We start from the raw sequence: 71,117 nt of genomic DNA, 5'->3' as shown, positions 1-71,117 counted from the left end.
CTAAAGTTAATTTTGACTTAAGGAACCTAAAACACAATTTATCCTTATTATTAGCTTTCATCTGTTCAAGTCCTTTCCCAATATGTTATAATGCAGATACGAAGTTTGGATTAACGAAAGTAATACTTCTTGTGAAGTTAATAATTTATTTTCACGAAAATAAATGGAAAAAAGAATTAACTTAGTTGATCTGAAAGTTCATATCATTAAATCCTTTTATCTACTTGCCTAGTTTTTCTGTAACTTTTTTGAACTGAATGTTACACCAACTAACAAAGTCAATACAAACACTGAAAAATAAAGTCATGGTACCACCAAATGCATAAATTAACGAACGCAAAATTATTTTAGTAAATAATCTTGAATTTAAGTCGTGAATATATAACTGTTTTAAATATTTAAAGAAATTTTTTTACTATCTATAAAAAAATTTACTTCACTCGAACATGATAGTCACTTTATTTGTTTCTTTTATGTATTAAGAGTTTTACTCTCCAAGTTGTATATCTTAATTTGTAATATAAAAATTGAAAATTTAGACCGTAGTATTGAATTCGGTGACATTTGGACCTCGTGACATGCATCTCTCATCGTAATCTTTTGGTTAAAAATAGTACACGTTTTAAGGAAAATACTAATTTAGACTTCAAGCCCTCATCTTTGTCTACTCTAGCCGCCAAGAAATCCTCAAGGTAAATCATATATGTATAGAAGAAGAAAATACATATAGCAAAGGCATGAGTTAAGAATTATCAATTGATGTGTTGGACCTCTAACTACAATTCAACAACTTCATCTTCCCTGCATTCCCCAACATCAATCACCATAGTTCCTTTCTTCTTTGTGCGTCTAACCCTACAACAATTTCTTCTTGGAGCCTGCTCAAATCAACAAAACAAAATCCACTTCATTAACCAACTTTGAGTTTCATTCAGTTCAATGTCAAATACAAAAATATTAACAACTTACCCTACTTTCCACATTCTCTTCTAATAGATGAAATTCACATGGACTAGTTAAAGATGCAAGTCTCGTTCTCAAATTAGTTCCATGTGAATTTCAACAAATAAAAGATGTTTTGTTATCACTAATCATAGTCAAATATGTGTACATGAGGTGTATGTATAAACATTAAAAGAGCCATCCATTTTTATTAGAGAAATGTGAAGTTACCTTGTCCCACAAATGCGGGTCGGGTTTCTTATAAACCTCCACCACTTTGATCTGGGTCGGATCCTCCATTTTCCATTTGCAATCCGGGTTTTGCTGAACCCGTACATATTGACTTGCAGTTTCATTAGCACCCTCATCATACACTGCCTTAGACAAGTAATAAACAAATGGTTTCTGACAAACATGGCGGCTGACAGGGCGCGTGTTGAACGGATACGCCGTGTAATCAGCTCGCTTGTACCAGTTCAGGAATGTCCTCGCCGGCATCTCCATTTCCCGGGCAGAAAAGGTGCCCCGGAAAATTTGAACCGCATAGCCCCATGAAACGGATATGGTCCAGGTCCGGGCTTTGTCATAGCAAATGGATTGTTGGATGAGCCCGGCTGGGTCAAGTTTCATGGGCCCTTTCAGCCTCTTCAGGGCCTGGACCCGGCTCACGTTTGGAAATATGGGCTCTACCACGTCCAAGTGATGGAGGGATACCAGTGGCGTAACTGGATGGGCCGCCAGAAGCCCAAGGAGATTGCCGTACACATCAAACTATTCAATGTAAAATAGAGCAAAGCAATGTCAAAAATGATGGGAAAAATTAGACAAGACAAATGTTTTGCAAATAATACTACTCAGTCTCAAGAAATTCAAATGTGGGATTTGGATGCTCGATTAATTTTTTTCCTATAACCATTTATGTTTTTAAAAGAGAGAAAAAAAAATACTTCGAGAGTAATGAGTTTGGTTCTCCTTAAATAATGTCTTATGATATGATCGAATTTTATGTATAAAAAAAGGGTTAAATTACTTAGTCCTAATTAAGCTACTTTGGATATTCCTTAGAGCTTTTTTTTAATTGTGACCTTAAATTATAAAAAGTAAATTCTGTATTAGTTTGACAATTTAAAACCTTAAAAAAATGACAATTTATAATAGCTTAAATGTTTTTAGGGATTCGGTTAAAAATAATTACATAATCAAAACAAAATTAAAAACCTAATTAAAAATTCTCAAATAGTTCAAGGAACAAATAAATGATTTAACCTAAAAAAAAGTATTGGAAAAAACTTTACCCTCCTAAATGAATTCACCCAACTTGACTTTACTTGAATCAATCAATATCCAAAGTAGCTTCCAGCTAGCAATGATCCAATACAAAAAAGAAAAAAAAAAATACATGCTCGTCTGTATAAGACTACTCAATTTTTTATTTTCAACCTATACAGTTAGAGAATTATTTTTTTTAAAATGGAAATACTAATGTGTATGTTTAACCAATCAACACGCAAGAGGAAGTGAAGAACCTGGTAGACCAAGAAATCACATGTTAGCTTTGGCCTCACAAACGCGATTTTAATTATGTACTGTAACCAGTTTTACAATCATTTATGTGGGTGAAGTAGGAACTGGGTAAGGTCTTAATTATCCTACCGACACTAGACAATAGTTTACCAATCATGGAGCAGATTGTGGCATATGTCTTCATTGTGCAGACTGCGACGTGTTTCGTTGTATGTGACTCAGTGTTATTATATTCAAATTTTATTTTTCCTAAGTCCTAACTTAGAATGTAAGTGGGGTCGCTTAAACTGCATCTTAGTCACGCCACAACAAAATTAGCACTGTGTGACACGTGGATGTTTGCACCATAGATATTCCCCACAAACTGAGCTTTCTTATCATTTTATATTAAATATAAAAATATAAAACGTTGTGAATGAGAAAAAGAGTTCAAACGCAAAAATTGAGACAAGGAAAGAAAATGAAAGGATGCAAAAACCAACAACTTAATATAAAATTGACCTTTTGAGTCGGTGGACAGAGCTGGAACCGGTGATGAAAAAGGAAGGCATTATGTGAGACCATATGATTTCGAAGATGACCATATTGTAAAATGAATCTAATCTAATTCATCTTTTACATTAATACTAGTACCAAATAAATTGACAATTTAATTAAATTTGTCCCACCTTTCTGTCAGTGTCGACTTTAAAATTCAATTACATTAGGTAAGTAAGTAGCAATAAATGGTGTCCACTTTATGCATCCAAAAAATGACCCGAACCTTCTATGAGGATAAAAAGTTAGATTTAATGTATATACTATCTATGTTTTCCGCATCTAATTATGTAACGGTTGTGTCTTTTATGATTTTGCATCTTATAGTTGTCTTTTTCTATTTTTGCATCTTACAGTTACGGGCCATGACATCTATGGCCAGGTAGCATTTTTAGTTGTTGTTATTATCACTAAAGAGATATTAAATATTAAATTATCATTTACTCCTACCTCTCGAATTTCTCCACGATAGAGAGATTATCATTTACAGAGAAAACGAAATTTTCAAAGGTCAATAGCATGTAAAACTTTTAAAAGTTTACACAGACAGAAAATTAAACTCTAAAAAGAAAATTTTAATTAAAAATAAATAAATAGTGTCTTATAAATTTTTATGTAATCTTATATGTTTAATATTTCTGTAGATAATTTTCTTAATATAGTATAGAGATGCAAAAAAAAAAATTACATAAAAAACCCATTCACTGCGAGCAAGGTTCTCTCCTCATAGACCACTCCTTTGACCATTCACGACTGAAATGCTAAAATATGCATAGTAATCATGTAACTAAAAATTTTCTTTAGGTGCCCTAAAAAAAAAAACCCTCTAGGTTTTGCAAAATTAAGCCCTTTTATCCTCAATTAGTTTAAAATTAAAGATCTTAAATTAGTTAGGTAACCTACACTATACATCTGATTGTGGTCAACAAATCATTATTGCATTGTCCCACCTCCTCCCTAAACATAAACAACTAACATCAATTACATAAATAAATAAAAAATAAAAAGATTTAGTAGTTAACCTCAAAATGTTTAATTTTAATATAATATTAAATTATATAAATAACATGACAATGCATCCAGATATAACAAAGTAAAACTTTACATTATCATTATTTTAAAATTAAGCTCAACCTAATAAAATTTGTCTACTTTGAATTATCTCATGTGAACCCAAAAACCATCCAACTTTCTCACTAACCCACTTTCTCCACCACTTCCAATAATTAACTTTCTCAATTATAGTCATGTCAAACCACCAATCATATTGGTTGACTAAGGCAACATGTGAAGTCACAGACACAGTTAATTTCTTTTGTCACGTCTTTCCTTCTTTTCTATCAATTTTCACCCTTCCCCCAATTTCCCAATGATTTTCCAAGGAACCAAATAGTAGCACACTAAAACTAGTGTCACAAACCAAACAATAACAATATCACAAACAACAAAGAAAAAGAAATGAAAAAATATCAACAAAATTACAAAGTACTAACCTGATGGAACCCTTTTTCCTTGGTGAGTGGAACTCCCAATTCTGCCATACAAGCCTGAATCCTATCATCAGAGCCATACAACCCTGGATACCTCTGAATGCACCTATCTTGCATCTTCTCCAATGCCACAGCCAAGGGATAACTAATGGCAAAACCACCACCCCCATAAGCCATATTATAAGAAAAATAAATGTTTTGCAAGTGACTCTCCGAGGAACTCCCAATGTAATAAAACTGATTGTGGTCATATTTTTGCAACACTTTCACCAAATTTTCTGCCACAAAAACCGTGTCATCATCCCCCATCACAAACCACCTCACATCCTCCATCCCAAGCCTAAGTGTCTCAGACACTATGCGTGAGATTCTAATAGCTGATCTATGCCCCTTTGGGTTCTTATACTTGAACCTTGAAGTGTCACTAGAGATCCTCAACGGGGGCAAGAAATTCTCATCTTGAAGCTCAGTTTTCACCTTTTGCTCCAACCACACAACCCCACGCATCTCATTAGGCCTCCACCATAGCTTGATGTACTCTTTTCTCTGCTTCCAAAGCTTTGCTGAGGCTCCTATGCCAAAGACTATGTGGGAAATGTTGGTAACTTCTTCAAAGGGGGGTGTGGACTCTTCTTCAGATGGGGTGTTGGAAGAAATATGATGAGTGATGGTGGGAATGTGAGGGGTTTGATCACAATCGAAGGAGTGGCTAACGAACCTTAGGGAGTAGAAGAGGTAGGAGATGGAGATTAAGAGGAAGAAGAAAGCCATGAGCTTTGAGAAGCTCCATGAAGAGTAGAGATGGTCTTGGTCTTTGAAATTGTTCTTCATGGTGGACATGGTGGTAATTTTCAAGTGTTTAATTAGCACAAAAAGATGGTAAATCGAAGCCCCAAAAGGCTTGATCATAGCTTGATTTCACTACTTGAATTCATGAGAACCCCATCAGGGAGATGGGGAGAGGAGAGAGAAGGGGAAGATTATAGATTTGGTAAAGTTTTGAGCTTGCACATAGTACCACCGATAAGGGTGGCTAATATATATATATATATATGTACATGAGACAGAAAACTAAAGACACTCTTTGGACTTAACAATAAATCTTTAAATTGAACAAGCCATTAAGGGTCGTTTAACTGTATGCTAGTGCTAATTGCTAAAGGCAATTTTGCAGTCCGTTGATACCTTTCGATTTATGCAAATACAGAATTAAGTGTTTATGAACTAATCAAAAATAGATTTGCTTTATGATTTTTAAAATAATTATCATAAATCTCTTAATATTTTATCTTTAATTCTTAAAAATAAAAACAAGAGAAGACAAGTTTCTTGAATATATGTTATATTTAATTAAGAAATGATTTTATTATTTTATTTTCACTTTCCACTTTGGCTTTAGCGGTGTACACGTGTTTGAGCACAAAATCACCAACTAAAGAATAATAAACGAAAAAAAAAAAAAAACAAGAGAAGACAAGTTTCTTGTTTTTTTCCGCTCCAACCTTACAAATAAGGAGAATATCAACTTTACCCAAAAGATAAACACATGATGTTTTTACCTATAAACGGAAACCATGATAATGTTCTGAGAGCTGATACGAGAAACTTGGAAGAACTATCATGGAAAGAAATGCTTTGGCAACTGTTTGCTATAAAGATAAAAGATTTGAGATGCATTTATCTGTGATTGTATAACTGCCAACAGCATTGCATTTGGATCATATCTCCAATCTACTACGGCAAGACGCAACTATTAATATCACAGTTCTTTTCTTCAAGATTTATTAATATAATTTTGCTTTTTTTATTTTATTTATTTCGTAATTTTGGATTTTTATTTAAAAATTAAGGTATCTAATTCTTTTATTTTAAAGAATTCATAATTTTAATCTTTTATTTTAGAATAAAAATATTTAATTATGTTATTTAAAAAAATGTAATTTTAGTCATTTATTTTTAAAAATTTATAATTTTGATCAAATTCTCAATTTTGTATATATTTTATTTCTTTTTCTTTTGGTCTAATTAAACCCTAAATCTAAAATATTCATTTAAAGTATCATAAAAAATGATTTAATTAATTACAAAATAAGAAATAAAGCAAATAAAATAAATAAAACATAACTAAAATTAAATATTAAATTAAAATGGTAGATTTCTAAAATATGGTAATCAACATTGTGATTTTTTTAAAATAAAAAGATCAAATGCTTCAATTTTAAAATAAAGAGATCAAAATTATAGATCGAGTTAAATAGAAAAACTAAAATTAGTTTTAAGTTTTTTTTTATAATCAACTAGAGGAAAAGAGAGGCACTCTATGTCTTTATACTTTTTTTAAATAAAATAAAATAAGAAAATAAAAGAAAAATAAATTTGATCAAATGTCGCCTTAAAATACATTTAGTATATCATTAGTTTTCACACTTTTAATTAATCATAATTATGAATTCTCATGTCATTTAGAATCATTGATTTACTTTCGTAATAATTATTTTCAAAATTCATTTATAAAGGCATTTTAATTGATCCATTGGAAAAATATATCATTTTTTTTATTTGAACTAGTAGTTTGAGTAGTATTTCTTTTAACCTATGATATATTTCAACAAAAATCAAAGACTAATCACTTAAGGGAAAAATATGAGTTTAAAGAGCTTATATTTTTTCATACTCGTGAATATAGGAATTGAATATCTCATCCCACCCCATGCTTAAAGAGTGTTGTAGTAGGATTTAAACATATATGTTCTATATTTTATTTTCATCTCATTATTTTAATAAATATTTTCAATTATCCCTTAAGTGATTATTATTATTATTATTATTATATCGAAAGAACATTTTAATTAGTATGATATTGATATTATTTATTTTACTTTTAGTAAAATATTTAATCTTCAAATAAACAATAATAACAGTTCTAGATTAACTAAAAAATCTAAAACTATAACTACATAAAAGATGCTTTTGTATGCAAAATGAAAATAAAATTTATGCAAAGGGTCAGCTCACTCACCTGTGATTGATTACTTCAGCCACTCATTGGTGCTTGGAGTTCACATATATAGTGACTATATTGATCAAAGTGTAAGTGGGGTTTGAGCTGGTAAAATTGGTCCTCATAACAATATATAGTTAGCTAGTTAATTTCTTCTAAAAGAGAAAATCACCAACGAAAATTTTGGACCTTTATTAGTGAGAACGTGGTTATTTGCTTCAAAGTGTTCAATCAACCCCATCAACGATTTTGTGTAGAGTTTATGCGGACTGAAAAACAAGTTGTCTTCTACCGTGGAAGTCATGACACAATCAATGCTTGTAAGACTCTCAAATTTAAAGCTAACCGCGATTAGGGTTCAGTTAATTTTTTATTGAGTTTGTGGTTGCTGGTCTCCCACTTAAAAGCGGTTTGAAAATTTCATTTGTAGAAATGCTAATTAAGAAATTAATATGTTATAATGGTCTTGCTAATCATTATCTTTAAAAATATTTATTAAAGAATTAATAGTACAAACTTTTTATTAATTAAAAATAAAAATTACGATAAAAGTATATTGAAAATCATAATAAATGCACATTTTTTTAATATATAAAATTTCGCTCTTGATTCTTTTATCAGTGTATAAGGAGCACCAGTTAACATTTCGCAATATTTAAACGAATGAGCAACTCCACTCCCTAATGTTAAACGCTGAGGTAATAATGGGTGTGCTTTAATTTGTTTAGTGGATGTATGAATTAGTTCCAACTTCCAACATTATAAAATGTATGAAATTGATATATGCCAAGCAACGTATCAACTGAAATGAAAGTTTATTTTATATTCAGTACCATATTCTTTTTTGGACAGCAATAAACTCATTACATTTCGTTATATATACATATATATACACACACACACACTTTTATCCTTACATTACTATAAACTACAAATGATTTTATTCTTTAATAATTTTAGATAATTATTAATTTATTTTCAAATGTCAATATTATTTTAAACTGGGAAAAGAGACACTTATTGCCTCTCTCTCTATATAGCAACTAATTAGTGGGATATAGTTGTCATTATAAAAGTTTTATAAAAAACATAACATGTTAAAATATAATTAAGTTGATATTATAATATCTAATTTTATTTATAAAAAAACTAGACACTGATTATACAATCATCCATCATAAAATCATAATCATAATATATGATATGTTTGACAATTTTTATAATAGTTATGTTAAAAGTTATCTTATCATTAATTAAATGATAACATAAAACTATTTTACATTATCATATAGATATTAAAAAAATTATTTATCAAGTAATTATTATAATTATTTTTCAATAACCATTTTCAAATATTTTATCAACTTTTATTGAAGAATTTTTAAATCATTTATCAAACAGAAAATCATTGAATCCAAAGGATTGTGATGGTGGTGTAATATCTTTTTGCATTTATATGTGGATGAACAATTAATTTAGCATGTTGATTCTCTTCATTTATAAAATTTGCTTAGGTGAACGACAACTACAAATTGCGAGTTAGGTTAATCTTTAAATGAGTTAGTTAAAGATACTTGTGGTCTCTAAAAAACATGATTTGAATAGTGAGAGTAGATAAGTAAATTAAATTATTTGAACATGTGATTATGTTATTTAATATAAAATAATATTTTGTTGATAATATATGATAACAACAAAGATAAAGTATCTTATTTGAGGGTCAAATATAAAAACTAAATTAAATTATGAATATAAAATTAATATTTTAATTTAAAAATATATACAAATTAAAATTATATAAAAAATGTGGCGGATTCCCTATGGATTTAAAAGTATTTGATAAATCCCAAAGGGGATGCAAATGAGTTTATAAAATATAAACTCTCATCTTTTAAACCTGAATTTGTCCTGCCTTTTGTAGAGATGGAGATGGAGAAACCCAAACATGCATTTGACCCGATTTGCTATCATTCATACCTTATATATAAATATTTATGTGTACACGATATAACATAAGTGTAAATAAAATAAAAAGTATGATATATCTTTTTGAGATTTATTAAAACTATATTATTGGTTTAATTTAATAAAATATATTATTTTTAATGAAACTTTTTCATCAGCAAAAAATATTTGTTAAGGGTTGTGTCGATAACATTCATGAAGAACATAATATTTATTATATTTTATCATTTTCTTGCATGTAAATATTTTTAAATTAAAAAAGAACATAAAGGTGGAAATTAAGTTCCTTATATTAGTAAGTATTTCCTATATTGTATAAGTATTTGATTTTAAGTAAAATTTAAAAAAATATAAAAATATAAAAATGTGCATAATTAATTTAAAAGTAATGAAAATATAAATGATAAAAAAAAAACCATTTAGGAATATTAAGATTAAGATTGGAAATTACAAGTGATTGTTTAGACAATTTGATTGAACCAATCTAGCACAGTACACGAGTCAGTTGCTTAACTCAATGATTGTTCTGTTAATTAGTTACAAGTGTCATATCACACACAATGATTATTAGTGCAGTTATGCATTAACTAAAATATTCTATCTAGAAGATTGCCTAAGCAGAATTCAAACCATTGGGTTATTATTATAAATCTTTGTTCTTCTTGGTTGTGACAGTTTGAACTTTGAAACTAGCCAACTGTTTTTACTTTATTAATCAATCTAAAAAATTATTTAATTTCCTTGTCAGCACAACAAGCTGCTTAGGTGAAAATACTCATATTTGAATGACATATGTTGCGGAGGATAACCACAAGCTCTTTATGTTGATAGTGGAAAACTTAGAAATTACATGTTTGGTTTGAATTTTGATTTAATTTTTTGTTTTTGTTTATGGTTTGAATTTAATTAGTGTAATGTTAGTTGTAGGCAAATTATAATCTGATTTTTGTTCTGATAGTCATATCTGATGATCACTTTACTCTCTTTAATTAGGCATCAGGAAAAGTTTCAGAAGAATTTGCAATGCTTGATTGCAATTGTTGATGGCCAGACCAACCAAGAGGAATTGGCACCGGTCTCTGAATGGATGAATGAGGCCATGCTTATGAACAATGAGGAGCCTACGGCACTGATGTCTTGAATTGATAAATACATGCAAGAGCTACACCAACAAGATATTCAACATGTATTCTCTTCATGGATAAATAACGTAACATGCCTCCAAATGATGCACTTGGAGGAAACATCCAAGGTGCTAGTGCTCAGGGTGGATGACTACGGAAACTAAAATGCTTTGTAGCTTTCTTAAGGTGCATGTGACCCTTGATAATAGGTTTTTGATGATTCAAATTGATAGGTGATAAACCTGAATTTGATATTTTGATATGAATTTTTATGTATTTTAATATATTTTATTTGATAAAATTTGATATAAGTTTGTGAAAGATATATGCTTAACAGATTTTATGTGGAAAATAAATCACTAAAAATCATCCGTTTTGAACTAATAAGATGATAACTGTCACCATAAAATTTGTATGTGTATGATTGTAAGTGCGATAATTTAAAAATAATTAAAAAATATGTTAAATAAGCTTGTAAGTTAGACTCAACTTTTATATAGGTTAAACTATACATTAAATAATATACTTAATCCAAATACTTTTAATTGATGCTAAACATAGGCTTAACAAAGCCTATTGTACCCCTAGTCCTAGTCTATAAATCAAGTTGATTATTCTATCAATTTATTATACTAACTTGTTGACACGTGAAAATGATAAGAAATGTCATATTAGACGAATGTTTATTATGTCAGCTCAAATTAACATCATTAATAAAAATATATGATAAAATGGTTAGTTTAATTTAATTAATAGACTAAATTAAAACTCTTTAAATTAAGGAGATCAAGATGTAAAAAAGACAACATGAGAAATCAAAAATCTATCTTAACCTTATATTAATGAACCAAATTAATATGAGTTACAATTAAAGTATGTAATATAACTTTTTGAGAAGCTCCTTCATCTTAAATTTAATTCTATAAACATTTATGAATTATTTGTCATAGTAAGTTATGAATCAAATATATATCTAAATTAAAAAGTTGGCATAGTTAGAAGATCTTCCAACTTGGATATTAAAAGCTAGGGATTTCAAGAAACAAATTGAGATACCTTTTATTTATTTTTAACCTGATCCTAGGTAAGACTTTTGAGACTTTTTAACTTGTCCTAAAACTTGGATAAACTAGATAATTAGAAAGACAATAAGTAAGGCCGAGTCTTTTTTTTTTTGGTACGGTAACAAAAAAATGTTAATCTTAAAATAAAATAAAAAGAAAAATTTTCTCTTCAAATTTTAAACTATTTTACCCTCCCTAATTTTCTTTTTCTTTTTCTTTTTCCCTCTTGTTCAAACTGCATGTTGCATAAAAATCAAGCAGTGTGCATTTTTTTCCTTTTAATTTTTCATTTATTAATTTATTGGGCTCTTGTCTTACTTTCCAAGGCAAGAAAAAGAAAATTCTATTAATCCCAAAACACTATGTCGCTATTTCCATTTCCATTTGGTTCCTTACAACACTCACGAAAATCGATTCAACACGAAAGGAAAGTGAGTAAGACCTTATTACCCTCTCCGCCACACTCTTTTCTGCTCACAAAACACGATGCTTAGGGTTTATCGATTATTCTGAATTGTTCATACTGAATTTTAATTTAATCTCATAAGCATGTTGTGATTATTGTTCTGGAAATTCGCAGATTGACGAGTTACCAGACTTGCATTGAAATCGTATCAAACAATGTCGTAGCTGTTTTCTTTTTCAAATCCTGAGTTGTTAGTGAGTGTGCCCAACAATGGCAGCTGTTAGGTCTTCCTCTGTAAGAAGGTTAGGAAGCACAATTCAGGGTTCTTTTAATATGGAATTAGTTCAACACTGTCACTATCACCATAGTATGTGTATGAATCTTGCAAGGTTGCCAAGTGATTCACTGAGTCATCCTTATTACAAAAGAGAGCTACAGTTTGCTAAGAATCGGTTTAGTAATTTGGCCTCTGAATCCCTTGGAAGTAGTCATCACTTTGGCACTAGAGCCAGTGTATCGGTAAAACCAACATTCTCTGGTTATTGTTTTCGTAGTGCCCTTCCTTTTGCTTCCATGAGCCACGTGTTGAATCATCGAATGTATTCGTCGTCAGTAGGTGACAAAGGAAGTAGAGATGGTGGTACAGAAGTTTCTGCTGGTTCTGGTGCAACTGATATTAATACCACTGGTGATTCTGTTGTTGGGGGTGATTGGGCTGAGAGGATTAAAGATGCCTGGAAGAGTGTGGCAGAGGCAGCATCATATGCAGGGGGTAAGGTCAAAGAAACTTCTGATGATCTCACTCCATTTGCTCAACAGTTGCTTGATTCACACCCATATCTTGATAAGGTGGTTATTCCAGTTGCTGGTACTTTAACTGCTACCATATTAGCTTGGTTCTTGCTGCCTAGGATTTTGAGGAAATTTCACAAATATGCAACGCAAGGTCCTGTTTCTCTATTGCCAGCAAGCGTGTCTGTGGAGCCAGTTCCTTATGAGAAAAGCTTTTGGGGTGCTATGGAGGATCCAGTGCGATATTTAGTTACCTTCATTGCATTCTCACAAATGTTAGTGGGTTGTATACACTTAGTTGTTTTTTTAAAATTTGTCATTTTGTTTGCTATATGTGCAGTTATATGACAGCTGACTTTGATTTCCAGTGGTGTTATGGTGGCTCCAACAACTATAACCTCACAATATCTTGCACCTCTTTGGAGGGGTGCAGTGATAGTTTCATTTGTATGGTTTTTGCATAGATGGAAAACAAATATTTTTGCACGGACGTTGTCCAGTCAAAGTTTACTTGGGCTTGATAAGGAGAAAGTGCTTGCTCTAGACAAAATCTCATCTATTGGTCTATTTGTGATTGGTATAATGGCTTTGGCTGAGGCTTGTGGTGTGGCCGTGCAATCTGTTGTGACCGTTGGTGGTATAGGAGGTAAGTATTGAATTTAGTTTAATTTTAGATGCTTAAATTTTTTAGCATCTCTCCTTTTCCTATATCATTGGTTTTCTTTAATGTAGTTGGAGGCAGGAAAACTCTTATTGAGATTTAGGTTTAAGGAAAGCAAATTTCCTTATAGGTATATCAATTTGGTTGAAAGTTGACACCATCAGCACTACAGGGATCAAATTTGACAAAATAAGTTAAATTGGTTTTTAATCCCGTGGTTCATACTGTTTTTGCAGATTTTATTGGTATATGTATGCCAACTGAAGGGATTGTTTGGGATTGTGTTAATGGTGCTTTGGATTTGCAAAATGATTCCAAAGTGAGAGGAACCACTGCATAAGTTGGTTTTAAAAAATAAATTTTATAACTAGGAAGTAAAAATGCCTTGATCTCTAAAGAGACTGCTAGTTCTAAGGATTTGGCTCCTCTAAAGGCAGAGGAGTGCACTTTAGAGGATAAAGTATAGTAATAACTGTTAATTAGCAAATCAACAGTTGAGATTCTAACTAATGTCAATGTTTGTTATGCATGTTCTTCACGTTATCACAATTCTTAACCATTTTTTTTTCAATCTATAGTTGTTAGTGAACTTTATCTTTTAAAGTACACCTGCTCATTTTAGAGGAGTTGGACACTTGCATCCTAGTTCTAGAGTTGTAAAAGCAATGTATAAGATCAATAGTAAGAAAAAGAAAGGAATAGAATACAGACATGCACAAATAATATTTTCTTGTGTTCCATTTAGTGGAAATATCAGCTAATCCTAATCCCTACCTGTTGATCATGCTTAAGAGTCTTATGCTAAAACATGTCAAGATCTCTATATTAGTTTCTTTATTCATTTATAAACGTTTTATTATGTTGCTTTTCCATTCATTAACAAGTTCCACTCTTCCTTTCTTTCTTTTTTCTACAAACAAAATAAGGGACTCTAGATTTCATGTGTCTGTCTTTCTTATGCAGGTGTGGCTACTGCTTTTGCTGCCAAGGACATTCTTGGCAATGTGTTCAGTGGTTTATCTATGCAGTTTTCAAAGCCCTTTTCAATTGGAGATACAATAAAAGTATGTTAATTTTGTAGGTGCACATTAATGATTGGTCCTTTTTATGGGAAAATTTATTTTCTGAACTATGGGTTTTGTGCTCTGGCTATCTGTTAGGCAATTTGATGCCCTCTTTACAGTTATTTTTTTAGGTGAGAAATGATTGTTTTTTTACTACTTGCACATTATTAGGTCATAACAATATTATAGTCATTCATTACTTGTGCCTTTTTCAAATGGCCCAATATGTAGCACGTATACAGATGTAGTTTGTCCATCGAGGGCTAGAATTAGGGTTGGAACAATTGAAGGCCTAAAATAAAAATAAAACCGAGGGTTTTTGAGAAAAAAAAAATGTATTTGGAGGGTGTAATATATTTATCATGAAATTTTTGGTGAAATTCAAAGAAGCATTTCACAAATTTGGAAATCTTGAAGGGTTCCATGCATCAATGTAGGTCTTCCCCTGGTTACATCTCATGTTTCTTAAACGTGTCTGAGAAATTGTAAAAATTGCAGGCTGGCTCAATAGAGGGTCAAGTGGTGGAAATGGGTCTTACTTCCACATCATTGCTGAGTTCGGAGAAGTTCCCAGTCATTGTGCCAAACTCATTTTTTTCTAGTCAGGTGGGTCCTGTGATTTAAAATTAGTGGAGCCTATTTTATTGTTTCTTTCTCTAAATGCATCTATGCAGTGACTTCAAAGGAAGCCAAGTCTGTTCTGAACACTTGAACATTACTAATCAATGATCTTTATCTTTGAACTACCACATCATGCAAAGATATGCAACTCGTTGGAAAGTTCTCTTTTCATCAGTTTTTAAACGGAGGCTAAGATATCTGATTAAATTACTTGATTGCACCTATGTTTTTTATTTTTATAATCCCTTTGTCTTTTGGGGTTGAATTTATGTACTAGGAAACTTCTCCATAGGATATGTAAATTTTGAAGGTTGCACCTCACATACATGTCTGTGCACACACATGACTGATAGAAAAGCTATTGCCTTATTTCCATAAATATGTTTTTTGCTTAAGATTTTGATGTTGTGAATATAATCTGTTTTCTGTCTCAGACATTGATGTGAGAGCCCTCTTTCATGCTAACTTTGTAGGTTATTGTGAACAAGTCCCGTGCTGAATATCTTGCCATTATTACCAAAATTCCACTGCAAACTGAGGATTTAAGTAAGATTCCCCCGATATCAGATGATGTGAAAAGCATGCTCAGATCAAATGCAAAGGTTTTCTTAGGGAAAGATGTTCCCTACTGTTTCTTATCCCGTATAGAAAGTTCATATGCAGAATTGACTCTTGGATACAACCTCAAACATATGGTACCTCGCCCATCTGAATCCCTGTGTTAGACAATCCTTTAATACTGTGATACACCTTAATTTTTGCCATATTTGCATGTACGACTTTTTATATCTCATGTTTATCTTGTTTTTCTGCTATTTACAGCGCAAAGATGAATTATACTCCGCAGAACAAGATATTCTCCTACAGGCAGTTCAAATCATTAAGAATCATGGGGTTGCTCTTGGCAGCACATGGCAAGACACGTCTTCTAAATGATGTGCTCTGCGTGATGGCAATTTTGGAAGTGATTGCAAACATCGTGAGCTTTAGCTTTTACTAATACAATGCCCGCAAGGTTATTAATTTGTCATTCGTTCACACAGAAAACAGTTTTCCAGTACTAGTAAACAGTTTTCCAGTACTAGTTTGACATGTGTAGTTGGTTTTAGTTTTGATTTACTAAAAGAATACAAAAAAAAATTCATTATGAGTGAATTGTGGAATTATCCCTTTATGAAGTTCCTGTTTTTTTATGTTAATAATAATAATAATAAAACTAAGTTACTATAATTGCGGGCCAGTGCACGAGGCTCTCTAATGACAAACTTTCCTTCTCCAAAATTATTCCCTGTCTCCACTCAGTCAACTCCAAAGCATTTAGGAATTAAGTGATAACTTAAGATTCATATGTGTAAAATGAAAATAATAATAGAAGAAAAGCTAGCTCCCTTTCGACTAGCCAATTCCATAATACTGTACATTTTAATAAATCATTTTTCAAATTGTTAAAACAGAACAGTACAACACCTAGCGCACGAATTTTTCAGAGTGCCTTATTGAATTAAAAAACAAGTGTTGGCCTTATAGCATACAACGTGGTGACTTATTGATACGAAAAACCCTAAGCACTCTCTGCACATGCCTAAAGAAGAATAGGACTTTATTTAAACCCAAAAACCAAGAAACAGTACATAAAAACTAAGTGACAGTCATCAACTTCACATCTGTTTTGCACTTTCTAACTTCCATTCTTAAGAAACTGAACAAATGGAGCTATGTAATGATCCTGGTGCAGGTTCTAGTTTCCTACAATTACAGCAGCTTTTCGTGTATTATTTCTGACCTTCTTCCCTTCCTCCAATACCATGGCTTCTCTAAAAACTGAAACGAGGTCACTGAAGAAATGCTGAAGACCATGCATGCTGGCCAAATGTAGGATTGGAACACTGCAACGTGTTTCACCATGGATAAAAAGTAACCGATAGCAATCAATGCTATATAGTACCTAATATTGTTTTGGAATAAACTACTGCCCAAGGCTAATTTTTTTACAAAGTATTTTTATATTAAAGAATAGATAAACCAATTAATATTTCATACTATGGCGCAAATTGGTGTTGCCATGTTGCACGACTCAATTATATAGGATCCTTACATTTGAGTTGAAAGAAAGCAATAAAAAAAAAAGAGAGAATGAAAAGTAAAATGAGGTAAGATTTATATTTTTATACTTTTAATTTAATTTTAAATTTTGATCTCAATTTTTTATTTTATTTTATTTCTTTCCACTCTATTAAATACCTATAAAGACAATTGAATTGGTCCTTGCTTGATGCCAAGATTAATTATTTGGTACTGTATATGTATATATAGTTACAGAACTGTACATCTTAACAAGTGAAAATAGGAAGCTCAATGAATGCCTATAAATAAATGATGGGTGTACATAATGAATTATAAGTATTGATATTTTCTCATGTTTGGTAGAGAGCATATGCAGCAAGCACATCTAGGAAATATGGCTGAGAATCCGATTCGTGTAACGATGATTCCATGGTCTGCCTTTGGCCACTTGATACCATTTTTCAAACTTTCCATAGCCTTAGCCAAAGCTGGTGTTCATGTCTCCTTCATATCCACTCCCAAAAACATTCAAAGGCTTCCCAAAATTCCTTCGACTTTATCTCATTTGGTTCATTTTGTGGAACTTCCTTTACCATCATTGGACAATGATATCTTGCCAGAAGGTGCTGAGGCCACCGTGGACATTCCATTTGAAAAACATGAGTACTTAAAGGCAGCATTAGATAAGCTCCAAGATGCTGTGAAGCAATTTGTGGCCAATCAGTTACCAGATTGGATAATCTGTGATTTCAATCCTCACTGGGTTGTAGACATTGCCCAAGAGTTTCAGGTAAAGTTAATCTTATTTTCTATTTTATCTGCTACTGGAACAACATTCATAGTACCACCAGGTACAAGGGCAGGTCACTTATCTCCAGAAAGTCTAACAGCTCCACCAGAATGGGTGACATTTCCATCTTCAGTGGCTTTTCGAATACACGAGGCAATACATTTCTGTGCTGGTTTCGACAAGGTAAATTCTTCCGGGGTAAGTGATTTTGAAAGGGTTATAAAGATACATGATGCCTCTAAAGCTGTGATATTTCGTAGCTGCTACGAGATTGAAGGAGAATATCTGAATGCGTATCAGAAACTATTTGAGAAGCCTATGATTCCAATTGGTTTATTGCCTGTAGAGAGAGGAGTTGTTGATGGGTGTAGTGATAACATATTTGAGTGGCTTGATAAACAAGCATCAAAATCAGTTGTGTTTGTGGGGTTTGGCAGTGAGTTAAAGCTGAGCAAGGATCAAGTTTTTGAGATAGCTTATGGACTTGAGGAATCTCAATTGCCGTTTTTATGGGCACTGAGAAAACCAAGTTGGGAAAGCAATGATGGGTATTCTTTACCTGTTGGTTTTATTGAAAGGACATCTAACCGAGGAAGAGTTTGTAAGGGATGGATACCACAACTAGAAATATTGGCACATTCATCTATTGGAGGATCTTTGTTTCACTCTGGCTGGGGTTCTGTCATTGAAAACCTTCAGTTTGGGAATACACTTGTTTTATTACCCTTTAATATAGAGCAACCTCTTAATGCAAGGTTTTTGGTGGAAAAGAGATTAGCCATTGAAGTGAAAAGAAATGAAGATGGATCATTCACTAGAAATGACATTGCCGCATCCCTTAGACAAGCCATGGTATTGGAGGAAGGAAAGAAGATCAGAAATAATACAAGAGAAGCTGCTGCAATTGTAGGAAACTTGAAGCTGCACCAGGATCACTACGTAGCTGCATTTGTACAGTTTCTTAAGAATGGAATCAGGAAACCAATATGATGTTGAAGAGGATCATTACTGTGTCTTATTTTAGGTTTATCATCAGTTTGTTGAATAAAGTCCTACTCTTTAAGTCGTGGTTCAATAATTGCATCTGTTTTCTATCTTGTAAGGGTAACTAAAGCCAACTCCTGTTTTTGAATTCAATAAGACACTCTCTCTGAAATATCCGTGAGGCACTGTTGTGTTTTTACATTTTGAAATTTGAACAATCATTACGTAAACGTATTAATTACTTTATTGTGAAATAAAGCAGTGTTTCATTAATGAAAATATGTGACTTCTTACATTAATTAGTTGATTATTATTACATTTTTATATGTATAAATTTTATTTTTAAAAATAAAATAAAAAGAACTAAAGTCATTAATATGTAATTATTGTTTTATATATTATTTATAATTATTTACATCATACAAATTCGACGGTGTTTAAAAAATTATTACTTTTTGTGAGATGTTAAGTAAAGACAAAGACAGTGAAATGGATGGATTGTCAAAAGAAGCCCGATTTTGCGTGTAAAAGATAAACTATGGTTTCAATGTCTGAAGAAACTGAAACGAGGTCACTGAAGAAATGCTGAAGACCATGCATGCTGCCCAAATGTAAAAGTAGTATATTTTTGCAAAAGTGGGGGTTTTTTCGGAGGAGTTTAAGTTTTGATTTTTGAAAGAATTATGATACCAATTACAGTGTATGGCTTCTCTTTTTTTTACTGCACGGTACAAATAGAAAGTAAAATTATATGATTAGTGTAAGTTAAAATATTGCAAACTAAATAGTGAAATAACTTTCTCTTTCATTCCATCCGCATTTCACTTTTTACCGTCAATCCAGATGTGTGTAAAACAAAATTTAAGAGCGTCCACCGACAGATAAATAATGACGGTTCAGTAGAGTCACACTTACAGTTAAATAGGAATGGTTCAAAGACTTAAAATAAATTTAAAAATAATATTTTTTATAAAATAAATTATTAAAAATATCATGTTGAATAGTTATGATATTAGTGAAGAATTGTTGTTTATTAATTGTTAATTATGGTACTAATAAAAAGAATAATATTTATTTATAATGTTTTAATTAAAATTTATTTTTAAATATAATTTTAATATAATTTTTTTGAGATATATTAATATAAAAAAAGTTTTAAAACCCTTTTTGGAACCTAAAGGTCTTGCTTGTATTGCTTGCCCTATAGGTAGGTTTCTTCATCCTCTTCTTTTTCCTTTTGAATACTACATTATGATTCAAGAAAAAGATGATTGAATTTCGGTTGCCTGAGCTGCATGCAGTATAACTTGATCATTAGCCCTCTCAAGGATAATATATTTAAAATAAGAATAACGTGAAAATAAAAAAATTGTAACTTATTATTTTTTCAAACAATAGAGTGAAATCTTTGTTGGTTTTTATCACAAAATATTTAAATATTAGAATGACATTTTTATCCCATTTCATTATATTTTGATCCATTACATTATTACTAATCCAAGCATAACCTAAGTTTCTTGCCCTCTTTCCCCTTCTCTACTATCTTTTATATTCTTTTGTTACTTTATCAATCATATTTTCTATACTATGTGCAAGGATGTATCGACCAAATTTTTTGTTTTTTTAAAAAGAAAATCTTTTATTACGTTTTACAATCACGTTAGCCCTGAATAAGTTTAGTTGGATCATGAAGAATGAAACTTAATATAATGTTCCAAATTAACATGCTTAGGACACAAAAAGGCCGTAATTAAGAGATTTCCTTGTGTCATATAGATCCGGTGACAATGGTGTGGTTGGACAATAATGCCAGTGGAATTTGTACAACCGTACATGTGTAAACTTTTATGCCAGTTTTTCCTTATTGGTGTCATATCAAAGCATTCAGGACCAAGTGATAGTTATGAACGCGGTCAGCTCCATTTATAGATCTGTTTCCAACAACAAATCAATAATTGTAGGATTGGAACACTGCATCGTGTTTCACATTGGGAGTGTTTGTTAGCATCGTGTCTCCCCCTGAACCTCATATTTTGGATAAAAAGTAAGCGTTAGCAATCAATGCTATATAGTTCCAAATATTGTTTTGGAATAAACTACTACCAAGGCTAATTTTTTTTACTAAGTATTTTTATATTTTTATATTAAAGAATAGATAAACCAATTAATATTTCATACTATGGCGCAAATTGGTGTTGCCATGTTGCACGACTCAATTATATAGGATCCTTACATTTGAGTTGAAAGAAAGCAATAAAAAAAAAGAGAGAATGAAAAGTAAAATGAGGTAAGATTTATATTTTTATACTTTTAATTTAATTTTAAATTTTGATCTCAATTTTTTTATTTTATTTTATGTTATTTCTTTCCACTCTATTAAACACCTATAAAGACAATTGAAATATGTTGGTTCTTTTCGTATAAATTCTGCTATTCTTTAAACCTGCACAAGATCAAAAAACAAGAAAAACACAACAAGCAATACACAACAGAGCAAGAAGCAAAGATTTACGTGGTTCGGCAATGTGTCTACATCCACGAGAAAATGCAATTTCTCATCAACACATTGATCATGAAATTACAAGTTCAATACAAGTAGCAGCTAGCTTTGATCTTTCTTGGTTTCTCTCTTTCAAAACCTCTCTTAATCTCCTAGCTCCCTTTCTCTATTGAACTCTCTATTTTTCTGCAATTTTTTTAGCTTCTCTGTTTTTCAGCCACTCTCCAAAAACCACCACACACTGCATTACATGATCAAGAATATATAAATACACTCTAAAAGCTAGTCCTAAGAATAAAGGCTATACATTGGTGCCAAAACCAATTCAGTTATAATAACTGAAAACAGTTACGACAGCACCACTTTAAAGCTTTCTCACTTGTGCCAATTGTGATTTTGAGTCACACACCACAAATCTCCACCTTGACTCCAAATCAGCAAGTGTCTACCTTGTGATTTAGGGCTGCACTTCTACCAATCTGCTTTAGGCATCTTCAAAATTTATCAAGTCCAAGCAGTGCTTGAATTTGACACTAGATAGAGACTTTGCGAACATATCAGCCAGGTTTTCTTCTGTTGAAACCTTCTCCACCTTCACCTTCTTAGATTCAATCACATCTTTGATGAAGTGTAGTTTCACATCTATCTGCTTTGTCCTCTCATGGTACATTTGGTGATTTGCTAAGTGAATGGCACTTTGACTGTCACAATTCATTGTGACACAAGCTTGTGCTATTCCAAGTTCATTTACCATACCTTTAAGCCAGATTGCTTCCTTCACTCCTTCAGCTAGGGCCATGTATTTTGCTTCAGTTGTTGAAAGAGCAACAACTGATTGTTGATTTGCTTTCCAACTGATTGTTGTACCAAACAAAGTAAACACATATCCTGTTAAGGACTTCCTTGTGTCTACATTTCCTGCAAAATCTGCATCTACATAGCCTGTGACTGCTACTTCGTGTGTTGTCTTCTTGTACCTTAAACCAACTTTCCAAGATCCATTTAGATACCTTAGTGTCCACTTCACAACTTCCCAATGTGCGCTGCCAGGATCTCCCATGAATCTGCTTATAATACTTACAACATGAGCCAAGTCAGGTCTGCTGCAAACCATTCCATACATTATGCTTCCAACACTGCTAGCATAGGGTGTTTGATCCATTTTAGACCTTTCTTCAGCTGTTTCTGGTGCTTGAATGACAGATAGCTTTGTATGATGACCAAGTGGTGTCGTAACAGGTTTTCTTTGATGCATCCTAAACCTTTCCACCACTTTCCTGAGGTAATTGCTTTGAGATAGGAATAGTTCACCCTTTGCTCTATCCCTATGAATATCAATCTCGAGTATCCTTCTAGCTGACCCTAGATCTTTCATCTCAAATTCTGTATTCAAGCTTTCTTTGAGTTGCCTAATCTCCTCCTTGTTGGCACTTGCTATGAGGATGTCATCCACATACAAGAGAAGGTAAAGAACACACACTTTCCCCTTTTTCAGGATATATACACAACTGTCATATCTGTTTCTAATGAAGCCATATCTGATCAAGAACTCATCAAATTTCAGGTACCACATAGGAGGACTTTGCTTCAGTCTATACAAAGATTTTTTCAGCAAACACACCTTGTTTTCCCCTTCTTCAAAACCTTCAGGCTAGTTCATGTAAATGGTTTCCTTCAGATTTCCATGGAGAAAAGCTATTTTAACATCCAGTTGTTCAAGTTCCAAATCATATTGATTTACCAGATCAAGTATGATTCTTATTGAGAAATGCTTCACAACTAGTGAAAAAATCTCATTGTAATCAATTCCTTCAACCTGTGTAAAGCCTTTTGCTACCAATCTTGCCTTGAATCTAGGCCTTTCTACTCCTGAAATACCTTCTTTCTTCTTGAAAATCCACTTACATCCAATAGCCTTCTGCTTCTTGGGTTGATCCCCAAGTATCCAGGTCTTGTTCTTTCTCAAAGATTTCATTTCTTCACTCATTGCCTGAAGCCACAGCTGGCTGTCTTCACTTTCAATTGCTTCCCTCCAGGTCTTTGGTTCTGAATTTTGAATCTCCTCAGCAACACTCAAGGCATAGCAAATAATATCAGCATGACCATACCTCTTTGGAGGCTTTATCACCCTTTTTTCTCTATCTCTAGTCAATTGATAATTGGACAAGTCATGCTGAGTGACCAGTTCTTCATTATCTTCAGCTTCTCCTTGATCAGTGTGATCAATGGCATCTCCACTGCCATGATCTAAAATCTCATAATGCTCTACCTCAAACTTAGTATTCTCATTACTTGAGTTGTTATCCTTTTGCTCCTTACTTAGTATTGACATTCTGCTCTCATCAAAGGTTACATCTCTGCTGATGATGCATCTTGTCTCACCCGGTTTCAATTTCCACAGCTTGTTCCCTTTAACTCCTTCAGGATAGCCAATGAAAACACACTTTGCAGCCCTTGCATCCAGCTTTCCTTGTTTAACATGAGCAAAGGCCAGCGATCCAAACACCTTTAATTTTGAATAATCAGGTGGTTCACCACTCCAAGCTTCCATTGGTGTCTTGAAATCTAAGGCTGATGAAGTATTAATCAAATATGCTGTTGTGTTTGCAGCTTCTCCCCAAAAGGTCTTTGACAGTCTTGCACTTAGCAGCATGCACCTCACTCTTTCCAAAATGGTCCTATTCATTCTTTCTGCCAAACCATTCTGTTGTGGAGTGTGAGGGACTGTTTTATGCCTTTTGATGCCTATTTTCTTGCAAAACTCATTGAACTGCTCTGAAACAAACTCCAGGCCATTGTCAGTCCTTAAAACTTTTAATTTTGTACCAAGTTGATTTCCAACAAGAGTATGCCATTCTCTGAATTTTTGAAAAGCTTCTGACTTATTTTTCAAAACATACAGCCATACTCTTCTTGAGAAATCATCTATGATGGTGAGAAAGTATGAGCTTCCACCATGAGTTTTCACTCTAGATGGTCCCCATAAATCTGAATGCACATACTCAAAAGGCCTAGATGAAACATGAATACCCATGCCAAAGCTTATTCTATGTGATTTACGAAGCACACAATGGTCACAAAATTCAAGTTTATCTAGTTTATCATCACCTAATAGATTTTGTTTCTCAAGTTCATGTAATCCTCTTTCACTAACATGACCTAATCTCAAATGCTAAAGTTTTGTTTTATCAATCAAAGTATTACTAGCTACCGATGCATGTCCAACAATAGTGGAACCTTCAAGAATAAACAAGCCATTACTTTTATTCTTGTTACCCTTGGCAATGACTAAAGATCCATTTGAAATCTTAAGAACACCATTTAAAATTCTAGTTGAATATCCTAGATCATCAAACATGTTTATGGAAATAAGATTTCTTTTGAGTTCTGGAATGTACCTTACATTTTTCAGTAGATACGCTCTACTATCAAGCATCTTCAATCTCACAGTTACAATGCCTTGTACCTTGCAGGGGTAGTTGTCTCCTAGCAGTACAGCTCCTGCTGGTTTCAGTTCTAAGGTTTCAAAATAGTCCTTTCTTAGGCTGTTGTGATATGAGCATCCAGAATCCATAATCCATTCTGTTTGTGTTTTGGTATTAGAAGCTACTAAAACACCTGCACTCTCATAACCTTCAGAGGCTTCAACATTGTCAGCAGAGTCCAAAGATCCTTTCTTGATCTTGTCTGGGCAGTCTTTCTTGAAATGACCAGTTTTGTGACAATTAAAGCATTTGAACTTTGTTTTCTGGCCATTCTTTGAATCCCTTGACCTTAATCTGGACTTCTTTCCTCTTGTTCCCTTCTTTTCACTCCTTCCCCTTGAAATATCCAGGCTTTCACCATTATCCTCAGATTTGGAGTCTTGCTGTTTTTGCATCTCCTTGGTCCTTATTGAGGTCTGAACTTCTTCTAGGGTAATGTCTTGATCTTTGCCATAAAGAATTGCATCCTTGAAATATTAAAAGGATTTTGGTAAGGAATTCAGAAGCAAAAGAGCTTTATCCTCCTCTTCAAGCTTTACTTTAATATTTTCCAAATCATCAAGAATCTTGTTGAAATCAGCCAATTGTTCAGTGGCTGTTCTTGACTCTGTCATCTTGAAGGTGTACAGTTGTTGCTTCAAGCATAGCCGATTTGCAAGGGACTTTGTCATATACAATGACTCCAGTTTCAGCCACATTGAGGTTGTTGTCTTTTCTCTTGCAACTTCTCTTAAAGCTTTATATCTAAGGCATAGAATGATTGCACTTCTGATTTTAGCAATCATCTCTGATTTCTTCTTTGAGCTTAGAGATTCAGACATCCTTTCTTCTCCTTTAAGAGCTTCTACACAGCCATGTTGAATCAAGATTGCTTCCATCTTGATTTCCATAACCCGAAGCCATTTTCCCCTGAAAACTTCTCAATATCGTACTTTGTTGTTCCCATCTTTCTTGATCTTGACCTCCCCACAGACGGCGCCACTTGTTGGTTCTTTTCGTATAAATTCTGCTATACTTTAAACCTGCACAAGATCAAAAAACAAGAAAAACACAGCAAGCAATACACAGCAAAGCAAGAAGCAAAGATTTACGTGGTTCGGCAATGTGCCTACATCCACGGGAAAGTGCAGCTCCTCATCATCACATTGATCATGAAATTACTAGTTCAATACAAGCAGCAGCTAGCTTTGATCTTTCTTGGTTTCTCTCTTTCAAAACCTCTCTCAATCTCCTAGCTCCCTTTCTCTATTGAACTCTTTGTTTTTCTACAGTTTTTTTAGCTTCTCTGTTTTGCAGCCACTCTCCAAAAATCACCACACTACATTACATGATCAAGAATATATATATACACTCTAAAAGCTAGTCCTAGGAACAAAGGCAATACATTGGTGCCAAAATCAATTCAGTTATAATAACTGAAAACAGTTATGACAACATCACTTTAAAGCCTTCTCACTTGTGCCAATTGTGATTTTGAGTCACACATCACAAAATATTTAGACAAGTATGAATTGGTCCTTGCTTGATGCCAAAATTAATTATTTGGTGCTATATATGTATATATAGTTACAGCACTGTACATCTTAGCATGTGAAACAGAAGCTCAATGAATGCCTATGTCAGAACTGCTAAATACATGATGGGTGTACATAATGAATTATAAGTATTGATATTTTCTCATGTTTGATAGAGCATATGCAGCAAGCACATCTAGGAAATATGGCTGAGAATCCAATTCGTGTAACGATGATTCCATGGTCTGCCTTTGGCCACTTGATACCATTTTTCAAACTTTCCATAGCCTTAGCCAAAGCTGGTGTTCATGTCTCCTTCATTTCCACTCCCAAAAACATTCAAAGGCTTCCCAAAATTCCTTCGACTTTATCTCATTTGGTTCATTTTGTGGAACTTCCTTTACCATCATTGGACAATGATATCTTGCCAGAAGGTGCTGAGGCCACCCTGGACATTCCATTTGAAAAACATGAGTACTTGAAGGCAGCATATGATAAGCTCCAAGATGCTGTGAAGCAATTTGTGGCCAATCAGTTACCAGATTGGATAATCTGTGATTTTAATCCTCACTGGGTGGTAGACATTGCCCAAGAGTTTCAGGTAAAGTTAATCTTGTTTGTTATTATATCTGCTACTGGAGCAACATTCATAGGACCACCAGGTACAAGGACAGGTCCCTTATCTCCAGAAAGTCTAACAGCTCCACCAGAATGGGTGACATTTCCATCTTCAGTGGCTTTTCGAAAACACGAGGCAATACATTTCTGTGCTGGTTCCTACAAGGTAAGTTCTTCCGGGGTAAGTGATTTCGAAAGGATTATAAAGTTACATGGTGCCTCTAAAGCTGTGTTATTTCGTAGCTGCTACGAGATTGAAGGAGAATATCTGAATGCATTTCAGAAACTAGTTGAGAAGCCTGTGATTCCAATTGGTTTATTGCCTGTAGAGAGACAAGTTGTTGATGGGTGTAGTGATACCATATTTGAGTGGCTTGATAAACAAGCATCAAAATCAGTTGTGTTTGTGGGGTTTGGCAGTGAGTTAAAGCTGAGCAAGGATCAAGTTTTTGAGATAGCTTATGGACTTGAGGAATCTCAATTGCCGTTTTTATGGGCACTGAGAAAACCAAGTTGGGAAAGCAATGATGAATATTCTCTACCTGTTGGTTTTATTGAAAGGACTTCTAACAGAGGAAGTGTTTGTAAGGGATGGATACCACAACTGGAAATATTGGCACATTCATCTATTGGAGGATCTTTGTTTCACTCTGGCTTGGGTTCTGTCATTGAAAACCTTCAGTTTGGGCATACACTTGTTGTATTACCCTTCAATATAGATCAACCTCTTATTGCAAGGTTTTTGGTGGAAAAGGGACTAGCCATTGAAGTGAAAAGAAATGAAGATGGGTCATTCACTAGAAATGACATTGCCGCATCCCTTAGACAAGCCATGGTATTGGAGGAAGGAAAGAAGATCAGAAATAATACAAGAGAAGCTGCTGCAATTGTAGGAAACTTGAAGCTGCACCAGGATCACTACGTAGCTGCATTTGTTCAGTTTCTTAAGAATGGAATCTGGAAACCAATATGATGTTGAAGACGATCATTACTGTGTCTTATTTTAGGTTTATCATCAGTTTGTTGAATAAAGTCCTACTCTTTAAGGACGACTGGGACGCGCATAAATGGATTTGGATTTTTCTTATTCATGTATTCACCCCGTTAAGTCGTGGTCAAATAATTGCATCTGTTTTGTATCTTGTAAGGGTAATTAAAGCTAACTCTTGTTTTTGAATTCAATAAGACATTCTCTCTGAAAAATCCGTGAGGCACTGTGGTGTTTTTACATTTTGAAATTTGAACAATCATTATGTAAACGTATTAATTACTTCATTGGCTAGTAGTTTTTGTGAGCTTTTCTTCTATTATTTTCGTTTTATGCATGTGGAGTCCTAAGTCCTAAATGCTTTGATAGGATACTAAGGAACAACTGCTTAAAGGTTAAACAAGCAAAAATATATTTGGAAAACTCTTATTAACTCTAGATTTGAAGTAGAGTAATCATTGGATTTTAGATCTAGGAATGAGTTTAGATTCAATGATCTCTCTATTAATGTTTGTGCTTAGAGAAAATGGGGGGGTGGGGGGGATTTGATCTCAATATTCTAAGGGATTGGGGATTGATGAATTTGTGTGCATTGAGGTATATTAAAATGAGTATACGAGTTGAGTTTGATAATTGTTATGTGTTGATTATACATGTGGACGGATGTTTCATGAAGTCCAATCCCCACAACATTAGTCATATTGATTGTTATCCGTTTTATCACATACTACATGTTCGATAAAAATCCTTAAATCTTTTGTTCTTGATTCCGCTTTTGTTGCATTATCTATTAATTAGTGTTAGTTTTCCAATCAAAATTGTCATTGAAACTCTATTATTTTATTCTTTAGCCTTAGTTGATAAATTTTGAACAAGTACGTGTTTGATATTACACAAGTCCTTTGAGAAAAAAATATTTGAACTTTTCATTTTATGCTATTTATTTGTATGATTTAATACGTTTGTCAAATATACTGAACAATTTAGCATCATAAACTTTTGAACCAGCTGTTTCTGAGCATCATATCAAAGCATTTAGGACCAAGTCATGATAAGGAGTTAAGATCCACGCAAAATGAAAATAATAGCAGAAAAGCTCACTCACAACTAGCCAATTCAGCAATACATTTACATTAGTGATTGTTCACATTACTTATGCTAACTCTTCAACTTCATATTTGTTTCCAGATTCAATTTTAAGAAACTGAACAAATGCAGCTATGCAATGATCCTGGTCCAGCTTCAAGTTTCCTACAATTGCAGCAGTTTCTCTTGTATTAATTATGATCTTCTTTCCTACCATGGATTCTCTAAGGGATGTGGCAATGTCATTTCTAGTGAATGACCCATCTTCATTACTTTTCACTTCAATGGCTAGTCCCTTTTCCACCAAAAACCTTGCATTAAGAGGTTGATCCAAAATAAAGGGTAATAAAACTAGCTAGGCTATGACCAAACTGTAGGGTTTCAATGATAGAGGCCTAACCAGAGTGAAAAAAAGACCCTCCAATAGATGGTTGTTTGATTCTTACATATATAAATAGACGGATTGATGTCAATATTTTTTTGTTCTAGTTATTAGGCAGAGTATTGTTATAAAAGGTTAATAGTTTTTTAATAAGTAATAATAAAAAAACAAGCAAAATTAGATCCTATTATACAAGACGCCAATGACATTTGCGAGCAAGACCTGAAACAATTGAGAAGGCTGGTCATTAGAAGCACAAACACTTTCCTCGCAACAATTATGCTGAAGCTGAACATCCCAAGCAAGAGTTTAATAGTTTAAAATAGTTTTAGATTTTTAACCAATAAAAATTATAGTTTTGGAACCTCATGTATGAATATCATAGATTTAAATGTTAAGAATCAACTCAGGAAATTATATTAAATTTGTTATTTGATTTTTTTTTCTTTTTGGATTTTTTAAGGAAGGATGTAAAATTTTCAAATTTTTTTAATATAAATCGAATTATATGACTAATTAGTGATGTCTTAACCAGATATCACCAATTTAATTTGTAATCATAAAAATCTTTTATAAAAGTATAATAAATCATAACATTTTTATGATGTCTTTTAAAAATTCAGAATTTTTTTATCAATCTTTTAAAATTTTAATGAAATATATCCAAAATGATGGAGTGAATAGGCATTTTGGTCCCTGTGTCATTTTGTAAATTAGTCTCTATCCTATTGAAATGTAAAAAATAGTTTATATCTTTGTATAAGTGTTGCAAGATAGTTTTTGTCGTTAAATTTGAAAGTACGATCGTTAGTGAGAGACATTGTTGGCAATTATAGTGGCACAAAGACTATGCAACGTGACACTAAAGTCTGTGTTTATAAAGCTTCTTCTGGTTACTTGCTTCTTCTTCCTCAAATTAGGGTTTATCAAGCTTTTGTCCTCTGAATTCCCTTCTTGTTCTTAAGTGTGTTCCTCAAATTAGGGTTTGTAAAACTTCTCTCGTCTGTAAAGATTCTACCCTTTGCTTCTTCTTCTTCACTTGATTTCTCCATGTCTGCAAGTGACAGTTCTTCTACATTTTCTGGTAGAACCATTCGCCAATGCCACCATGGAAGACATGCAACTATTCGAACGACAAGAACAAGGAGGAACGTAGGAAGGTTATTCTATATTTGTGCATTGCTCCAAACAGACCCAAAAAACTATCAATTTTTTCAATGGGTTGAAGAAGAAAATCAAGTTTCTAATCCTTCTTCTGTCACACAAGAATCAATGATAGTGACTGATTTGAACCTACAAATTGAAGCTTTGCAGAAGAAAATGAGAAATTTAACAAACATTATGTTGTTAGGTTTTTCATTTTTAATTATAATGTTAGTTTAAGGGGGAATGTATTTTAGGAAAAATTTGTAGTAGCATCTTCTGATATTATAATTGTTGTTTTGTTGAAGAATTTGTAGCAGGAAAAAATGTGTTGCTATTGTCAACTACTTTGCAGCTCCTCAAGTTTTTTATTTGAAATTTGATTTTGGTTTATCTACTGTCAATTACTTTACAGAACAATAGAATGATCCTCAACTTGATCAAATATCATATAATTGGTTACTGGTGTTGATTGCGTGAGTAATTGTCATATTTTCTAATTATAATGCTTGTTGGCATTTTTTATTGACAACCATTAGAAATTTGAGTTAATTTGGCCTCATTAGCATTTTTCTTGTTGTTGTTCCCTTGTCATTAGGTTGTTCATTAACCCCATTTATCATAAGTGTTCAAGTAATAAAGCACATAATTCCAATTGTATAGCTTGTTGAAGTTAGTGAAGTAGTAAATGTCTGAGAAATTGAAAAACCAATGAGGGAAAAAGAAAAGCAATAAAAGTAATGATCATTCATTGTTCTCTCTCTAATTCGAAGTTGAAATACATGAAACTCCAACTCCAAAATAATATGTAAATTATAAGAGAAAGAGTAGAAATAAAATATTAAATCATGTGATCATTTAACACTTCCTAAACCAGAGAACTAACATAGCTCAACCATAATTTCATTTCACATATCAAAGCATGTTAGTTACAAGCAATCTTTCTGCACGACAAGCTTTCACAACATAAACCAAAATAAATAAGTCAAATTTTAATTGATAAGTACCATAATGACTAACTTTATATATATATATATATATATATATATATATATATATATATATATATATATATATATATATTACACATTATAATTATTAAATGTTATAATATATATTTTATTGTGGAGTAAAGCAGTGTTATAATATATATAAGTACCATAATGACTTCCTCCATTCATTAGTTGATTATTATTACATTTTTTATATTTATAAATTTTATTTTTAAAAATAAAATAAAAAGAACTAAAGTCATTAATTTGTAATTATTGTTTTATTTATTATTTATAATTATTTACATCATACAAATTCGACGGTGTTTAAAAAATTATTACTTTTTGTGAGATGTTAAGTTAAAGTGAAGACAAAGACAAAGTGTGAAATGCATGGATTGTCAAAAGAAGCCCGATTTTGCGTGTAAAAGATAAACTAAGTCATTATGGTTTCAAAGTGTGAAGAAACTGAAACGAGGTCACTGAAGAAATGCTGAAGACCATGCATGCTGGCCAAATGTAGGATTGGAACACTGCAACGTGTTTCACCATGGATAAAAAGTAACCGATAGCAATCAATGCTATATAGTACCTAATATTGTTTTGGAATAAACTACTGCCCAAGGCTAAGTTTTTTACAAAGTATTTTTATATTAAAGAATAGATAAACCAATTAATATTTCATACTATGGCGCAAATTGGTGTTGCCATGTTGCACGACTCAATTATATAGGATCCTTACATTTGAGTTGAAAGAAAGCAATAAAAAAAAAAAGAGAGAATGAAAAGTAAAATGAGGTAAGATTTATATTTTTATACTTTTAATTTAATTTTAAATTTTGATCTCAATTTTTTATTTTTTTTTATTTCTTTCCACTCTATTAAACTCCTATAAAGACAGTTGAAATATTTAGACAAGTATGAATTGGTCCTTGCTTGATGCCAAGATTAATTATTTGGTACAATATATGTATATATAGTTACAGCACTGTACATCTTAGAAAGTGAAACAGGAAGCTCAATGAATGCCTATAAATAAATGATGGGTGTACATAATGAATTATAAGTATTGATATTTTCTCATGTTTGATAGAGCATATGCAGCAAGCACATCTAGGAAATATGGCTGAGAATCCGATTCGTGTAACGATGATTCCATGGTCTGCCTTTGGCCACTTGATACCATTTTTCAAACTTTCCATAGCCTTAGCCAAAGCTGGTGTTCATGTCTCCTTCATATCCACTCCCAAAAACATTCAAAGGCTTCCCAAAATTCCTTCGACTTTATCTCATTTGGTTCATTTTGTGGAACTTCCTTTACCATCATTGGACAATGATATCTTGCCAGAAGGTGCTGAGGCCACCGTGGACATTCCATTTGAAAAGCATGAGTACTTAAAGGCAGCATTTGATAAGCTCCAAGATGCTGTGAAGCAATTTGTAGCCAATCAGTTACCAGATTGGATAATCTGTGATTTCAATCCTCACTGGGTTGTAGACATTGCCCAAGAGTTTCAGGTAAAGTTAATCTTATTTTCTATTTTATCTGCTACAGGAACAACATTCATAGGACCACCAGGTACAAGGGCAGGTCACTTATCTCCAGAAAGTCTAACAGCTCCACCAGAATGGGTGACATTTCCATCTTCAGTGGCTTTTCGAATACACGAGGCAATACATTTCTGTGCTGGATTCGACAAGGTAAATTCTTCCGGGGTAAGTGATTTCGAAAGGGTTATAAAGATACATGATGCCTCTAAAGCTGTGATATTTCGTAGCTGCTACGAGATTGAAGGAGAATATCTGAATGCATATCAGAAACTATTTGAGAAGCCTATGATTCCAATCGGTTTATTGCCTGTAGAGAGAGGAGTTGTTGATGGGTGTAGTGATAACATATTTGAGTGGCTTGATAAACAAGCATCAAAATCAGTTGTGTTTGTGGGGTTTGGCAGTGAGTTAAAGCTGAGCAAGGATCAAGTTTTTGAGATAGCTTATGGACTTGAGGAATCTCAATTGCCGTTTTTATGGGCACTGAGAAAACCAAGTTGGGAAAGCAATGATGGGTATTCTCTACCTGTTGGTTTTATTGAAAGGACATCTAACAGAGGAAGAGTTTGTAAGGGATGGATACCACAACTAGAAATATTGGCACATTCATCTATTGGAGGATCTTTGTTTCACTCTGGCTGGGGTTCTGTCATTGAAAACCTTCAGTTTGGGAATACACTTGTTTTATTACCCTTTAATATAGAGCAACCTCTTAATGCAAGGTTTTTGGTGGAAAAGGGATTAGCCATTGAAGTGAAAAGAAATGAAGATGGGTCATTCACTAGAAATGACATTGCCGCATCCCTTAGACAAGCCATGGTATTGGAGGAAGGAAAGAAGATCAGAAATAATACAAGAGAAGCTGCTGCAATTGTAGGAAACTTGAAGCTGCACCAGGATCACTACGTAGCTGCATTTGTACAGTTTCTTAAGAATGGAATCAGGAAACCAATATGATGTTGAAGAGGATCATTACTGTGTCTTATTTTAGGTTTATCATCAGTTTGTTGAATAAAGTCCTACTCTTTAAGTCGAGGTTCAATAATTGCATTTCTATCTTGTAAGGGTAACTAAAGCCAACTCCTGTTTTTGAATTCAATAAGACACTCTCTCTGAAATATCCGTGAGGCACTGTTGTGTTTTTACATTTTTAAATTTGAACAATCATTACGTAAACGTATTAATTACTTTATTGTGAAATAAAGCAGTGTTTCATTAATGAAAATATGTGACTTCTTACATTAATTAGTTGATTATTATTACATTTTTATATTTATAAATTTTATTTTTAAAAATAAAATAAAAAGAACTAAAGTCATTAATACGTAATTATTGTTTTATTTATTATTTATAATTATTTACATCATACAAATTCGACGGTGTTTAAAAAATTATTACTTTTTGTGAGATGTTAAGTAAAGACAAAGACAGTGAAATGGATGGATTGTCAAAAGAAGCCCGATTTTGCGTGTAAAAGATAAACTATGGTTTCAATGTCTGAAGAAACTGAAACGAGGTCACTGAAGAAATGCTGAAGACCATGCATGCTGCCCAAATGTAAAAGTAGTATATTTTTGCAAGAGTGGGGGTTTTTTCGGAGGAGTTTAAGTTTTGATTTTTGAAAGAATTATGATACCAATTACAGTGTATGGCTTTTTTTGTTTTACTGCACGGTACAAATAGAAAGTAAAATTATATGATTAGTGTAAGTTAAAATATTACAAACATAGCCTTAGAGGTAGGGGTGTGTGAAGCAAAATTCAACAGCGTCACACTCACACTTAAATAGGGACGAACAAACAACTCAATGACTTGATAAATCTAAATAAATTTAAGAATAACATATTTTATTTATTTATGAAATAATTTATTAAAATTATCATGGTTGAATAATTATGATATTGATTAATAGTTGTTGTTTATTAATTGTTATTTACGATAATGATATAAAAATTAACACTTATTTATAATGTTTTAATTAAAATTTATTTTTAAATATAATTTTACCATAAATTTTTTTTGAGATATATTAATACTAAAAAGATATTTTAAACTTTTTTTGAAACCTAAAGCTCTTGGTTGCACGGCTTTAAACTTAAGCCGGCCCGAGGTAAGTTTCTTGATCCTCTTCTTTTTCCTTTTGAATACTACATTATGATTCTAAAAAAAGATGACTGAATTTCTGTTGCTTGAGCTGCATGCAGATCATTAGCCCTCAAAAGGATAATATATTTAAAATAAGAATAACGTGAAAATAAAAAATTGTAACTTATTATTTTTTCAAACAATAGAATGAAATCTTTGTTGGTTTTTATCATAAAATATTTAAATATTAGAATGACATTTTTATCCCATTTCATTATATTATGATCCATTACATTATTACTAATTCAAGTATAGTCTAATTTTCTTGCCCTCTCTCCCCTTCTCTACTACCTTCTATATTCTTTTGTTACTTTATCAATAATATTTTCTATACTATGTACAAGGATGTATTGAGCAAATTTTCTGTTAGGTTTTATAATCACGTTAGCCCTAAGTAAGTTTATTCGGATCATGAAGAATGAAACTTAATATAATGTTTAGATATATAAGTTGCATCCAAAGAACGAATCAGGCGTGTGAGACTTTCTAACATTCCCCTTCATAGATGTCGCTGATATAGGCGAGGTGCCAATATAGGCGAGAACTATGATGGACTGCCGATAGGCAAGAACTAAGATGGGCTATAAGCTCTAATACCATGTTAGATTTTAACTTAAAATTAATTGACACTAAGTGAAGTTGTCCAATAAATATATAAACTGCACACTAAGAACTGATATTACACAAGTTCTTTAAAAAAAAAAAATTTGAACTTTTCATTTTATGCTACTTGTATGATTTAATACGTTTGTCAAATATACTGAACAATTTAGCATCATAAACTTTTGAACTAGCTGTTTCTGAGCATCATATCAAAGCATTTTGGACCAAGTCATGATAAGGAGTTAAGATTCACGCAAAATGAAAATAATAGCAGAAAAGCTCACTCACAACTAGCCAATTCAGTAATACATTTACATTAGTGATTGTTCACATTACTTATGCTAACTCTTCAACTTCATATTTGTTTCCAGATTCAATTTTAAGAAACTGAACAAATGTAGCTATGCAACGATCCTGGTGCAGCTTCAGGTTTCCTACAATTGCAGCAGGTTCTCTTGTATTAATTCTGATCTTCTTTCCTACCATGGATTGTCTAAGGGATGTGGCAATGTCATTTCTAGTGAATGACCCATCTTCATTACTTTTCACTTCAATGGCTAGTCCCTTTTCCACCAAAAACCTTGCATTAAGAGGTTGATCCAAAATAAAGGGTAATAAAACTAGCTAGGCTATGACCAAACTGTAGGGTTTCAATGATAGAGCCATAACCAGAGTGAAACAAAGACCCTCCAATAGATGGTTGTTCGATTCTTACATATATAAAATAGACGGTTCCATGTCAATATTTTTTTGTTCTAATTATTAGACAGAGTATTGTTATAAAAGTTTAATAATTTTTAATAAGTGGTAATAAAAAAACAAGCAAAATTAGATCCAGTATACAAGACGCCAATAACATCTGCGAGTAAGACCTGAAACAACTGAGAAGGCTGGTGGTAAATTTATGTTAGAGGGTTTTTTTTTATAAATCATTTATGTAATATGGTCTGTTTTAAAAGTTTTTACGAAGGGGATCTGTTTTGCATGGAAGTTGCCAGTGTGATTGGCAATGAAAAGGAACGAGTTTGGTGACGTGGCCATCCCACCATTCTTGCTGGCGAGTCTGGTGACATGGAGTGTATCGTCATTGCTGCTGGCGAGTCTAAGTGTAGGGTCATCGATCTCTGATGCTGAATTTCTTTGGGATTCTTGCCCTTTTCAAATTACTTGATTTACTTTCCTTGTTTTTGCTGATGGCATGGGAAGAATAGCTTTGTCAACGGATTCTTGTCCTTTTCAAATTTCTTTGGGATTCTTGCCCTTTTTCAAATTACTTGATTTTCTTTTCTTTTTTTTCCTTTCTTACGGATAAAAAGACTGCGGATCATCAAATTTTTATTTATTTTTAATTATGTTGTTGATAAAAAAAACCTGTTTAGTTACTTTTTAATCAGATTTTTTTTTCAATTATATTTTTTATCTAGAAAATCAAACCTAAAACTTTATTTAGGAAAATTAAATTTAGAATTACTCATATTATTATCAGATCTTTATTGATTTACATAATAAAAAGTTACACTTAAAAATATATTTTTCATATCAATAATATATGTTTTTTATCAGCTTATTATTTATTTTATTTTAATATCTGGCATTTTTTAACTTTTGTTTTTGATACTTGAGGTTAGTTTATGATTTAACAAATTTAGATTAACAAGAGATAAAAAAGTAGAACGTAAAAAAATGTCACTTAATAAAAAATTTTTTAAGCAATAGACTAAAAAAAGAATATATTAATAAAAAATATATTTAAGAAAAAAACAACAATATCCTTTAAAATATATACCACAGCAGAATTTTCCTGGGCTCGAAAATCAAGGCCCAACACGAAGGCTATCTCTGGGATGGAGGAACAGCCGGAGAGGCCATGGAGGCGACGGTGGTGGTGGTGAAGGGATGAAGCGTCAGCTAATGGCAGGACGACCACGTCAGTCTGTCTCGCCAACAACGATGGAGGGACTGTCCATGTCATCTCCTTTCTCGCTAATGGCAACGGCGGTTCCTTCTTATTATCAATGACACTGGTGGCTTCCATGTAAAATAGATCATTTTTGTAAAAAAATTTGAAACAGACCCTATTACGTAAATAATTTATTGAAAGAATCCTCTAACTTAAATTTGCCAAGACTGGTCATTAGAAGCACCAAACTTATGCTGAAGCTGAACATCCCAAGCAAGAGTTTAATAATTTAAAATAGTTTTAGATTTTTAACCAATAAAAATTATAGTTTTGGAACCTCGTGCATAAATATCATAGATTTTAATGTTAAGAATGAACTTGGGAAATTATATTAAATTTGTGGTTTTTTTTTGGATTTTTTTAAGGAAGGATGTAAAATTTTTAATTTTTTTTAATATAAATAGGATTATATGAACTAATTAGTGATGTCTTAATCAGATATCACTAATTTAATTTTTAATCATAAAAATATTTTATAAAATTATAATAAATCATAACATTTTTATGAAATCTTTTAAAAATTCAGAATTTTTTTTATCAATCTTTAAAAAAAAAATCATAAACTCATAAGTAAGGAGACAAGTCAGGTTCTAATAATATCAATTATCTTTTTTATTTCTGTTATCTTTTATGTTTTTTATGTTAATGTTTTGTATTTTAAATTTTTCAGTTTTCTTGTCTTTTATTTTTTCTTTAAATTTTTTATCTTTTCTTTTAAATTCTTACAAATTATTACACCTCCTTACGAGTTAACAATACTAAACGATGGTAACATCAGGATAATGCCATCGATTACCTAGCCTAAACTTCCCTGCAAAATCAGCTTTGGTTTTCTTCTGTCACTGCTCTAACCTTTAAACCTCTCTCATTCATTGTTCTTTCTCCACCGTCGAAAATCCCTAAGTTCCTGCTAGTTTCAACCTTCGAGTGCTCTCTGGAAGATTCGGTATCTCATACCGTTGGGTTCAAGTTCTCCCTCTTTGTTCTAGGTATTTAAAAATCAGGGCCTTTTATTCTGTATCGTAAAAACTCTTATGCCGCCGAGAAAATTTTATTCTTGCTTTAAATTTAAGCACTTTTCGGTAAAGGGGTTATTGATTTTGGTATCATTTTGGGTTTTGTGATTCAAGCTTGCTTTGGGAATCTAGCATACTCTTATTTGTTGAGTGTTAGAGGGTTTTTTCCATGTTTAATTTATATGCAATGGTTGTTTCTTGTATTGTTTGCATTTGATATTTTGATGTATCATTATTTTGTTATTATGTATGACGAGTTTTTGCCAGCCATGATCTGGTTTTGAGGTTTTCTTTTAGCATCATTTCTAAATGGTTGAGTACCCTCTAGGTAGTTACTTGGTGGTTGGTTGAACTTGAAACAGTAGCAAATTTTAGTTCCTTTGAGGTTAATTTTATGAAGATGGTACTTTGATTAATTAATCTTTCTTTTACCCCCTCCTAGTTTTAACTATCAAATTTTTCAAGGATCTTGTTTTGTTTGTATTTTTTGCTTGGCAAACAATGCTAGTTGGTGACCAGAATGTCTGAAAATGTGATGCAGTTTTGGGTCTTCGGGAGGAATCTATGGAGACACAATCAGATGGTAATGAGGACAACATAGCTGCCATTAAAAATATGAGGCAGCAGCTTGAAACTCGCATAGAGTCGCAACACAAGGCTCACATGGAGATGCTTGCTTCTATGCAAACTGTAATACCTAATCTTGTTTCATCCCTTGACCTTTCTCTCAAGGTTGTGTCTTCTTTCAACCGTCGTCCTTTTGCTCCTACACCTTCTCTGCCTCAGCCTGATCCAAAACTGAGTCCCAAAAAACCGGTTGAACTAACTCACCGTTTCAATGCGGAAACCTGTGCTGATGGCTCTATTGAGGCAAACTTGACAAATCCCAAGAATCAAAAGCCCAAAACATCTATGCATTCAAACTCAGCATTTCAAGTAGAGTCTGAGAAGGTTAGTCCATTAGCGGTGGTTCGATCAATGGTCACTGTTTGTCTATTAGGGCGAGTACCCTTCTCACCGATTGATTCTTCCACCGTGTCAAGGAAATTGGAAAATGATCAGATGGTGACACCAACAGAGAAGGCAGCACTTCAGGAACTTGGAGGGGATTCGGGGGCAACACTTGCAGTGGAGATAGCTTTAAGGGCAATGGCAGATGATAATGGTGGTGTTGAAGTGGAGGAGTTTGTGGTGAGTGGCAAGGCAAGAATTATGGTTTTAAATGTAGACCGGACTCGGCTTCTGAGAGAATTGCCAGAAAGTGTGCAGTATCAGCAACTTGAATCAAGTTCTGGAGATGGGAATGCGAATCAAAATCAAGTTCAGCATATCACTCATAGTGGTTCTAATGTGAATGGTAGTTTGCCTGGGATGGGAAGGCTAGTTCCGAGGCCAATGTCTGATATGTGGCCACCCCATGGGGACCCCCATATGTCAGCATTGCAGCCAATGTTTTCAGGAGGACCAAGGGGAGCTCCACCCAGAGTAATGGCTATGATGGGGGCACATAGAGGTATAAGTATTCCTTCAATGCATAGACTCCCATTGGGGCCAAATGCACCAGGGGGTAGTCCTAATGCAATGCCACAGAAGCCAAGAACTTATGAGGATGATATGAAGGATCTTGAGGCATTGTTGAATAAGAAATCATTTAGGGAGATGCAAAAATCTAAAACTGGTGAGGAGCTTTTGGACCTAATTCACCGACCAACTGCAAAGGAGACTGCTGTAGCTGCTAAGGTTCAAAGTCACTGCCTACTTTACTAGGCTTTTATCTAAAATTTCCTTTGTGATTGTCAGCTTTTAGTGCTATTTTGTACAGTTTAATCTAATCCAGCTTTTCTACAATGTATTGTTCAGTTCAAAACAAAAGGTGGTTCTCAGGTGAGGCAATACTGTGACTTACTGACAAAAGAGGATTGTCGACGTCAATCTGGTTCCTTTATAGCATGTGAAAAGGTTAGTTACAAGGACAGTATTATGCTGTTTTCCCATCTCTTGTGTTTCATTGCTAACTCTTGCAATGTCTGTTGGTTTAAATACTATGCTGATAATGTGGTTCTTTATGGAATCAAACCATGAATATTGGTGTTTACATTTTCTATTAGTCTTTCTTGGCATGCATTAATGTTCCTTTCCTTGGCAGGTTCATTTTAGACGGATCATTGCACCTCATACTGACATCAATTTAGGAGATTGTTCTTTTCTTGATACCTGCCGACACATGAAGGCATGATTTTTCCCTCTAACTTATTTTGAAATGATTTTCATTTTACTAATGTTTATTCTTATTTTGAGTTGCGTGTTATTCTTTTTATCCCTTGACAGACATGCAAGTATGTGCACTATGAGTATGACCCTACACCTGATGTGTCTCCAACAATGATGGGCGCCCCTCCTCCTCCAAAACCGCTAAAGCCTCAGCGTGCTGAATACTGTTCTGAAGTGGAACTTGGTGAACCACAATGGATCAACTGTGATATACGTAACTTTAGAATGGACATTTTAGGTCAATTTGGAGTAATAATGGCAGATCCACCATGGGACATTCACATGGAACTGCCTTATGGAACAATGGCTGATGATGAAATGCGCAGTCTTAATGTCCCTGCTTTGCAAACTGATGGTCTTATTTTTCTATGGGTCACTGGACGTGCAATGGAACTTGGGCGGGAATGGTATTGTGTTTGTATTTGATTATATGCTAATTGTTGTTTTGATAAAAAAAAAAAAAAATCTATCATCTGGTTAGCAGAGAAGTCTGCCTTTTGTTAATGTCATGTATTTGATTTCTATATCCATATGCTCCCTCCAGCTTGGACCTTTGGGGATATAAACGTGTTGAGGAGATCATTTGGGTCAAAACAAATCAACTTCAGCGAATAATCAGAACTGGGCGTACAGGTCACTGGCTCAATCACAGTAAGGAACATTGTCTTGTTGGAATAAAGGGCAATCCTGAAGTAAACAGGAACATTGACACTGATGTTATTGTTGCTGAGGTCCGGGAAACAAGTCGCAAACCAGATGAGGTTTGTATAATATTCGCTTAAGTTTTGATAGTTCATTATGCCCTTAAATGCTTTGACTGAATTTATCTCTAAAAACGGTGGTCAACAGTAGTCATGGATGTTGTATCTATAATTTTATATTTTGAAGGATATGTTATGTTTGCAGTTATTAAGTTTCTTTTTTATCCAAAAAATGGTGATTCATATTATAATAGGCTTGGCCTGTTGGCCAAGGGAAAAAATGTTTATTAATTAATAAAAGCCATCACATGCTCTTTTTTTCCATTTCCGTTTCTCATTGCTACTAAGCTTGCACATTCAATGATCTTGGGATGAAACCCCGTCCCTTGTGTGAAGAGGAAATAGTTTAATTACACCTAATAATAATTTTATTTTACTATTCCTGTTATTAAAATTAAATAATTCACATGCTTAACATTTTCAAAATTGTCAACATTTATTCTTGCAGATGTATCCTTTGCTGGAGAGGATAAGTCCAAGAACAAGAAAGCTAGAACTATTTGCTCGCATGCACAATACTCATGCAGGGTAGGTTTCTTGACTGGTGTATTTTCCTTTTGAGTTTTTCTTTCATGGTATTCTTGAAATAGTTTGTTGAGATTGAGTATAGTCTTAATATGAAATGGTTTTTGATGCTTTGTAAGTGGAGTTTACATGATAATTTTCTATAAATCAAATGCTTTCTTCTCATGTGGATTTGATTTCTTGGACTAAGAACCTAAACTGGTAGAACCATAGGCACTAGACAAGTAGTTGTAGGTTTAGGGACAAAAATTGTGGATAGAAATCATAGGCTGTTGGTGTTGTTCTTCGTTATTGATTAAGTTCTTCCTTGTTTTGCATCAGATGGATGTCTCTTGGTAATCAATTGAGTGGTGTAAGGTTGGTGGATGAGGGGCTGCGAGCAAGGTTTAAGGCTGCTTATCCAGATGTGGAGGTGCAGCCACTATCACCTCCCAGAGCTTCTGCTATGGAAGTAGACACTAGTATTGCTCCTCACACGAGGAGTCCATTTGCAGCCACTGAATCAGAGTCCACTTCGGCGCAGTTTGCGGAGCCTGCAGCCGCTCCAGAAAGTAACTTTGTTTCAGAGGAGAAATCAATGGCCATTGATGTGGACATTGGCTAAGTTTCCACTTTTGATCATGATTGGTAGGAGCAATGCCTTGATAAAGCTAAAGGGAAAACAGCATTTTGACCTTTGTACCATTGTTATTTTGTACTCTTTCACATTTCTTTTCTTTTTTTTTTCTTTTTTTAAAAAAAGATTAGAGTGACAAGGTATCTGGGAAAAGAATACAGGATGCTTTGTAAATTAAATAATTGTGTAATAGTCTCATTCTAGTTGTACTTGATTACATTTTTCTTTAATGTTGAAGCATCAATTTTGTTAATTTGTTATGTTTCTTGCAGTCTACTGATTTTGTAATCGCAGGTAAACCAAAGGAACTAAACCAGATAGATTCATGAAAAATTGAATGGAACATGTTATTTAATGAGTTCAAGAATGTTGAATCATAGTGGCCGCCCCCGTGTACCACGTTTCCTGTTCATACCTCGCCGATTAGTGTGCTTAGATAATTTTTTGGTAAATTAATTTTGATTAAAAATAAGTTTTTAAGTGAATTAATTTATATTTAGAAACATTATTTTTAAAATAAATTTGCTAAAAAATTTAGTGTGAATTATTGTTGATAGTGACACTGGCTTGTAGAGTTAAAAGCTTATTTCCTTCATTAATTTACACTCATCTTTTACGATTTTCAGGAACCAAATTGAACTTTTTTTCTAACATTGCAAAATAAAATAAAATCCTAACATAGACTAAATGGAGTCTAAAAACTAAAGAGTTAAATCGGTGAAACAAATGGAAAATAAGTTAGATGTAAGCCTATTTATCCACAAGGGAGTGGAGAAGGAGTTAATTATTCTCTAATACATTGGATATAGTGGTTAATGGTTGCTGCACAGAAGCTATAAGTTCCAAGCTTTTTTTTTTTACACCTATAAGTTTCCGATCTTAAGAGAGACAAACCACTGCTGTTTAGTTCGCTAGAAATAGCTAGAGATGAAGAAAGTGAAAATAGAAATGATATGGATAACAAAAATGATTTTTTAACCAATATATATTTATTCTCAATTCAATTCCTCATATTAACTTGTAATTCAAACCCTTATTGTATAAAGTTGATTTTATTTTATTTAATCCTTCCATCAGTAAACGTGATGAAATGCTTGCAATCCATTGAGACAGAATCAAAAAACAGATATAATGTATTTTTTTAATAAAAAAAAAATGAGCTAGCTGTGTAGCACAAAAAGCTCCATATAGAATCTAAAAACAAAGTTCGGAACAAAACATCAAAACCATCATCCCCCACATACCAAAAGTAACCCCACCCAACCAAATATAACATCACAATCATACAACAGAGCTTAACCACATATATCCCAATCAGTTCAATGTTGCTGAAGAAACCTTTAGCCCATTCCTCAAATATCGATTCCCTTCCCCAGATTGGATCGGCCGATTGAGGTTGACATAAAGATACAACTCCAAAAATAAAAGCACAATTAAAGCAGCATAGATTCCAATGTAATGAATCTAAAAAAGTAATTAACATATAACAAGTATAAAATTATGTCCTCATCCCTCAGTCACTGCATGTTGAATGTTGTTAAAAAAAATTATACATTGAATGTTAAATACGTCACATAATAATTAAGCTTTTCCTTTTTTACAATAAGTAATAAACTTTTTGTTACCCAGCTTTCAACCACTAAGCTGATCTTGTGAATTACATCACATAGTGAACATGCAATTTTCAATGTCATTCTCTTTAACGCTTTCTTTTTCTTTTCTCTCCCTCTCTCTTCCCAACCCTAACTTCCTAGGAATCTAACATTCTTTTTTGTGTTGTCTCTAAAATAATGTCGTTTTGAAAATATAACTTTTAAAACGACATCATTTTAAAAGAACAATATGGGGACAATAAAAAAAAATAACAAAGAAGTTAATTTCAGTTTCCTACCAGATTTGTGTAATCTATCAAGAAATCATGCATATATGCCAATCAATTCATATATGGATTGTATGAATCACATTGCATGTGTAATCTCCGGCACTTTTGTCTGGGATCGTTAACTTTGCGAATACAAAACACACGAGACTACATACATATATAATTAATTAAGGCATGCTGACGCTTGCTAAAGTAGAAACAACTAATACTCTTTAATTAAAACATTCATCCGGGACATAGCTACTTCTATTTCCAGACATTAATCATTTCATTTTCATATGATCGTTCACTCACTTTTTCTGTTGTCTCGTTCTTTAATTCTATCTACATATATATCATCATCAATCAAAGGACATTAAGATCCAAAGTTCAAAAAAAGTGCACGTGGCCAAGGATATCTAGCAAATCCTACTCACAAACCCCGAAGAAAATTTGCTATCTATCAGGAAGAAAAGGATATGATATAATTAATTTCAAAGCCAATCAAACTTCGGCTTCGCTCTTAGCTGAAGTTTACGTATCAAATGCATATGCTTTTAGATCGAACATATTCGCACGTACAGTACACTCTCATCGTACCATATATTGACATAATACATATCACATAATCAATTTTATTTTAAGAATATTATAGCAATTTAAACTTTAAAATGAGTTTTCGTTGAATAGTCTTGATTTTTTTATGACATAATACATATCACATAATCAATTTTATTTTAAGAATATTATAGCAATTTAAACTTTAAAATGAGTTTTCGTTGAATAGTCTTGATTTTTTTTATGGCTTTTATGGGTTATACGTTCCGACTCCGAACTAGGTCATGATGGAACTGGATTAAAATTTCTGAGTTTGAATTTAGACTTGAAAATTTTAAGTTTAAATCATATATTTCATCAAATAAATTTGAGTTAGGTTAGCTTATTTTGTCACTTATATAATGAATAAATTAAATTTATTACATTTTATTTTTTATATATAAGACAGCGACAAAATTTACACTTGAAGACTTTGTACAATCTTCTTAAATCTCCCACCACTATACCAACGGATGGGTTTTAAACACATTACATATAAAATACGGGTGAATCTGCGTGTGTATTATAATTGTTTATAGACCTACGTACTAAATCAAATCATTATGTTCGTATATTGCATTAGTTAAATTACTCGTTGATCATGGAGTACAATGAACAGGTTCCAAGTGCATGTAGAAGTATAAATATGTATTATTTCAAGCATACAATCAGCAAAATTTATAAGTTTGCATTTGTTCTTCTCTCTAGTTTCTCTGAGGGTTTGTGTAAGATCTTATTACCACTCTCCAAATACCAATGGCTCCAAAGATAGACATCCAACAGATTTTATCACCTGTCCAAAGGCCACCTCCAAGTGGGGGAACTGGAAGTGCTTCATCCTCCAGTTCAACCTCCAGTTCCAGCTCCACTTCTAAGTTTACAAAACCATTAACTATTCAGAAAATCTTCTTTGGCAAAAACAAAAAGTGATGGCTCATATATAAGGAACCACCCGACTACTTGGTTTGTTTTCCTAGTACTTTGTTATTCTCTATCTTTCTGTCTTGGGTTGAACGTGTGTGCATGTACGTCCTTTCTTTGTTTAATTCCTTTAGTAGATGAGTTCCAATTTAAATCTTGGACTATGTACTTTTCTGGTTGTATTAAATGAAATGTAAAAGAAGTTTGTTTCTCTCCTTTTTTTATCGATAAATATTAACTTGTTAGAATATTAATTTTATTAGTAGAATGATCAAATTTGTGACGTTTTTCCTCTTCATTTTCTTCTTCCTTAACCATCAATTAAACTCATCTTATATCTCGAAGTTTATCTCTCTTTCATCTGATTTTGTATGTTTGGTTGGATATTTCTTTTTCTCTTGTTGGGTTCTGTGTTTGGACTACATCATGATGCGTCTTTGACACGCGATGCCTGAGCTGAAGAGGAGGCAAAACGTTTATCTCTTGGAGACCAAACTGCACCTGTAGCCTATAGGGTAACAAGCTTCTTAGCTATTTCGAAAGTTTGATCCTTCATCCTTGCTAAACATACATCACTGTCGTATATGTATTTCTTGTTATAGTTTGATGGGTATTACAAAAGATAAAGTTCCACACATTACATGAGATATCTTTGGCTCAAGTTTTTATATACTATTTTGTGAAATCAATTTTAAAAGTGACTAGAAAAAAAATGGCATTTCTAGCAAATATATTATGAGATAATGATGAACATTATATTGCTTTTTTCCTCCTTGTTTTCTAATTATTTAATTTAGATTTAAATTTACTGGATGTGTTGGATCTCAACTGGGGAGTAATTCCTCTATAGACACAAACTTAACAGCATTATTTTTTAACTCATCGTTTTATAATTAGTTATTAGAAGGATAAACTTTTAACTTTCGATCACTCTCGATCAGAGACTGCGTTTTTGTGTAATTTCACTGATTTGCTTATGTAAGAGTACAGTTGGAGTTACTATAGCTATTTTGCTCAACCAAAAAAGATGCTTGTATGTTTTAGGAATTAACCAAATGAGTGATGTATACTATAGTACTGTAACATATCCAGCAAAAAAAACAAGTGATGATTATAACATTTTAACATGCTAGTTAATTTAATAATTAAATATCAAAGTCTTGTATTAATAAACTACACGCATCTTCTTATCATAATAAATAAGAAAGGATTAAACTACATGAACTGAGATATTTAATAGTAATAAATTTTATACTCAAATTTATATATATACATATATACATATGATTTTATATTCAATATATATAAACTTTGTAATTTATAAACCAAGTGGTATAGTACCTTTTATACCCAGGTTCAAACTCATGAGGGAATAATGACCGGTAAAGAAAAGAGAAGCAATCATCACTCTAGTCCAGGACATTGTTTGAAATAGTAGTAAGTATAATATACAATTAATATTAATAGAATTATTTTATACTATTACCGGTAAATATAATATACCTTTTGTTTTTAATTTAAATTTAAAAATAGCTTTTAAGTAAAAGAAAAAAATAGGCCGAACAAGAAATCATTTACCTCACTTCATTGTGTTCCTTTCCAATGATTAAGTGTGTTTGTTTTTTCATTTTCTCCAAGCCTCAAATAAACAACATAAATTTATTATTCACGTGGCATTGATACTCAATAGAAAATGAACACCCTAACATGTTTACACTTATAAATGAGCATGTTCAAAGGAAAATGGATCTAAACCATTTAGTTATGTTTATATGTCAATGTTCTCGTTGTCGTGTCAATGTTATCTCACTAGTGAATATCTCTCTTTGAACTCTTTCTCTAGCTTACGTCACAGACACTTTATCTCTAACTCTTGCTGAAAGGTTTCCTCGACATTGATTGACACTATCATTGGAAAAAATTTAGACATTAGAAGATTGCCAGAAAAATCACCTAGCACAAACTCAGACTCTGGAAAGTAAATAATAAATAAAATGAACCCATGTATTTTTTTTTTAAGAAATGGATATATATCTTGAAAGGAATTAATATCAAGAGAACCGAACAATAACTTGTAATAGACATTTAGAAATATAAGTGGTGTGGTAGAAAGATGGTGCAACAATGGTCATATTGTCCTTCTATTTGAGTCATCATAGTAATTGTATTCCATGACCAAGTATGGTGAAACAATGGGAAAGATGATGAGAAATAAAAACAAGTGTCTATGAAATCAAAGACAATAATTGTTTTTGTGTAATGTAAGTTTGAAAGAGTGATTAAATGATTGTTTGTGTGTAATTTGGATTCAAATTTCTATCACAATTTTTATAAAGTTTGACTACAATAAAAAAACATTTAATATGAACAAACATTTAATATGGTAAAAGTTTGAAATATTAGCATTAAGTATGATAAAGAATAAGTCTATTAACAATTTTTAATTTTTAATTTTTTTTACTCTGTCAACCTATTAATAAAGGAATTTGAGACATTTGAAAATACTCAACTTATCTTATTAGAAAGACATAAATAGATTAACAATTTCTAATGTTTTCAATTAAAATTATTTTATTTTTAATTAATTAAATGTATTTAATGAATAATATTAATTATGAATCTTGACAAATATATGAAGATAAAGAAGAAGTTAATTAAAATATCTTGAGTATTAAATGAGAGTGTCATTTGACTGCATTCTGGTTATGTTTTATAACAATAATATCATTAAAATTTTATTATTTTGACAAATACATTTTTTTGAAATAATTTATTGAAATAATAATAAGTAAATATTGGTAAAATATTAAATATATATTTTTTAATGGAAAGATTAATTTTATTCTTTGACTATTATAATTAAACATTAATAAACAACATATTTATATAAAGTGAAGAGAAAAAGTAAAATTAACAAGTGAGACTTTATTCATCATAAGATTGAATTAACTAAATTTTAAATTAAATTTGGATATAACTTTAATTTTTTACTCTACAAATTTTTATCTTTAAATAATTTAAATTTAAAAAATGAATTTATCATTTAAAAAAATATTTAAAACGTATTTTAAATAATATTTTTATATATTTTTTATTTTCTAATTAAATATAAAGGTGAGAAAATTAGTTTACTTTTTTTAATGACTATCCATTTAAGCTTTGCTTCTTTGGTTGTATGCAAAATTAACTTTCCATTTTTCCAATAACTAATTTCAAATGTCTATCTAATATATTATAATATGTAAAAACAAAAAGTGAAGGATAAATAATTTTTTAAGCAAAAACATAAATAATTTAAAAATATTACGTTGCAATATATAATATTAAAAATATTGCACATTTGTAATATTACATTCTCCCTCCTTCCAATGATAAGTGTCATCCTATGTTTATTTAAACATATAAATCAAATTAATAAAAAGGAGTAATGAATTTTTTAAATTAACCTTATTAATATTACATTGAAAAAATAAAATGTCACTTATAAGAGACAACAGTAAAAAATAAATAATTAATATCACATTAAAAAATTAAAAAAATATATTTTTCTTTCTAACATAACATTTATTATGGGAACAAAAGGAGTAATATGTTACAAGAATATATTTAAAATATAAGTGTAAATATTTTTTTAGTATTATAATATTTTGGATTTGACAGTAATCAAGGTCATGCACTTTTTGTAAAAGATTAAATATAAATTTTTCAACACTTTTTAATGATTGGAATAGTCGAATTCATTAGTGTTAACTAATTTAATGTTGAATATAAAATATATTAATTAATACAATAATAAATAATTTCAATGAATCATTTAATAAAATGGATTGTGAAAAAACCTCCCATTTGGCAATCATATTAAATAATTATTAAAAATAAAATATGTTAATTACAATAATAAAGAAATTTCAATTGCTCATGTTAAACAATAAAATTTAGATTATAAATTTTTTTCAAAAGAATTTAAAATCTTGACTTTTAAATGAGTGCATTAATTTGATGCTTTTTTAGTAAACTTTTTTAATATATATATTTGATAAAAAAATTAAAAAAAATATTTTCTGAAATGATAATAAAGATGTATTGGTAAAATACTAAACATAACTTTTTGGTCAAAAAATAATTTTTATTTTTTACTTAAAGATAATAGTAAATAAATTATTAATAACTTTTAAAATATTTATATAAAGTGAAGAGATAAGTAAAACTAAAAAAAAAAGACTTTATATTTTATTAGATTGAATTAAAGTGGTTTTAAATATAAATTGATTAAATTGACTTTGGATATATCTTAAATTTTTCACTTTATACATTTTTTTCCTTTAAGTTAAATTTGAATACTAATATGAAAGTTGTGTGATGTGCGGATCGGACCATACATTCAACTTGATAATATTATTATTTTATTTTTAAATTAAATATAAATGCCATAAACAGTCAAATATTTTTACATTCGACTTGTTGCTATCCTCTTACTTTTTTTTCCTTCTTTGGTTGTATGCAATTTTCTTTTCCTTTTTTCAATGATCAACAGTCAAATGTCCTATTTAAAAAGGTTAAACTTATAGTAGTATACAGGGACAGATTTAGAAGGAGACGTTCAGGGGTCCTAGCTTTCCTTTCTTTGGATTTTTCATGTATATAAATATATATATTTTTAAGTTAATTAGTTAGTATATGATTGTGTTTAATGAATTGTGTATATTATTATTATTATAATAATGGTTATGGTTAGATGGTATATAATGTGTAAAGTTAATTATATTTGTTGTTATTATTGTAATGATTAAAGTGATAATTAATGTAAAATTGTGTAAAATTAATTATGTGTTTTTTGTTATTATGGTTATAGTTAAGATTATTATCATTTAAAATAAAAATTAGTTTTAATTTTATGTGTAAAAATGATTAATATTTTTTAAAATTATCATTTATTAAAACTCAGATATTTAAACACAAGGAAGAAAAAGAAAATTCGCCCCGGTGATTTTTGGATCCGCCCATGATGGTAAGTAATATTTGTCTAGTGAATACCAATAGTTGCATTCTAATTTCCTCAAAAGAAGAAACCAAGCCAAGGACAGTTTGTAGAGAAGCTGACCAGCTGTAAAAAAAATGACCTTTCTTTTTAAAAAAATAAAGAAAGAAAAGGAATTTCTATAAAAGCCAATTATTTTTCTATTTTAAAATATCTTGGGATAATTTAAAAATTCGGTCGGACTCGACTAGTCAGACTAGCTCAATCGGGACCTAGTGATATAACTGGTCTGATTTGATTATTGAATCGATCATGCATCTAGTCCAAGATGACTCGGTCAGATTTGATCAGATCGGGTTAGTCTCGGATAAATCCAACTTGGACTCATTTTTAAAACTCATTTTGCGTTAAAAAAATGCTCCAAAACATTTAAAAAAAACCTAAGACTTATATAATCGTGTTATTGAATTATTATTTTTGGTCTTGTGTTATCAACTTTAATACTTCAATTATTATTTTAGATCTTAGAATATCAATAAATTTTTCTTATTTAAATATTAGTTATATACTTATATATAATAAATATATATATATATATATATATATATATATATATATATATATATATAATTTTGAATTTTTAATAATTATACATAATCAAACCAGATCAATTAATAATGCATTGATTGAGCTACTAATGCACTAATCCATTACTTCAATATGGTCAATGAATAAAATCACGTTTCATAACTTATCTTGGCATCTTCTCCTCCCTTTTCGGTCTAGATCTTCTCCAAACAAACGAGCTCTGCATTTAACAACTTCCGAACAAGCAACGCCATTTGAGGTAGAATGAGATAAAGGGTGTGGGTAGTTCATAGTCAACAAGTCGTTATGGGTTCTTCAATAGAAGTCTTAATTGGTGGTTGTTAGAATTTTGTTAAGTGTATCAAATAGGTACGTAGTAACAATAGTGACAATTATAGTATTATTTTCATAAAAATTTGTATGATAAATAAGTAATTAATAATATAATCTATAGATTATGAATATTAAGAGAATTAAATCAATCAAAATTAAAGACAAGTGCGGAAAGATAGAGTTAAAAAGAGAGAAATTATGTTTTAGAATCACAAACAATTGGCATGTTCACAGTAAGCGAGGTTTATATCAATGGAAGAAATCTTTAGGATTTAATTTCATTAGGTGTTACTGACATATGTAATCATTAACTATTCTTATTTAATCAAAATATCTTATCATTAATCCAAAAAATATTTAAAGCTTAATATCTATGGAAACAATCTAAGTCTCTTGATTTCATTATATATCAATTTCTTGAATTAATATAATTAATACATCTGATTAAGAAAATAGATTTTAAAGATGATCAATTCTCTTTATCTTATATACCCGTGCATAAAATGATGATTGGTTGTCTCATTTAATTAACAATTCAAGAAAATTTTCTAATTATAATATTAAAATTATAGAATCATATAATTGATTGATAAGCCAAACACAAGCATTAAGCATAAAATAAGAACAATGATAATCTTTATCAATAAAAATATAATCACGTGAGAGTAGAGTAGTAGTCTAATTATATTAAACCCAACAAAGGATGGAATTAGCAGTCATGAAATAAGAAAAATATGACAAAAAAAAGATGGAGGGGAAGAATCCTTAAGCATATATAGACACCAACACGAGCTTTTCTCTCCCTAAAAATCGCGAGATTAGAATTCCCTTCAAAAGCTAAACCCAAATTATTTATAGGCTTAATGGGCTTGGTGAGTTGCTGGAGTATGCAGGGGACCGTGCATAGGGCCAATATGCATAGGAATTTTTTTAAAAATAATATAGTTTAATTATATATAAATTTTTTAATATATATATATATATATTAATATTAAGATAATTGATTTATTTTAGATTAGATAATGATATTTTTAAGTGTTATTTTATTTTTTATATAATATTTCATTTTCCTTTTTTATACTCTTTATTATGAGGATAATAATATTCTATCTTTTCATATAAATGTTCTATTTTCTTTTTACAAGTTTTTTTGTGATAATTATATTCTCTTCTCATTTCAGTAAAAAAATATTTGAATATTATTTATCTTCTTTTTGTGATTCATTATTGATATTTTAAATCTTATAAATTATTGCATTTAAAATATTTTATTAGTATCTCCCTATAATATTTTGTTTTTACAAGTTATTTTTTAGGGAAAACGTATATTTTTTATCCCTCTAAATGTGAAATTCAGAATTGATCCTTCTAAAATTTTAAAATTATTCCTTCAGTACATTAACTGTTAGTGAATCTGCCTATGATATAAATGGGGTTAAACACAGATTTTGTCGGAGCCATTTGTACAATAATAATAATAATAAAAAGAAAAGAAAAAGATTGGGGTGGTACATATGTTAAAATACTGGATGAACATACTAAGTTTACTAACGAAATATATTAACATATTAGAAGATAATAACACGTTAAAATTTTAGAAGGATGGAAATGAAACAAAAGTTTTGAAAGGATCAATTCCAAATTTCACATATAGAGACAAAAACATACTTTATTTATTAACATTTGCCAATAAAATAACTTAATTATGAACATTATATTAATTATATGTATGGGTTTGACAATTTAAAATTTGAAACATGCTAACATATATTTTCTTTCTCCAAACAATCCTTTGCACATTTTTTTCCTTTTATCTTTGTTTTTTCTTTATTGTATGCCACTTAATGTTTCACATCAACACATTTGTTAATATTAAGTATCTTCAATTAAATATAAATTAAAATATCGACCGAGATTGAAGATTCCAAAACCTCAAAAGCTATTTTATTTTTGCAAATAAAATAAAATAACTGACTCTTAATTAACGTTTTAGACATTGAAATAATAATAATTGTCTAATCAAGAATAAACATCAGTCTTTTGAATTTTGAGAATTCATGCATGAACCTGTTAGCCATAACTAAATTTTCACAATAAATACTTGACATAGCCTCACTCTCCACATTTTCCTCAAACAACTAGCAAAGTGTCTGTGCTCTTGTGGAAAGCTCACATGAGGGTACAAGTGAGATCCTCTTATCTCTTTCATTCTAAGTAGCATCATGGTCCAATTAATATATATATATCTTCCTTTTCTACATTTTCTTTTTCCTCTAAAGGGTGCTATATTTTACAGGTAATTAGATTGGTTTGTGCTCTCCTTTTGGCAACACTGGTGAGCTCAGAGGCAACTGAGAGAAAAGCCAAAATTGTTGACACTTCCTTTGAGTACAATGCCTTAAATTGCAGGGCTCATAGTGCTTCATTGACTGATTTTGGTGGTGTTGGAGATGGAAATACATCAAACACAAAGGCCTTTCAGTCTGCAATCAGTTATCTGAGTCAGTATGCTTCTAAAGGGGGAGCTCAGCTGTATGTTCCTGCTGGAAAATGGCTTACAGGGAGTTTTAGTATGACCAGTCATTTCACTTTGTATCTAAACAAAGATGCTGTTCTCCTTGCTTCTCAGGTTGTATCTATCTCTTTTCTGTGATAACTATAACTCTGCCAGTGCAATAAATAATCCGGTCCAATAAATGTATGATTACAATTTTGCAAATCTAAATTAAGAACATATTTCTCAAATATTAGTAAAAAATAATAATTATAAACCATTTTCATCATGTAAATAGAGATAATATATCAACCTCATTCCCTTTCTGAGATTATTCATAAGAAAGACAATTTTTATTTTTTGGTTTATTAAGAGACAATGTCTCTGATTCCATACTACACTTTTTTTATAGACAAAAAAGATATATTAAAATAGGTACATAACTCATATACAGAAAGTATAACTTTTACTCTAGCATCCCTATATGCTAAGGTTATGAGAATATTAAAGGAAATGTTATACTTTTCATATTACACATGTTTTTGTATTCTTTTTTTTTTTTTTACAAATGTTTCTGTCTCTTATGAATGAATGTAGCTATGTAAATTTTCATCATATTATTTAAATGTCTGAATATTTCATAGATACATATTTGAGTATATAGAATCTAAAAGTATATATCGATATATATTGAATACGGTTTCATAAAACAAACTAAAGTATCAATGCTTCGTAGAGTGGGAACAGAAACCTAGTGTGACACAGTTTGGCAATTTCATGTGTGACACTACTAACCAACAAAGTTTTGCTTGGTTATTGACATTAGATATTAATATCATCAATTGGTTTGATTTAGGATATGAATGAGTGGCCTGTGATCAAGCCACTCCCATCATACGGTAGAGGAAGAGACGCACCAGCGGGAAGATACACCAGCTTCATATTTGGAACAAACCTCACTGATGTTATTGTCACAGGTATGCAAAAAATTGCATGAAACAATTATCAAACCAGTAGTTAAGGATTGGTGAACTTCTTCAGCAAACATGTGATACTCATCAAAACTTTGAATTCCACTTCCTGAAGTTTACTTTGATCAATGTGCTCTAGCTATTAGGCTTATATTTCTTATGTTTATTTTAGCCTCATTTTTTAGTTAATTGTTCGATTTAATATTTATATTCGATGTAGCCTCTCGAGAACTACTTTGAGTCAAATTAGACATCTACTTGTTTGAAGAGAAAGTTGCTCATTCATCTGTTTAATAGTTAATGATGTATTGAGTGACTAATGATCATAGTCATTGTACTACATTCCTTTTTTCGTCACGTCACGTGTGATGATCGATTGCTTAAATGGCAAATATTTTTATTATGAAATTGGCATTATTTAAAATTCTATTATAAATTTGATATTATATTAAATTATTAACCATGAATTAAACAATTTATTCTTGTCGGTTAATTTTAATATGACCATTGGCACCATAGATGAAATTATGACCATTGTGGTGTGACAGGGGACAATGGCACCATAGATGGTCAAGGAGCATTTTGGTGGCAGCAATTTTACAACAAAAGGTTGAACTATACTCGACCCTACCTGATTGAATTAATGTTCTCAGACAAGATTCAAATCTCCAATCTAACGTTCCTGAATTCTCCATCATGGAATGTTCATCCTGTTTATAGCAGGTAATTCTTGCCTTTCATATAGTCTTAATTATTCAAGTTATAAATGCCTTCAAGATTACGTTACAGAAGCATTATTTTCCAATTTCAAGATTATAACAAATTTTCCAACACCATACAGCAATATTATTATTAAGGGCCTCACCATCATCGCTCCTGTCCCATCTCCAAACACAGATGGCATTAATCCAGGTGACATCAGAAGATTATTTCTTGTATATATGTGCGATTGTGGAGAGTGTATCAAGTAAAAATGAAAAACGAATTAGTTTTAACTATTTAATTTTACTTAAATGTTAATATTAATTCAATTATTTAAACATGGTTATTTGAGTAAAAATAGTTTATTATTTTTTACTTTTTTCACGTTCTCAACGCATATGCAACTGATATGTTTTCTTGTATGTTGTATCATATAAGTATTTTAAAATTTAAATAAAAATAAATTGAGAGGATAGTAAATGTTTTATTTCATTATTAGATAAAAATAAATAAAAAGTAAACTTTTAAAACTGAGGAAAAAATTATGAGAAAATTATTTGTAACAAGATACATCGTTTTCTATTGATATATATGATATGTTAATTTTTGTTTTTACAAAACTATCCTTAAGTAGAAATACATTAATTAGTTCGATGGAAAGAAATTAAAAGAATATAATTTGCAGTGTAAAAATAATAATATAAATTGTTGCAGATTTTAATATTAGTAAATGTTTAACTAAATTTTTTAACTCTTGAAAAATGGTTGAAAGATTTTATGTATGAGAGGGAATTTATTTACTTTAAAAATAATTTTTTTAGAGTCATTTTTCACTTATATTTTTTTTAAGATTTAATGATTATACTAAGTAATTATATAATATTAATTACTAGATCTAAAAAAATAAATGATAAAAATAAAAAATAATTCTAAAATAATTATTCTTGAATAAATGAATTCCTTCTCCTTATGTATAAGACACAAGTATAAGGTTGGATAATTGAGTAGATTGATATATTTAATCTTGCTTTATTAACACTCTTTATTGTGGCATTAGATTCTTGCACAAATACCAGAATTGAAGACTGCTACATAGTTTCTGGGGATGACTGTGTGGCAGTGAAAAGTGGGTGGGATGAGTTTGGCATAAAGTTTGGATGGCCCACAAAACAACTAGTAATCAGAAGGCTGACATGCATTTCTCCACAAAGTGCAGCCATTGCCTTAGGGAGTGAAATGTCAGGTGGAATTCAAGATGTTAGAGCTGAGGACATTACAGCCATCCACACAGAATCAGGTGTCAGAATCAAGACATCAATAGGGAGAGGAGGGTATGTGAAGGACATATATGTTAGAAGAATGACCATGCATACCATGAAATGGGCATTTTGGATGACTGGTAACTATGGTTCCTATGCTAATAACAGCCACTATGATCCTAAAGCCTTGCCTGAGATCAAAGGCATTAACTATAGAGATGTGGTGGCTGATAATGTGACCATGGCTGCTACCTTGGAAGGAATCTCCAATAGCCCTTTTACTGGAATCTGCATTGCTAATGTGACAATTAGCATGGCAGACAAAGCCAATGAAAAGCCATGGACATGCACTGATATTGAAGGGATCACAAGTGGGGTGACTCCTAAGCCATGCAATTCTTTACTTGATAAGGGGCCGGAGAAAATCAAAACATGTGATTTTCCCCCAGAGATTCTACCAATTGATTTGTTAGAGCTTAAGAAGTGTACTTATAACATTAAGCATGCATGACTCTTATTATGTTAAGATGTGTCATATATTTGTTTGTTTAAGGCTAGTCTTTCCCATCTTATTTAGAAATATTAATCGTTGTTCTAATGATTTTACAAAATACAATTATGCATAGTTACGACTTATGACATGTTCATATTACACGAATTAATCAAAGGAGGATTCAGAATGTATATGCACCTTTGGAGAGTACTTAATCCATGTCACACTATATCTTGATCTAGCATTAGAGAGAACCTTATTACATGATTGTTGCCTAGCTCGATCAAAAATGGTGAGCAAAAAATGAAAGAGGCTAGGGTGCTTTTCTAACTGGAAGTCATCAAGATTTCTCACAACATTGTGAGTCACAAAACTGTTAAATGGCATAATAGTTATATAGCCATTAGACATGAGCAAGGACTTCTCATTTGAGAATCAAGTAAAGGTTCAACCCATCGTTGACTCACTCCAATCATAAACTCAAATAATTACTAAGATTAAAATACCTAAAATTTTATTTTTCATAATTGATATTAATAATTTAAAATTTAATCAAATTATTAGACAATATTAATTAATTCATAAAATTCAATGAGATTTTCACTTTGTATCCATTGCGTGCATGACACATGATATGCATGGATATAATGATGCATACAATATGAACATACATTATCTTGCAGATTTTTGAAGATGAAGGACATACATAAAGTGATTTTTTTAATTATACTAATAATATATAATCATTAAATTTAATTTATTTAATAAAATAAAAAATTAATGCTTATTTCTTAACTCACAAGACTTAAAATTAAGAAATTGAGTTTTTTATTTTCTCCTCCAACAAACATGATTAAAATTTTCGTATTCTTATATATATATATATATATATATATATATATATATATATATATATAATACCTATTATCTAGTAATTAATTAAGAAAATTAATGATAGTTTGAAATTTTCTGTATTTTTAATTAAATAAAAATCACCTTAAAAATTATTTTTAAAGTAATTTTTATTTTAAAAAATATCATATTAAAAAAATTAAATACAACTTTATTTAATTCATCTACTTTTTCCATTCCAAAATGACAAGCATTTAAGATTTTTTTTTCACACAAATTAAGAAAAATAATAAATATATTATTTATTGAAATATCCTCACTCGCCATAAATGTATTCCCTTGGGATCTAACATAAGCAAATTTAACTAACTTGCATAGGAATTAATAAAATTGACTAATTTTATTTAATTCTTCGGATGACATTCTATAATTTATTTAAGATAAATTTAAAATAAAAATTTTAATTTTTATTGAAAACTAAAATATCAATCAATATGAATTTTGTTTTCAGTGCTAATTAATAAGATAAATGGAAGGAGTACTATCATTCTAGTGATGGTATAGCATCAATTAACACTTAATGTACACATTAAGATACACAGGTGACAACACTTCGGTTCCTAAAAAAAGATTTGGAAACTTATAATTAAATAAAATATACATAAAAGCTTTTTATCAGAAGAATATACATAAAAGTTTTTTTTTAAAAAAAAGGATCCAGCATAAAATAGGGGAGGTATATACTTAAAAAAATGTAAACAAGAACAAAAAAGGATCAGAACATGAAAATGGGGGAGGGCTTCCTAGGAGGTGGGACGACCATGATGAAGAGGAATTAGGATGAATCTCAGTCATATTAACATCTAGGGAATTGCTTCAACAAGTTTGCGATTATGGTGTAGCTGTGTTGTGGTGTAATTGTGTCAACATGACAAGGTGGGGGGTTAGGCATGGTGAATATGGCTAATCTATTTATGTGTTTATTAATGGTAGACTCTATATAATATGGTGAGCTTAGTAGGTTTGGGACGCTATTTGGTAGAGGTTAATTAAAATAACCGACTCTTAATTAACCTTTTAGACACTAAAATAATTCACTTCCTAATCAAGAATATTGTCACATCAAACTAAATATATTTTAATTTGTTAGACTTTTATTTTATCGATCACAAATTATAATGTATAATTAATTTTTTACTTTTAGAATATTTTTCTTGAAAGACATCAACAATGAACAATGACTTCTAATTTTGTGACTATTTCTACGACGAAGAATACATATATGGTGTGGATGAAATGGTTATGAAACCACCACAAATTTTCTGCCTCTCTATGATATGGGTCGGCAGTTGTGGGGTTTGGCGTAGGCGTGAAGGGGAAGAGTCACCAGTGATTATACCCAATAGAAAGAAAGTGAAGTGAGAACTCCAACAAATGTTTACTATTGTTCCCTTTAACCATATTAATATAATACAACAATATTCCATAGTAGATACCACACCAACCCAATTGCCCACCATTCTAAGCTTCTTCCTAAATTCACGAAGCATAATAACAACAAAACTATATGATTAGTTTTCCCTTGGCCCCCACTCGATGTGCATTGTCTATAGTTTCTCTTAATATTATGCCAAGACATAAATACGTTAAGTAACATTTTCTATATACTTGATATCGGGTCACGAACTAAGGACATGTGTGCACAATAAGAATAAGAAAATGACATCGAGACAGTGATCGTGTGCTGTTAACATTTCGTAATAATGTGACGGCAGCAATAATAGAAATGAGTCGTGAATTTGACATAGCAACGCATCAACATTCAAAATTAGCATATCTATCGTTTGACTGTTTCATGTGAACTCATAAAAACAGTTTCTGACCAGAGCGCGCTGTTGTGGACATCGCATGAAACTATTAAGTACTGTATGAATGTTTGTCAAAGACTCCAGGTTAGACATTAACTAAAACGGTTTATGATATTAATTGTTTTTTTTTCATTTAATACTTTAAAACAAGAGAATAAATAAGAGGATTTTATTAGAAAATATAGCGTTACTTTATAAATTATGTACGGTCTGGAGAGAAAGTAAGGGGAAATGAAGCCATAATGTTAATTGAATATAGTCAATTCTTATAAATAAAAATGCTTGAACACAATTCAATGCCAAACATTTCATCGATTAGAGAAATGTAACGGTTTATAATTTCATATAATTAATGTCCAATAAGATATATGGGAGTATAGCTCAATTGTTTTACTAAGATATGAATTTTGTAAATTTCTAAGTACTTGACTTCGATTCTTATGTATCAAAATCAAATTCCTTTATCCTTAATAGGTTCTAACAAAGCAAAACCTTCAAAGCAAATGGAAAGAATAAAGAATCCACTCATGGATTAGGAGAAAAATAGGCAACTCCTATTCAAAGTTGCAACTAAGATTGAAGCCTTGCACGCAACAAATCGATGATCATTCTTTGGGTACATCATGGCTCCTAGACATGACAAATACGCATGGACTACATGTTTTGTGTTGAAGAATTACCAAAGAGTATTTGGTGTATACTCTTTCTTCCAACTTGGGGACTTTACAGAGTAGTTTATAGGCATAGTTACCAATTTATTTTATAGAGCGTAAAACAATAAAAGCTTATTTTGTTAAACAGTTCCTAAACAATAATCATCCTCCTTTTGAATTTTGAGAATTCAGGAACCTATTAGCCGTAACTAAGCTTCCCCTATAAATACTTAACATAGCTTCTTTAGTCTTCACATACACCTCAAACAAATACCAAAGTGCCTTTTCTTAGAATGGAGCTCTTGTGGAAAGATCACATGAGGGTACAGGTGAGACCCTCTTTCCTCCTCTGTCATTCTAAGTAGCATTCTGGTCTACATGTCATGAAATTCTTTCCTGCATATATAAACTTTTATGTAGAGCTACATATGTACACCTTCATTTTCTACATTTCTTTCCTTTCTAAGGGATGTGATTTGTTTTACAGGTAATTAGATTGGTTTGTGCTGTCCTTTTGGTGACACTGCTGAGCTCAGAGGTAGCTGAGAGCAGAAAAGTCAAAACTGTTGGTACTTCCTTTAAGTACGAAGCTATAAATTGCAGGACTCATAGTGCTTCATTGACTGATTTTGGTGGTGTTGGAGATGGAAAGACATCAAACACAAAGGCATTTCAGTCTGCAATCAGTCATCTGAGTCAGTATGCTTCAAAAGGAGGGGCTCAACTTTATGTTCCTGCTGGGAAGTGGCTTACAGGGAGTTTTAGTCTAATCAGCCACTTCACTTTATATCTAAACAAAGATGCTGTTCTTCTTGCATCTCAGGTATCTATTTCATTTATGTTCGTTCTTTGATGACTAAGTAATCACTAATATGAAACTCATGACAAATTTCTGGATTTGCAACAACTATAGTCCTATTTCTCTAGGTGAAATCTGCTATATGGATTACATAACATCATTAGATTCGGTTAAGAATCAAATCCTCTCAAATATTATTCATTGTAAGATTTTTTGAATAGTTTATTTCAAGTTTTAACATTCTTCTTGGTCTCCTCCTTCTATCCTTTTATATGACTAGAAATCTTCTAATCTGCATTCCTCATAAGCATTTCTTGTAACCTTCTTTGTACGTGTCCAGAAATCTTAACTGATTTCTGTCATTTTTTTTTTCATTGCTGTGACAATAGTATGTCCTCCTAAGGACTAAATAACCACAAGTAGCAGTTCTCTGTATGCCTTCAAGCATGTGTTATCGTCCCTCCATAACCTTTGTTAGTAGTGGAAAAAATTATTCTACTGATTCTAGTATTTGAACTAATGCTGTTGTTTCACCCAGTTGGCCTCATCTACCCTTTCCTTGCACCTTTCCTTTTTGACAGAATTTGGGGAGAACTATTCTATTTTCCAAGTTTGACAAAAAAAACAAAACAAACAATAAGTCAAGGAAGTGATGCTCTAAGCTTTCGTTAGGCGGAAGGTTAAAGAAATTATGTGAGTGGACTTCACCAATGGAAAATTAATAATATGTTCTTGGTTTTATACTCAGGCTATAATTTCTTAAATGTCATTAAAATTAAAAGAAAAAAAAAAATTAGTTTGTTATTTGTCACTGTCATAGAGTCATAGACTCTTGACTTATTGATGAAATTGGAAATATACGTTTTTAAAGGGATTCACTTGAGTTACAGATAAGGTAAGATGTTAAATAAGTGAAATTCAAATGTGTCACAAGGTTATTCACTTCGTACTGTTACTAGAAAACTATGCTATCAAAGCAAAATTGTTAAGTAACTTGTGAAAGCAATTTACAAACTCCTCAACCTTTGATCAAGTAAAAACTGATCACAAAACTCACTTAATGACAAATTGGGTTCCATGGGAAAGGAACCTTTAATCCCGGCACTTTTGGTTTATTCCTCCTAGAAACTAACTCTGCCAGTGCCACAGTGTGGTCCAATACACTTTTTGTCATTTGTTTATTGGGCAACAGTTCCTAGTGTAGCACATTTCAGCACTTTCTTTCTTTCATGTGTGACACCACTAACCAAAGTTTTATTTGTATTAATACTAATTAATTAATTAATATAAATTGGTTTAGGATATTAGTGAGTGGCCTGCGATCGAACCACTCCCATCATACGGTAGAGGAAGAGACGCACCAGCAGGAAGGTACACTAGCCTCATATTTGGAACAAACCTCACTGATGTTATTGTGACAGGTATGGAAAAAAGTTGCAGGAAACTATTATCAAACTAAGTGGTTAAGGGTTGGTGAACCTTTTTCAGCAAACATGTGCTATGCATCAAAATTTTGAATTCAATTTGCCAAACTTGCTATTCTTCAACGTACTCTATTAATTAGGCGTCTTTTTTTTCATTACATTTTATGTTTCGGTCATTTTAGACTCGTATTTTTTAGTTGATTGTTTAATTTAATATTTATATTCAGTGTAGTCTCTCAAGAGCTACTTTGAGTCAAATTAGACATATAGTTATTTGAAGAGCAAGCTGGTTAATCATTTGTTTAATGGTTAATGATATATTGTGTGGCCAATGATCATACTCCATCCCTTTCTTGGTCACGTATGATGATTGCTTAAATGACAAATTTTTTAAATATCAACTTCACAATAAATTTGATATTATATTAAATTGTTAACTATGGATTAAATAATTTTATCATTGTTTGTGCTTGTTGATTGATCTTAGTATGAAGGAAATTATGACTATTTTGGTGATAGGTGGCAATGGCACCATAGATGGTCAAGGAGCATTTTGGTGGCAGAAATTTCACAAGAAAAAGTTGAAGTACACTCGCCCTTACTTGATTGAATTAATGTTCTCAGACCAGATTCAAATCTCCAATTTAACCCTCCTAAATTCTCCATCATGGAATCTTCATCCTGTTTATAGCAGGTAACTATTGCCTTTCATATAGTCTTATTCAAGTTATAAATGCCTTCGAGATTACGTTACAGAAGCATTATTTTCCAATTTCAAGATTATAACAAATTTCCCAACACTATACAGCAATATTATTATTAAGGGCCTCACCATCATCGCTCCTGTCCCATCTCCAAACACAGATGGCATTAATCCAGGTGAGCATCAGAAGATTATTTTCTTGTATATATGTGGATGTGAAGAGAGTGTATCAAGTAAAAAATGAAAAACGAATTAGTTTTGACTATTTGATTTTACGTAAATGTTAATATTAATTCAATTATTTACACATGATTATTTGATAAAAATTACTTCTTTTTTTAACTTTTTCCACGTTCTCTCCCCATATGCAACTGATATGTTTTCTTGTATGTTGTATCATATAAGTATTTTAAAATTTAAATAACAATAAATTGAAAGGATAGTAAATATTTTATTTCATTAGATAAAAATAAATTAAACAAGTAAATTTTTAAAACTGAGAAGAAAATTAAGAGAAAAAAATATGTAACAGGATACATCGTTTTTGTTGATATGATATGTCATTTTTTTTTTTACAAAACTATCCTTAGGTAGAAATACATAAATTAATTAGATGGAAAAAATTAAAAGAATATAATTTGCGATATAAAAATAATAATATAAATTATTGATAAATTTAATATTACTAATTAGTTTAACTAAATTTCTTAACTCTTGAAAAGTGGTTGAAATGGTTTTATGTATAGGTAGTGTTGTCAAATTCAAATCGATTTCAAATAAAAATTGAAAACCAATAAAAAACAGACAACCGAATTAAATTGATTTTTTTATGTATTTGTTTGGATAATTTTTTTTTAAATCAATCAATTTGGTTTGATTTGTGTTTTTTAAACATAATTAAACTACAATATTTATACTAACACTTATATTATTTTAGTGTTAAATATTTTATGTGTATATCATTAAAATTTCAAAGTTTTATAAAGTGTTATATATACTAATTTATATAATGTATATTACTTTCTTTTTCAGACGACTTTTTAAAGATATGTTTGGTTTAAAATTGATAAAAAATTGATAGAATTTATTGTTGAAGGTTTAGCATATTAATAAATTACATATATTGCTATTAGTAAAAAAAATTAATATGATTTAATTTAAAAATTGAAAAAAAAATATAAATTTTAGCGAAATAATATTTTAGTAAAAATAATAAAAACCAAACTATAAAATATTGATTTGGTTTTATTCGAATTTTATTTTAAATGAAGACTGAATCATATATATTTTTTAAGTTTGATTCATATTATTTTTTGATGAAAAATCGAACCAAATCAAGCAGCGATGTATAGGACACAAGTACAGGGTTGGATAATTAAGTTGATTGATATATTATTAATGTTTCTTTATTAACACTCTTTATTTTGGCATTAGATTCTTGCACAAATACCAGAATTGAAGACTGCTACATAGTTTCTGGGGATGACTGTGTGGCAGTGAAAAGTGGGTGGGATGAGTATGGCATAAAGTTTGGATGGCCCACAAAACAACTAGTGATCAGAAGGCTGACATGCATTTCTCCACAAAGTGCAGCCATTGCCTTGGGGAGTGAGATGTCAGGTGGAATCCAAGATGTCAGAGCTGAGGACATCACAGCCATCCACACAGAATCAGGAGTCAGAATTAAGACAGCAGTAGGAAGAGGAGGGTATGTGAAGGACATATATGTCAAGAGAATGACCATGCACACCATGAAATGGGTATTTTGGATGACTGGTAACTATGGTTCACATGCTGATAGCCACTATGATCCTAAAGCCTTGCCTGAGATCAATGGCATCAACTATAGAGATGTGGTGGCTGACAATGTCACCATGGCTGCAAGGTTGGAAGGAATCTCCAATGATCCCTTCACTGGAATCTGCATTGCCAATGTGACAATTGGCATGGCAGCCAAGGCCAAGAAACAGCCTTGGACATGCACTGATATTGAAGGGATCACAAGTGGTGTGACTCCTAAGCCATGCAATTCTTTGCCTGATCAAGGGCCTGAGAAAATCAAAGCATGTGATTTTCCCCAAGGGAATCTACCAATTGATATGTTGGAGCTCAAGAAGTGTGCTTACATTATGAAGCATGCATGACTATACTTGTTTTAAGATGTGTCTTCTAGTTATTTATTTAAGGCCAGTCTTTCCCATTTCATCCAGAAATCATTGCTCAAGATGAGAAATGAATGTTCGGTCTCGTAATGAAACAATTTTCTTATCGCTCTATAAGTTAATTTTAGAAATGGCTTTATGGTTGTTTGAGCCCAAGCATTATGCTGTTGCATTAATCAAATTTTGCTAGTTCTGTTCTGTCAAGAGGACCACTATACAAGATATGTCTGACATAGGAAATTGTTTAAATTATTTGGAATACTCTAACAAACCATTACATTTAATTTAAATGTCATACAATGGGAATATGGGATAATGTCTGTCCCCACAAATGAAAAGTTTTCTTGTGTATTTTTCTTGGTGTAAAGGATAGAAAAACTGGCAAGACAGTTCAGTGCACTAACCATGGTCCTTGAATCTAAAAAGGATAGAAGTACAACAAGGAGTTGGAGCTTTAGGATATTCTGCTGAAACATATTCTGATCCTTTCCTCAGTACATCTCAACATATGATTATCCAAGAATCTGAGATGAGACTGAAATGAAAGAAACCTACAACAAGTTCAGTGAATCTCAGTATCTCCAATATGTTTCATATCTTGTGTCCGCTGCAACTTGCCAAGTAGTGATCATAAAATGTATATTAGTCATCAGATAATCCACTAAGCATATACAACATAAATACAAAATCTCAGTAGACTGGTGGAACAGGATTGAACTTCACAGATTCTCTCCAGATGAGTTCCTTGATGTCTTCTTCAGTGAATGATGGTTGCTCAAAGTCAAAACTGAAAGGTCTGGTGCAAACAGGTTCCTCATTGATGTCATGGAGAGGTGCCATGTATGGGTGGCTCAACGCCTCATCAACTGAAAAGAATCAAGTGGGGTACAATTAATAAAAGCGCATACAAAAAAAGAATCCCCTTTTTTTTTTATTAAAAACCACTGGTATATATATTGTCAAGAAACATGAGAAAAAAAATTAGAGTTTTAATGAATTCACAACACCAGTTGGACTTTACACTAATGTTATGAACCACACCACAAAGTTTTACTCTTGTAGTCGGAGAGCCCATGCCCCCAAGGTCTTATAAACCCTATAACACAATCCCACACGTAGACTCAAATCTCATACCTTGCAATTGGATCCTTACATGTTATTATACACAGTGACCTAACGTTCAAGACAAGCATACAAATTTTGACTAGAAATGAGCATAGGGCACATGAACGAAAATCAAATTTTCCATTGATCTGGTTGTTCTAAACTAAAAAAATCATTGGAGGCCAGCAAACACTACACAGATTTGCAAGGGTTCCTTCAAAACAAAATAAGAAAAAATTATCCCAAAATTTTAATTGGTACCCTCAGATTTTAATTATATTTCCTGTTTTGCTTCTTGTGGTACTTGTTGGTGCTAAAGTTGTCAGTTTTCATAACTTGATCTTTCAGAACAATAGCTGTCCCAATATCATTACAATTCATATACAGCTCCAGGAATAATAAGTTGTAGCCATTCAATAAAACTGGGGGAAAAAGTTTTGCATGTCATTTTACCTGTAATTCGCCTGTTTGGATCAAAGATGAGCATCTTCTCTAGCAAATCAACTGCACCAGGAGACATGTCGGGAAATCTAGCAGAAAAGTTTTGCTTTGGATATTGGGGAAGCTGTTTTACATATCTACGAGCATTATCACTTCGTAGAAATCCAAGGCTGGCATCATTGGGTGAACCTATCAGCTTTTTGAAAGAAAAGAAAATTGTCATGCTAGAGTTCATTTTAAATCAGAAAGAGATCTGAAAAGGATCGGAGAATGGGAATTTGCATTCTACCAGGAAACTGCATAATCTGAATCTATTGATTGCAACTAAGTTAGCAGCAAGCTAGAACACAATGAGTTAATGATAAGCATTGTTAATATAATCAAGTTTCATCTCTCACGTGTATGGTTTCCTTATGTTCCCAAAAAGTAAAAAAGGAACCAAGGGGACAAACGTAGAGCCAAAGAGAGTACAACTATCAATGTTTTTCCATAGCAATATGCTATGGTCATCTGGAGAAATTATTGTATGGCAAGGAACAAACGTACCATGTCCCATAAATAAAAACTAAGCACTTAAAAAAAATTGAAATTCAAAACTGGGATTCATGTTCCTAGTTTTCCATTTAGACATCATTCCCATTTACATTTCCCTCTTTATTAGAAAAAAATTTCTAACTCTTGAAGCAACAAGATTAACAAGAGGTTGATATGGACAGAAATAACCCAAGGGCTAAAAATAAAGGTACCGACAGCATTTTAGCAAAGCTTGACACCCAAAATTTACAATCACATAAATCTGTAGAAGTTGGAACTCTAATTTGTAAATAGGTCCAACATCCAGTTCTAAAAGAGAGAAAAGAAATACAAACAAACAAGAACATAATCAGTCTTAATATAATTATGCTAGCTAATTCAGGAGTTTGAAATCAAGCTAATAATACCTCTGTGATAAGTCTCAGCTGATGAACATAATCTTTGCCAGGAAAGAGTGGTTGTCTGGTTATGATTTCACCAAGTATGCAACCAACAGACCATATATCAATGGCTGCTGTATATTCTGAACAATTAAGAAGCAATTCGGGAGCACGGTACCATCTAGTGACCACATACTCAGTCATAAAGTCAGTTTCAGATGTAGTTCTAGCAAGACCAAAGTCCGCAATCTTAAGGTCACAATTGGCATTCAATAGCAAATTACTAGGCTTTAGATCACGGTGCAAAACATTTGCTGAATGTACATATTTGAGCCCTCGTAACAATTGATACAGAAAATACTGGGGCAAAAAAAAAAAGTTCTTATGAGTGTCTGTAAGAAAGAAAATATAAGAATTATGCTACAGTGCCTGAAGCCTTAAAGACCACATGAAGTCCATGCAGCGAAATAGATGGTGTGGACCACACAAGTGAGGTAGGAGACCTACATCACCTAGTACACAAACCGAGCTTCACCCAGTCTACAAGCTTTTAAGCTCTTGTTCCCAAGTATAATTACATTTTATCTATTGTTACATATAACCATGAATGTCACGTACCAATTTAATTCAAAACAAGCAGAATAAAATTACTGAGTAAAGTCAAAGGTAATTCAGGATATTAATGTAAATTGTAAAGCTAATTCATATTAAAATGTTTTCACTTGTCTGTTGTAGAGAAAATGAACATTATACACATCCAGCACAGATTTATATAATTTTTAAACATAACCAGAACACAATTTTGTCCACAAATATCAGTGATGAAAACCAAAGCATAATCTTTCTCATATTCAAAGTTCATTAATGACAATGGAATGATGTAACAAGAATCAAGACCAAAAACAAAGGTACAAGATGTAAAAAAAATCCGTAAAGAATTGCTCAAATAAAAGTTAATAATAGGTCTACACTTTTGAGAGTGGCTACCATATAAAGTTTACATGCAAAGGTAAAAAGAAAAATCAGGTAAGCCAATAAATTCAGGCCAAAAGTGACACAAGTTCATGTCTTATGTCATACAAAATCAATAGTAGTCTCAAGTTTAAAACATACTGGGTGAAATTTATTTACACCATTGACATGATTTTGGAAGTAAAACTTCACAGAAAGTAAGAGCAATGCCACTACATTATTGTTGCTGTCACAACATTGCACAGCTACAAACAAAGCACTATTTCAGTTTGACAGGAAAAACCAAAAAAGTGAAAGTCAGGCCTATCAAACTCAGATGGAACTGCATGACAAGTGTGCAATATTGTACACTTAAGACCACAGAGATATATATGTTCAGTACATCTACTCAATCCCATTATATTTTGTTTTATCTTCAGTTTGTGCAAAAATACAGCCAAAGGAGGATACACTAACCAACCCATTAGCTATAAAGTCTTTCAACTAAGTATGATTAAAAGTCATATGCTAAAAGTAGTTAAAGTGCTAACCCGACAATGATCATCAGTCAATTGCTGATTAGAACGTATTATTTGATGCAGATCTGTGTCCATTAACTCAGAAACAAGGTACACATCATTGAAGTTTTCCTTCTGTGGAGGACGTATAATATCTTTAATGGACATAATCTGCATTGGAGAAATAATTGATAAGCAAGCAGTCAGTCCACTTTGCAAGTTAAATGCTAACAAAGATTTTAGAAGCAAAATACAATGAGGAAAATCCAATCAAGCACATTTGATGAATCAGAGACCACTAGGCTAATATAGCTAGAGACTGACTGACAACTAAACAAGTATTTTC

The 71,117-nt window shown here is 31.7% G+C and overlaps 9 protein-coding genes across 12 annotated transcripts in view; 7 read left to right on the top strand and 2 right to left on the bottom strand.

The window, feature by feature from the left end:
* Window positions 1-689: 689 nt before the first annotated feature.
* LOC100789583 (uncharacterized) lies at window positions 690-5,683 on the bottom strand. The gene is made up of 3 exons (XM_014777803.2): window positions 4,497-5,683; window positions 1,174-1,713; window positions 690-878 (listed from the first exon to the last, which is right to left on the bottom strand). Exons 1-3 carry the CDS (start codon window positions 5,400-5,402, stop codon window positions 777-779), a joined length of 1,548 nt encoding a protein of 515 aa, XP_014633289.1. The 5' UTR covers window positions 5,403-5,683; the 3' UTR covers window positions 690-776.
* Window positions 5,684-11,943: 6,260 nt separating this feature from the next.
* On the top strand, window positions 11,944-16,346 carry LOC100789047 (mechanosensitive ion channel protein 1, mitochondrial). Of its 3 annotated transcripts, none has more exons than XM_003528792.4 (7): window positions 11,944-12,078; window positions 12,228-13,120; window positions 13,214-13,491; window positions 14,470-14,570; window positions 15,069-15,176; window positions 15,665-15,886; window positions 16,014-16,346. In XM_003528792.4, exons 2-7 carry the CDS (start codon window positions 12,324-12,326, stop codon window positions 16,125-16,127), a joined length of 1,620 nt encoding a protein of 539 aa, XP_003528840.1. In that variant the 5' UTR covers window positions 11,944-12,078; window positions 12,228-12,323; the 3' UTR covers window positions 16,128-16,346. The 3 variants fall into 3 exon arrangements, with proteins under 3 accessions (XP_003528840.1, XP_006583277.1, XP_006583278.1); XM_006583214.3 differs by having other exon boundaries at window positions 11,983-12,082; XM_006583215.2 differs by having other exon boundaries at window positions 12,029-13,120.
* Window positions 16,347-17,598: 1,252 nt separating this feature from the next.
* On the top strand, window positions 17,599-19,223 carry LOC100775704 (putative UDP-rhamnose:rhamnosyltransferase 1). The gene has a single exon (NM_001370873.2). The coding sequence runs from the start codon at window positions 17,608-17,610 to the stop codon at window positions 19,033-19,035; it is 1,428 nt and encodes a 475-aa protein (NP_001357802.1). The 5' UTR covers window positions 17,599-17,607; the 3' UTR covers window positions 19,036-19,223.
* A 7,394-nt stretch (window positions 19,224-26,617) lies between these two features.
* Window positions 26,618-28,349, top strand: LOC100820071 (putative UDP-rhamnose:rhamnosyltransferase 1). Its single transcript, XM_014777801.3, has one exon. The coding sequence runs from the start codon at window positions 26,710-26,712 to the stop codon at window positions 28,117-28,119; it is 1,410 nt and encodes a 469-aa protein (XP_014633287.1). The 5' UTR covers window positions 26,618-26,709; the 3' UTR covers window positions 28,120-28,349.
* A 4,457-nt stretch (window positions 28,350-32,806) lies between these two features.
* Window positions 32,807-34,405, top strand: LOC100819539 (putative UDP-rhamnose:rhamnosyltransferase 1). The gene has a single exon (XM_014777800.3). The coding sequence runs from the start codon at window positions 32,836-32,838 to the stop codon at window positions 34,243-34,245; it is 1,410 nt and encodes a 469-aa protein (XP_014633286.1). The 5' UTR covers window positions 32,807-32,835; the 3' UTR covers window positions 34,246-34,405.
* A 4,342-nt stretch (window positions 34,406-38,747) lies between these two features.
* On the top strand, window positions 38,748-43,438 carry LOC100788519 (N6-adenosine-methyltransferase MT-A70-like). The gene is made up of 8 exons (XM_003528791.5): window positions 38,748-38,985; window positions 39,554-40,752; window positions 40,873-40,971; window positions 41,159-41,242; window positions 41,341-41,690; window positions 41,828-42,044; window positions 42,493-42,572; window positions 42,891-43,438. The coding sequence occupies exons 2-8, from the start codon at window positions 39,577-39,579 to the stop codon at window positions 43,171-43,173; spliced, it is 2,289 nt and encodes a 762-aa protein (XP_003528839.1). The 5' UTR covers window positions 38,748-38,985; window positions 39,554-39,576; the 3' UTR covers window positions 43,174-43,438.
* An 11,055-nt stretch (window positions 43,439-54,493) lies between these two features.
* LOC100818998 (probable polygalacturonase) lies at window positions 54,494-58,441 on the top strand. 2 transcript variants are annotated; one of them, XM_014777545.3, is made up of 6 exons: window positions 54,494-54,648; window positions 54,760-55,092; window positions 55,814-55,934; window positions 56,477-56,651; window positions 56,770-56,840; window positions 57,688-58,441. In XM_014777545.3, exons 1-6 carry the CDS (start codon window positions 54,637-54,639, stop codon window positions 58,398-58,400), a joined length of 1,425 nt encoding a protein of 474 aa, XP_014633031.1. In that variant the 5' UTR covers window positions 54,494-54,636; the 3' UTR covers window positions 58,401-58,441. The 2 variants fall into 2 exon arrangements, with proteins under 2 accessions (XP_014633031.1, XP_014633032.1); XM_014777546.3 differs by having other exon boundaries at window positions 54,495-54,642.
* Window positions 58,442-61,913: 3,472 nt separating this feature from the next.
* LOC100787980 (probable polygalacturonase) lies at window positions 61,914-67,047 on the top strand. The gene is made up of 6 exons (XM_003528790.5): window positions 61,914-62,084; window positions 62,243-62,578; window positions 63,855-63,975; window positions 64,498-64,672; window positions 64,787-64,857; window positions 66,116-67,047. The coding sequence occupies exons 1-6, from the start codon at window positions 62,049-62,051 to the stop codon at window positions 66,823-66,825; spliced, it is 1,449 nt and encodes a 482-aa protein (XP_003528838.1). The 5' UTR covers window positions 61,914-62,048; the 3' UTR covers window positions 66,826-67,047.
* A 45-nt stretch (window positions 67,048-67,092) lies between these two features.
* Window positions 67,093-71,117, bottom strand: part of MPK4B (mitogen-activated protein kinase MPk4b) — a 5,750-nt gene continuing 1,725 nt past the window's right edge. The window contains exons 3-6 of the mRNA NM_001255435.2: window positions 70,805-70,942; window positions 69,330-69,662; window positions 68,401-68,584; window positions 67,093-67,709 (exon numbers count right to left, since the gene is read on the bottom strand). Of these exons, the coding sequence (NP_001242364.2) occupies window positions 67,534-67,709; window positions 68,401-68,584; window positions 69,330-69,662; window positions 70,805-70,942 (831 nt within the window). The 3' untranslated portion in view covers window positions 67,093-67,533. The remainder of the gene's footprint in view (window positions 67,710-68,400; window positions 68,585-69,329; window positions 69,663-70,804; window positions 70,943-71,117) is intronic.

The sequence above is a fragment of the Glycine max genome, chromosome 7 (assembly GCF_000004515.6).
Source record: "Glycine max cultivar Williams 82 chromosome 7, Glycine_max_v4.0, whole genome shotgun sequence".
Classification (NCBI taxonomy): Eukaryota; Viridiplantae; Streptophyta; class Magnoliopsida; order Fabales; family Fabaceae; genus Glycine; species Glycine max.
Note: the sequence above shows the minus strand (reverse complement) of the source record. Positions and strands in the feature narration are given on the sequence as shown.

Bases quoted from the DNA above. Each gene is read 5' to 3' on its own strand.
- LOC100789583 (XM_014777803.2), bottom strand. From the start codon at position 5,402: ATGATCAAGCCTTTTGGGGCTTCGATTTACCATCTTTTTGTGCTAATT. The intron at 1,714-4,496 runs GTTAGTACTTTG...TACATTGAATAG, and splicing joins AGGAAAAAGGGTTCCATCAG to TTTGATGTGTACGGCAATCT. The intron at 879-1,173 runs GTAACTTCACAT...TGATTTGAGCAG, and splicing joins ACCCGCATTTGTGGGACAAG to GCTCCAAGAAGAAATTGTTG.
- LOC100775704 (NM_001370873.2), top strand. From the start codon at position 17,608: ATGTTTGGTAGAGAGCATATGCAGCAAGCACATCTAGGAAATATGGCT.
- LOC100789047 (XM_003528792.4), top strand. From the start codon at position 12,324: ATGGCAGCTGTTAGGTCTTCCTCTGTAAGAAGGTTAGGAAGCACAATT. The intron at 15,177-15,664 runs GTGGGTCCTGTG...CTAACTTTGTAG, and splicing joins ACTCATTTTTTTCTAGTCAG to GTTATTGTGAACAAGTCCCG. The intron at 15,887-16,013 runs GTACCTCGCCCA...TGCTATTTACAG, and splicing joins GATACAACCTCAAACATATG to CGCAAAGATGAATTATACTC.
- LOC100820071 (XM_014777801.3), top strand. From the start codon at position 26,710: ATGCAGCAAGCACATCTAGGAAATATGGCTGAGAATCCAATTCGTGTA.
- LOC100788519 (XM_003528791.5), top strand. From the start codon at position 39,577: ATGGAGACACAATCAGATGGTAATGAGGACAACATAGCTGCCATTAAA. The intron at 41,691-41,827 runs GTATTGTGTTTG...TGCTCCCTCCAG, and splicing joins ATGGAACTTGGGCGGGAATG to CTTGGACCTTTGGGGATATA. The intron at 42,045-42,492 runs GTTTGTATAATA...TTATTCTTGCAG, and splicing joins CAAGTCGCAAACCAGATGAG to ATGTATCCTTTGCTGGAGAG.
- LOC100819539 (XM_014777800.3), top strand. From the start codon at position 32,836: ATGCAGCAAGCACATCTAGGAAATATGGCTGAGAATCCGATTCGTGTA.
- LOC100787980 (XM_003528790.5), top strand. From the start codon at position 62,049: ATGGAGCTCTTGTGGAAAGATCACATGAGGGTACAG. The intron at 63,976-64,497 runs GTATGGAAAAAA...TTTTGGTGATAG, and splicing joins CACTGATGTTATTGTGACAG to GTGGCAATGGCACCATAGAT. The intron at 64,673-64,786 runs GTAACTATTGCC...AACACTATACAG, and splicing joins CTTCATCCTGTTTATAGCAG to CAATATTATTATTAAGGGCC.
- LOC100818998 (XM_014777545.3), top strand. The intron at 55,093-55,813 runs GTTGTATCTATC...GGTTTGATTTAG, and splicing joins CTGTTCTCCTTGCTTCTCAG to GATATGAATGAGTGGCCTGT. The intron at 56,841-57,687 runs GTGACATCAGAA...TTGTGGCATTAG, and splicing joins CACAGATGGCATTAATCCAG to ATTCTTGCACAAATACCAGA.